This window comes from Zosterops lateralis, assembly GCF_965231275.1.
Source record: "Zosterops lateralis genome assembly, chromosome: 26".
Classification (NCBI taxonomy): Eukaryota; Metazoa; Chordata; class Aves; order Passeriformes; family Zosteropidae; genus Zosterops; species Zosterops lateralis.
This window is the reverse complement of record NC_139786.1, coordinates 3,000,999-3,071,543: the sequence shown is the minus strand read 5'-3', so window position 1 is coordinate 3,071,543 and position 70,545 is coordinate 3,000,999. Positions and strand designations below refer to the sequence as shown.

Below are 70,545 nucleotides of genomic sequence, written 5' to 3'. Positions count from 1 at the left end.
CCCTGCTGGCTCCTGCTCTGGCAGCCGTTCCCTTATAAATCCTCGTGTTCCGGGGTTTGGGGAATCAGCTGGGAGCACTTGCTCCTCCTGCCCCTTTGCCCACTGGAGCTCCCCCTTCCCAGGCCTTCCTGCTCCTGAAAATCCTCTCCTCCTTCTTTGCAGGGAGCAAACTCCCTCCAGGCTGAGCCCCTCTAAACTCAGCTGAATCTCAGCTACCTGCAGGCCAGGTGTGAGCCAGGACACCCCTGCACAGTTTGGGTGGAGGGATGAGAGCATTCCATGCCCTGTGCCACTGCCCAGGAAACCTGGGGAACCTCAGACAAGGGATGAGGGGCTGAGATTTATTTGCGAAGAGGGGTGAATTTGTCTCTTAGGACTGGGAGGGTGAAGGAGAACCCATCACTCACAGAGGATCAAAACTTGAGGCCCCAAACCCCAGCAGAAACGCTCGTGAGCTCATCCCAAGCCAGGCTCACATCCAAGGTGCCAACAAACCGAGAGCAGCCCTGGAGGTTCAAAGCCCAGCTGTGAGCATTAGAGATTTGCTCAGAACATCTGCAAAGTGCACAAAACACCTGTTCCTGCCCCAAAAGCCACACAGTGGGCTCGGGGCTGGTCCCACAGCCCCAACAGCTGCTCCAGCACTGCTCCCACCCGCTGCCAGAGCAGATCCCGTGGGGCTGGATCCCAGGGAATGGCTCAATCCGGAGCCACTGAGCTGCAAACATCCCAGGAGGCGTTTTTGGGGGGCTGGGTGTCTCCCCTGTGGCACAGCCCTGCCCAGAGCTGCAGCAGGAATGGAGCCGTGCAAACCATCCCTGCAAAAATCACTCACACAGAGCTGCTGTATTTGCCTCTCTATGCTGGGAGATCAATCACAGCCCTGGCTCGTGGCAGGAGCAGCCAGCTCAGCCCCTCCTGCACCCAAATTTGTGGGATTTCAGCTTTGTTATTACACCCAGGCTCGCAGGTATATTCATGTAATTTCTTCTTGCAAAGGGCAGCAAGCGAGACCTCGGGCTGCTTTGTCTTGATTTGCTCTGCTGCTGAGCTTTTTTGAGTTCTTCCAGGGGCTGGTGGGATGGGAACTGCCACAAAACCCTGCAAGGCTCCACAGCATGAGCCAAATCAACTCCCCCAAAAGACAGGGTGGGTTTGCTGGGTGGGGGATGAGGACCTGAGGCAGCAAATCAATATCAATATCAATATCAATAATCAATATCAATATCAATATCAATAATCAATAAAACACACCAGCTTTGCTGAAGAACCCAGCAGGCTGAGGGACACTGGGATAGGGGACCAACAGCACTGGTTATACATTGATGTTCTCACAAAAAATAATTTGTTCTCCCCAAAAGAATTGAGGGGGGGGGTCTCACCCAGCCCCCCCACAGTCCTCCCTGCCATCCCCCCGTGTTAGATCTGCTCCAACACTGACAGTGATTGACGGGGGGCAGAGCAACAGGTGAATTAAACAGGCACAGCTGCCGCCAGGAGTGGTGCTAAATGTCAGAAAAGATCAACCCTGGCGTTGGCAGCGCGGCTCTGCTCCCGCCGAGAGAGGTGATGGAGTGGAAAAGCAGCGTGCAGAGAGGGGAGGGGAGCTCTGGAGGGTGCTGAGCATGGCTCAGAGCCTCACCAGGGGCCGTGGGGTGGGAGCCATCACTTTGGATCCATCAGCTGCAAGGCCTGAGCCAACCCAACAGAAGCAGGGATCATCTCCTCCCCCTGGACAGGAGGGACCTGCACAGGCACCTCTCAGCTCTGCTTTGGCAGGTGCTGTGTGTCCTCCCTTCCCTGCCGTGGGAGCATCAGGCTGGAAGCAGTTCAGGACAGCAGGGCAGGTGTGGGGTCTAACCCTAATCCTAACCCTAATCCTAACCCTAATCCTAACCCTAGTCCTAACCCTAATCCTAACCCTAGTCCTAACCCTAATCCTAACCCTAATCCTAACCCTAGTCCTAACCCTAATCCTAACCCACTGGCTGTTCCAGGTGCAATCCAAGATTTCCCAGTCCCACCAGCCTCCCAGGACCTGCCTGCCTTGCACAGTGCCAGGAGCCAGATAAAAACTTCCTGCACTCCACAAGGGATGTGCCTCTTCCCATCTCCCTCTCCTTCCCCACACAGCACATTCCTCCAAGACAACCTGAGAGAAAATATCTGAATTCCAAGGACACAGGCCCTAAAAAAATGTTATTTTGCAGTAGTGCCACTTTAAATCTCAAGCAGTTGAAAAACCAATTTGCACTTAGAAACATTCAATTTGTTTGCAGGTGTTTTCCTCTTGAGTGGCACCAGCTAATCAGGGCTGGCAGGGGAGCCCCAGACAGGTGCCAGGTTGTGGGGCACCGGCTGAGCTCAGGCCAGGGTGGGACATTCCAGAGGGGTCCTGGGGCTGGAGAACTGGGAAATTAATTTGTCACATTGAACGAGTGGGGACAGAGAGGGGCTGAGCTGAGCATCCTCATCATGGTGTAGAAGGGAGACCTGGTCCTGTGGAGGGTGGAGGACATGGGGGACAGAGAGGGATGTGAGGACAGAGAAGGACAGAGGGAACAGAGTGGGACGAGTGGCAAGTTCAGCTCTTTGCCCACCTGAGAGTCAGGAGGTGAGAAGGAGGGGAAAGGGACCAAGGCTCCTGTCCTGCTGCAGGAAACCTGCTGCCAACTGCTTGTCTGCTGGAGCTGCCAAGGCTTGTCTGCCCACAAGATTTCCTCTTCCCAGCACGAAAGGGAGAGTGACTAACCCCAAACCCAAGCCATACATCAACTTAATCGATGTCCCCGACACCCGGCGCCCCCGTCCCTCACCTTGCAGCCGGTGCCTGGAGGTGTGAGGCTATTGATCCCCCGGATGCCCGTGTGATTGGAGTCTACAATCCAATGCCTGCCAAGTCCAGCCGAGCCCAAACCTCTCAAATCATGTTGACACGTTTAGGAGGTGCCGGGCGCTTCATCCTCCCCGGTCCGATATGTAATTATGTCCTTGTCACCGTGATGTAGGGGCTTGGCAGGGCAATAAAACCCCCAGGGCCCCACGGCCGAGCGCGGCCGCTCCGCGCCGCCGGCCAGAGCTCCTGCTGCCAATCCCTTGCTGTAGTTAGGCTGCAGGAAATAGAGCTCAATAAAGCAGGGTGTGGATCTCACGGCTGAAAGTTTGTCTGGGGAAAAAGCAGGTGGGGGAGATGTCAGGGCCTGCTGTCACTGCAGGTCCTCAGGGGTTTTGAGCGTTATTCGCTTTCTCAGCTTTCTGCTGCCAGCCAGGATCTAACCTGGATGCTGGAAATGCAGGATCTAACCCTGCTCCTTTCATTTCTCTGCTTCAGACACCACCAGCCCGATCCCACCAGACCCTCCAGAGGCTGCCAAACCCTCCCCTCTGCTTGTGGCATCCTGGAACCTGCTGGGAAACCGCTACTTCCCAGCCTCATCTCTCCCCCGAGGGCTCCAGGGCAGCCCAGGCAGGGGTGGCCCAGCACGGTGCCCTCTCCTGCTGTCACAGCCTGTCAGGCTGGAAGGACATCAGTGGCTTTTAGCATGGCACAGCCAGATCCTCACCAGCCTCACGCCGGGCTGCAGCAGCAGCCGTGGCAAATTCCCTCTGTGATTCCCTAATCCCTTCAAAGCCCTCGGAGGCTGCTGGGGAAGTTCCCCCCAGTCCTGCTGGGAGCGGGGTGCTGGGAGGCAGCCGAGCTGCTCCCCTGGCTGACGTTCCCCCAAAGAGCACAAACAGTTCCCAGCAGCTCGATTCCTCCCCTCAGGGCACGGCAAGCATAATTTTTCCTTCACTAATATATCTTTTGCTTGATGAGCTGTCGATGGCAGGAGGATTTAATCTCCCATACCCTCACTCTCTCCCAAATCCACTAAGGTGAAGGCACTTCATTACAGAACCACTCAGCTGTCCGTTGCTATCGATCACACCTTGGCATGGGTGACCTTGGATCGATGAGCTGCCGATTATTTAGTGCCTGTTTGCCCACACCAAATGCCAACAGGGCCAATACCAGCACCTGCACCCAGCTCTGGAAAGGAGCCTGGCACAGCTCAGGAGCTCACGGGCAGGAGCAGGGACACACAGTCAACTCAGACACCAGGATTTGCCATCTGGGGATAATTTGTCTTTTATTCAAATGGATTGAAGCCTTGGGTTTGATGTTTCTCGTGTCCTGCTCCCAGAGTCCATCCCAGGCAGGGCAGACCCACACCCACCTCCCCATCACAGCTTTGCCTTCAGGAACCCAAGATTCCCATCAGGAAAAGGGCAGCGGGAGCCAGGACAGACAGTGATGAGAGAGGCCAGCCCAGAGGGGTGACAGAGTCCCTCACTTTGCTCCCAGCCCCAAACCTCCCCCTGTAACTCTCGGGTGATTCATCCGCCTCCGCCACGTCCCTTCCATCCAGTCACTGCCTTACTTTTTAATCAAATCCTTTGCTTCCCTTCCCTTCAGGAGCCAGAGCCATTTTTCTATTACATCCTGATTGATCAGGCCCTCGCCAGCCGCTGTCAGCCCCGTCTTGGTGCTTCATTTCCCCTCCCCACACAGCGGGCTGTGGGCTGAGCCCTCTCCCTCCGACACCGGCAACAGACACGTAAATGCTCACAATTAAGGAAAGGAAAGCAGGGGAAAATTTGATCCCACTTTTGATTTGCTGCCCCCAGCTCCACACCCCGCATCAAAGGCAGGGAGAAGCCGGAGTTAACCCCGGGATGTGGGGGCAGAGGAGGAGGAGGACACGGAGGTGAGCTCGCAGAGCTGCTCAGCGCCAGGAGAAAGAGGCTCCATCCTTGTGCTGTGCAAAAAAAAAATAAAAAAAGCAGGGGGAGAGTCTCCAGGGCTGCTCCTTCCTCGTGCTAATGAGTTGTTTTCCACTGTTAGGAACCAGGAGAACAAGCCCAGGCTCTGCTAAACAAGGAGTGTGGCTACTCCAGGTCAGAGATCAGCCACCCCCAGAAGAGAGCGCTGACAAGATGGTAAAAACACGGAATTAAACCTCTTTTCCCTCCTCCCTGCTCATTGCTTGGCAAATTGAACGACTCTGACGTGTGCACAGGTGGCTGCAAAAGGCTCGGTGGTGCCTCGGACATCGCTGTGGGCTGGGAAGTGGCTTTGGGAGGGCGAGTTGTGCCTGTGGGACAGAGCCAGTGAAGCACTGATTGAGAAGAATTAAAGACTTTAGTTAAAATAAATATTGCTGAGGTAAAGTAGCTAAACTTCCCTTTTGTTAACAGAAGCCAGACTGAAGGAACTGATAAATCATAGAAGGAATTGATAAATCATGGAAGCTGTCAAACTAGGCTTTTGCATCCTGAATAATCAATAGACCCCATGAATACAATACAATCATAAATCAAACAGTCCTGGAAAAAAACAGGATTCAGCTGTCAAAGGTTAAAAAGTCAAAGAGAGGAAGACCCATCTTACTTCATCATTTTGGGACCTCACCCCATAAAAAAGACCACTGACCCATTTCAAAGAACAAACTCCCCATGCTTAATGGCTTTTTGGGCTAATTACCATAGCAGGGAATGGGATGTACCAGAGTTATGAATGTGCATTTGTGTTTTGGGTATTCAATAACCCTGTACATAAAAACTCCCTGTGATTATCTGTAAATTGTGGTGTGTATCCCACACGCTGCCTGGTGTCGTAATAAACAGACACTTTCTAACTTTAAACTGTTAGAGAGTCTTTGTCCATCATAGCTGGATATTGGTATTAGATCAATATCTATAGTTTTTTAATAACTCACCAGGACAGGAGCCTGTCTGCCTGAGCACTGCAAAACCCTGTTATAAATGCAACGGCAAAAATCGGATTAACAAAGAAACAATTTGTTAATAAAACGATCCCAATCACCGATAAAAAGAGAAAACCACAAAAGGATTCGCAGCGCAGTGCCGGGTGGATGAGGGGATCGCACTCTCAGGCACGGTTTTCCCAAATCCACACGGAGCAGGTCGCAGCTCGGGGTTTTATAGGGGTTTTCATGTCCCGAGGCAAAACAGGTGCCCGGGATAGTCCAAATAGTCCAAATAATTTTCGGATGGGCTTCCCAGATTTGTCGAACTTTGCAGATATTCCGGGAAGGTCCTTTCACATGCGGATGGAGCTCACCATGGTTATTTCAATGTGTATTCCTTGGCGGAGAATTCTCTTTTTGTTCAGAGAGGAATTTCTCTGTCTGGGTGCGATGCCGATTCTTATCCGGGTTGGCTAGTGTCTTTGTTCCTCCTGGTGGCCCTTGTCCCGTTCTTTTTGTCCCAGGACTGAGGACGGTGGAAACCTGGCTGGGAAAAAGTTTCTACGGACTATACCCTTTTCACATTTTATATTAACACCAATCTAACATATCTTGCTATATTCTTTTATCACGAATTTTTACCCAATGTCACATTTATCACAACCCCCAGAGCAGGTGAAGAGAGAGGCTGGACAGGTCCATCCTCACCTCTTTGTCATCATTCCCTCTCCCAAAACAAGCCCATCCCGCCCTTTTCCCGGCCTCTGGCAGGTCCCTGCTGGCACCGAGCTGCCTTATCTGTGCTGGCACAGCAGCGCGGGGCTGCCCTGCCATCAGCCACCGCCGGATTACGGGGTTTATCAGTTTATTAGGGGACAAAAGGCGCTCAGCAGAAGGGTTCTGAGACAGTGCGAGCGGCTGATAAGAGCCCGCCCGGCCCCTCAGACACCTCAGCACGTCTGGCACATCACGGGCGGAGGGACCTGGCGCAGAACGGGCGCTCTGGGCGCTGCGGGCACTCGGGGAGGGCCAGATGGGCTGCCGGGATGAGCCAGGATGGGGGAGAGGCTCCCTGGATGAACAGGGATGCGGGAGAGGCTCTCTGGATGAACCGAGATGGGGCAGCCGCTCCCTGGGGGATGCAGGAGCGGCTCTCTGGATGAACAGGGATGTGGGAGCCGTTCCCTGGATGAGCCGAGATGCAGGAGCGGCTCCCTGGATGAGGAGGAGGGGATGGGGGAGCCGCTCCCTGGATGAGCCAGGATGGGGGAGAGGCTCCCTGGGGGATGCAGGAGAGTCTTCCTGGATGAACAGGGATGTGGGAGCAGCTCCCTTGATGAGCGGGAATGGGGGAACGGCTCCCTGGAGGATGCAGGAGCGACTCCCTGGATGAACAGGGATGGGGAGAGGCTCCTTGGATGAGCCGGGATGCAGAAGCCGCTCTCTGGATGGAGCCGGGATGGGGGAGCGGCTCTCTGGATGAGGAGGAGGGAATGGGGGAGCAGCTCCCTGGGGGATGCAGGAGCGGCTCCCTGGATGAACAGGGATGGGCTCCCTGGATGAGCCGACATTCAGGAGCCGCTCTCTGGATGAACCGGGATACGAGAAAGGCTCTCGGGATGAGCCAGGATATGGGAAAGGCTCTCTGGATGGAGCCGGGATGTGGGAGCGGCTCCCTGGATGAGGAGGAGGGAATGGGGGAGCGGCTCCCTGGGGGATGCAGGAGCGTCTTTCTGGATGAACAGGGATGTGGGAGCCGTTCCCTGGATGAGCCGGGATGGGGAAGAAGCTCCTTGGATGAGCCGGGATGGGGAGAGGCTCCTTGGATGAGCCGGGATGTGGGAACGGCTCCCTGGATGAGGAGGAGGGAATGGGGGAGCGGCTCCCCAGGAGATGCAGGAGCGGCTCCCTGGATGAACAGGGATGTGGGAGCCGTTCCCCGAATGAGCCGGGATGGGGGAGAGGCTCCCTGGCAGCGGCACCGGGCTCCCCACCCCCGGGCTGGATCTGCTCTCCCGGCTGCCCGGCCTGAGCCCTGGGTGCCGCTCTGAGCTATGAACCCCTCGGGGTCCCCGGGGGGGTGGCAGCGGCAAAAAAAAAAGGAGCAAAAAGCGCAGGGTGGGTGAAGCACCAAGGCAACATCCGTGGGAGCACCAGTGGAAAATCCCCAGGTGGTTTTGATTTTCCCTCCAAAGTGTCACCCAGCTCCATCACTTCTCCTCCTTTCCTTTCCTTTTTTTTTTTTTTTTTTCCTCTTACTCCTTTTAATTAACAATGTAATGGAACTCAATTCATTCGCAATCTATTCTGGCAAGAAACAACCCTCCCTGGACTCCAAATGACCTGACTAATAGGGTTAGAGGCTGAAAAAAAAAAGCGCAAAGCAAAATTTTCAGCTTCCTCATCCTAATTATCTCCTCTGAGCACCACGACACCGAGGCTGCGAGGGGGACACGCTCCACCTGGGCACGCTCCCTGCATTTCAAAGCTTGAAAAAAAAAAGCTGATTTTTTTCCTTCAGGCTCCCGTAACACGCAGCCCAAGGCAACCAGAGGGAAGGGACAAGGACCAAGGGGCCGGCGAGCTGGTCGAGCTGGCGATTGCCACAGTGAGGGTTAGAGGGGAACGTGGAGGGATGGATGGATGGATGGATGGATGGATGGATGGATGGATGGATGGACGGATGGATGGATGGATGGATGGGCTGGAGGTTTTAATGCTATTTAGAGACAGACAGACACAGCAGGTGAATAACGATAATGATCTTCTAACGAGCTCGCATCTGCACAGCACCTTGACTCCAACTGAATCCCGAAATGCTTTACAAAAAAAATATAAAATGGTCCCAGCACGGTCCCACAGCCCTTCCCTGGTTTGCTGCCAGCACTGAAGGGCGTTTGGGGGACTCTGACTCCTCCCAGAACACCCTTGGGATAATCCCACAATGCACACCAGGACCTGGTTTGGAAAAGCCCCTCCTGCACGGCACCCTCGGATTTTTTCCAGCCGGTTACCTCCCAGCTCTGGGAAGCATCATTTAGGAGCTCTTAAATTGATTGTTTTGGGGATGTGACCTAAAAACAAAAGTTTTGATCCAACCCTTGGTTTCCTCATGAGCTCAGAGCAGAAAGCTTTGGGCAGACCTGCTCAAAATCCTTCTCCACCTCCCGGTTAATCAGCACAGTAACCCGGAGTTATGGGTGGAATGGCTGTGATTCCCCGAGCTGTGGGAGAATCTCGCCTCCAAAACCTTTGGAGTAAAAGGTGAGTGTTCAGGGCTCAGTTCCAGTCCAGCCCTGCTCTAATTTCCAACTCTATTTGTTCTATTGAGTGGTTATCAAGTTAAAAATGCAAGGACTATGGATTTCTTTCCAGCTTAAACATCTGAAAACAAATGTGCTAATGAGCAATCTGACCACTATAAAAATGATTACTGACAGCACTTCAAGGACCCGACTTTACTGCCTTCAAAAGCACCAAGAGCAGCAGAATGAAAGCGGCTGTCCCAGGGCCATCCATCCAGCCTTGGCCAGCGGGAATTTCCAGATGAATGCTGATGGGAGAATTAAAAAAAAGTCAGGGAGGAAGAAAGGAAAGCCAAGAATTAAATAATCTCTTTGCCAAAGCTGTTTCAAGCCTCCGACAACTGATTCGTGCTCAAGAGGCTGGAGGATGAGATTTCCAGGTGTTCTGAATCTCCTCCACCAGCGCAGAGAGAAATGCTCCAAGTGGGGTGGGACCCTCCTGAGGCAGGTGCAGCTTCACCTGGGACTTTTCCTACTGGACATTTCCAGGTACAGCCTCACCCAGGGCTTTATCCTGAGGGAAATTTCCTCCTACACCCACTGAAGGGAGAGAGGGAAGGAGGGAAAGAGAGAAAATACCGAGTTATTGGGATCCAGCTTCAGCTTCGAGGTATGGAACAAACCCGTGCCCTTCCTCAGAGCCTGGTGACTGATGGTGCAGTTGGAGCTGCCCATCTGTTAGGACATAATCCTCACTGAAGGAACAAAGAGGGGCATTAAAAACCCAACCCTGCTCCAATTAAACACAGATTGGAGATTTATGGGCGTTTCACCGGCCCCTTGTTCCTCTCTCTGGTGATTGCCCATTCCGGCCGCTCTTTGTTTTCACAAACAACCACCCGTTCTGTCCAAGCCATCGCTTCACAGCCTGGAAAAGGGACAGGTGCCAGAGTTATTTAAGGTGTCGTTCTGACAGCCCCTGGAATGGACAGGAGGGACAGAGCCAGCCTGAGGCCACGGTGCTGGCACAGATGGGATCCCATCCCATGCCCTGGCACGGCCACTCCTGAGCTGGCACGGGCAGGGCTGGCTCTGGGCACGGGGAACCTCTGCCATGGGGGATCCCATCCCATCCCATCCCATCCCATCCCATCCCATCCCATCCCATCTCATCCCATCCCATGGATCCAATCCCATGGATCCAATCCCATGGATCCCATCCCATCCCATCCCACGGATCCCATCTCAGTCCATGGATTTCATGGATCCCATCCCATGGATCCCATTCAATCCCATCCCATGGATCCAATCCCATGGATCCCATCCCATCCCATCCCATCCCATGGATCCCATTCCACCCCATCCCATGGATCCCATCCCATGGATCCCAAGAATCCCATGGATCCCATCCCATCCCATGGATCCCATCCCATCTCACCCCACCCCCCCTGGACAGGAGACCCACAGGCTGGTGGGACATGCAAAGATTCCTCAGGGACACTGTGGCCTCATCCCACAGCCCCTGCCAGGAGCAGGTCAGGGGAGGGAGGGGCTGTGGGTGGTGCAGGATGGTGGCACCAGTGACTCAGCCACCCCCAGTGCTGACAGCCTGGACGTGCCACCGCAGCACTGCCACCCTCCAAAACTTCTCCTGGCTGAGACTGAATGAGGCCAGGATTGCAGCAGGAGGAGGGGGAAGAGCAGGTCAGCTTAAGCTCAGCTCCAAGGAGTGAGCAGGAGCCTCCCATGGGCCAGAACAGGCAGCTGGAGGCACAGACACAGCTCAGGGTCACGTCCTGGCTTTGTCACCGATCTGCTGTCCCTTAGCTTCACTCTCATCCTGCCTTTACTCTCCCTGTCCCTCCAGACTGCAGCATCTTTCACACCTACTTAGAGCCCACAGCCTCCCCAGCACGGACAGCTCCAGTCTGAGTCTGGAGTCTCTGAAGTCTCATCCCTGCAGTGGAACTGGCAATACAAATAAAAAGGGAAAATAAAGGGCAAGAACGTTCCCTGGGGTGGTTTCCTCCTCATCCCCGAGAGCCACCAGCCTCAGGCAGAGGAGCAGGGTCTTGCTGCAGGTCTGCCCTGTGCAGGCAGCCAGGAGCAGACAGAATTCCCAGTCCCAGGGAAGCAGCAGCACACAGCAGCCCAGCCTGATTCCGAGGGCACGCCAGGATACAGAGAACACACTCCTGCCTTCAGATGAATTGGAAGTTGAACAGAGATTGCTAAAAGCGTGTCAGGGGATGAAAGAGGCTCTGCTGCTGACTAATTGGTGCTCAGGAGCAGCCCAGCTTTGGGTGGTTTTGCCAGAGCCACCGTGGGCATCCTTGCCCTGGCAGTTCCAAGTCAGGTTTGCTTTAAGCCCTGGTGCATTTGCAGTCCTGGCTGCTCCAGCCCTGCCCTCCCGCTGGGAGCTGAGAGCCCAGGGCTGATCCTGCAGGCTCTGAGCAGACACCTGGCAGGTTCCTGCCTTGCAGGGGCCTCCAGCTGCTCTGCCAAAGGCTCCCCAGGAGCCAGAGCCTCTCCTGGCACCCACAGCCGGCTCAGCAGGGCCAGTGGGACCAGCAAAGTGCAGCCACCAGCCCCGGCTGGCACAGGCACAGAGCCCACACTGACAGAGCCTGGGTTTGGAGTCACCTGGGTTTGGAGTCACCTTCTTGTCCCCAGAGGCTGAGAGCTCAATCCCAGAGCTTTTCAAACGCTAAATAAAGCCTGCTCTCATGGCCAGCACGCAGGGTAAATTTAAGAGCTAGAGAGGTTAAAATCTTCCCAGAGTCCCTGCACTGGCTGGGCCATTGTCCTGCTGCTCTGCCCAGGGCTGATCCCATCTCTCCTCTCTTTTGAGACCTCTGCCCAGGTCTGGAGCTCCCCGCAAAATGCTGGGGATGGGTGTGTGAGGGCACTGCCCAGCACCTCCCAGCCCTCCAAACCCCTGCCCTGTGCAGAGTTCTGCAGAGGCAGCAGCGGCTGTGGCATCCCCCGCACGTCAGCAGAGCACAGCCAGCACAGCCCTCCAAGGCTCTGCTCCAGCCTCGGGGAGGAGGGGAAACAACTGCTTCCCTCTCATAAAACACGGGCTTTATTAGCTAGCAAAGTCAAACGGCTTTGCAGGAGGATGAACACCAGGGAAAGCTGCCTACATTTGGCCAGATGTGAACTAGGAGACAACAGAAGCGCCTCCCAGGCAGATGCAGCTCATGCTCTGAGGTGAGGCTCTGCAGAACATCCTGCTGCTCATCCCAGCAGCTCCTTTCAGTTTAAATAACGCAGTCTCCATCCCAGAGGGGTGCCCAGGCTGTGTCCTTACACCTGAGAGAGAAAAGAAATCCAGGCCACCCAGAGCAGTCAGACAACTCCTCGCTTCCTCCCGACTCTCCTGAGCACCAGCAAGTTCCCCAGCCCATCCCGGAGCGATGGTGTCCCCTTCTCCAGCCCTGGGCTCTGCAGGCGGCCATCGATCGGGGATGAATCAGGCAGCTCCGATCTCCACTTCTCACCAGCGGATCACGCAAACACATCCTCCCAGCAGAACACTTCTGAGAGCCTTCCCAAGCAATTAACGTCGCTGGGTTCCCACCGGGAGGCTGAGGGGACATTAAAGGGAACAAGCTCTGCAACTACGCAAAAACTCTGGTTAGTTTGTTGACACCGGCAGGTCGGTGTTTTCTCCTTGCTCGTCAGACTGCTCCCACTTCCCAGGGAAGTCTCCTGCAGAAGGAGATGAGTTTGGTCCATCCACAGAGTCCTTCTCAAGGGGTTCTTTCCACATTCCAGTTTTGCCAGACTGGGGTTGATTTTTGGTTCTCAGCCTTGCCCATCACCTCCAGACCATCCTCACGGCCTTTATCCACCCCAGGAGAGCAGCAGGACAGTGCCCATCCCTGGCATTCAGGAAATCCAGCTGTGCTCCTGGACCTCACCAATTGATCCCACAGGGATCAAACACCCTCAGCTTCCCTCGTGGTTTCAGGACTTCATAAAGAACCAGGAAATTTGCCCAAGCGATTGATGGGAAGAGCTGAACCTTCATTCCCAGTGCCCCAAAGGCCCAGGCCATCCTTTCTTCCCCTAAATCCACTGCTTTGTGCCCTCCCTCCATTCCTGGAGAGGTGACCAGCAGGGAGCTGCTGCCCGGCAGGCACGGGGTGATCCTGCCAGTACAAACACCAATAATTACAGCACATTTACACCCCACAGCTTGTGCTGAGCTGAATGAACTCATTTAAGTCAGCAGCGACGGGTCAAGCCAACAGCAACTTGTCTCCATCAGCCCCACGGCAGGGCCAGGGGAGCTGCGGGAGGGAGAAGCCCTTTTATCCTAATTAAAGCACAACCTGGCAGAGCTCAGCTCCCACCTTTCCAACACCTTCCACCAAACTGCTTAATCACAGGCAAATGAGTTTCTGTAATTACAGCGGGAAGGGATTTATCTCCAGGCGCAGAGGTGGAGCAGCACGACCTGCAGAGAAGGGCGGTGTCAGCAAAGAGGCTGCTGGACCTGCAGGGGGATCTCCAGAGTCCCTAAATCCCTCCCTGATCCATTCCAGAGCCAGAAAACATCAGTTTCTGTGTGCTCAGACCCCAGGGATCGGCTCTGTGTGCTCTCTGGCACTAAACAACTCCTCCAGGAGGGAGCAGGAGCATCCCTGGGAAGGGAAGGGAAGGGAAAGGGAAGGGAAAGGGAAGGGAAAGGGAAGGGAAAGGGAAGGGAAAGGGAAGGGAAAGGGAAGGGAAAGGGAAGGGAAGGGAAGGGAAGGGAAGGGAAGGGAAGGGAAGGGAAGGGAAGGGAAGGGAAGGGAAGGGAAGGGAAGGGAAGGGAAGGGAAGGGAAGGGAAGGGAAGGGAAAGATCCATGGAAGGATCTATGGAAGGTGAGCAGTCACCTGCTCCACGCTCAGGGAGTTTTGCTCCTGGCTGCAAAATCCAAACCCAAATCTGTTTGTTTTTTGGTTTTTTTTTTTCCTCTCAAGGCAAATGAAGATGTTTTTTTCCAAGCTGGAATGGGATTTGACCACTGGACTGATTTTCTTTCCTGCAGCGCTGTTCTGTCACAGCCTGAGAGAGCCAGAGGGGCAATGAGGGCACTGAAAAGGGGCTCCTGCAGCAGCTCCCCCTCCTCTACATCCACCCCCTGCTCTTGCAAACAGCTGGCAAAAGGAATTCCTCGGCTTCACCAGGGGTTTTGTCTCAGCAACTGTGTTTAAGTCAATATTTATTTGCTGTGTACGGCAACTTCAGTCAGGGGCTGAGGAAAACAAACACTGCACACACACAGTGCCTGGGAAAGGCAGGGTTTGGCTTAGCACCATCTCCAACAACTTCCTGGGGAAAGCTCTGGAGCTGGAGCTGCTCCTGGAAAGTTCTGGAACCTGTGTCACCGTCACCAGCAGCCTGGGGACCTCCCCAGAGTCACCAAGATCAACACAATGTGAGTTTCTCTGCTCAGGGCTGGCAATTTAACCCAGCCCCGTCTGATCGATGCTTCACCACATGCAAATAGGCACCAGGGCCTCCCTCTGAAAGCTCAGCAGGATTTTTCCATCTCCGCGGCCTCTCCAAGGAAAACGAGGCACGGAATTCATTCACTGAGTCCATTTCCCAGGGCCTGGCTGCATATCCCTCAAAATCAAGAGGAAAAACGTTTCCCTCAAGCTCTGAGTTTGGAATTAAGTGCAGGCAAAGCACTCAGGGCACAGAGCAAACTGCAAGGAAGGGGCTGAAGGCTCCAAGTGCTGCCTGTCCAAAGCTGCCTCGGGCAGTCCTGCTGCTCCTGGCACTTCCCTGTGCTCCCAAAGTCCTGCCTGGCGATGGTTTGGGGGCTGCAGATCACATCTCGCTTTCAGAGCAAAATTCCACAGCAGCACTCCGGGCTTTTCCAGCTCCTTCCCCTTCTTTGCTCAGAGATTCTTCCCTTCCCAGAGAATTTCCCACCTCTCCTGGCAGGTTTTGCCTGAAGGGCTGAGCAGGGTCTTGGCTGCACCCCCTGGAATTCCCTGGGCTTGGTGGGAGGCAGCTCCAGCCTTTGGATTAAACAGGCAGGAAAATTAAATAAATAAATAAATAAATAAATAAAATATATTTAAAATAAAAAAAATAAAAAAATAACTCAAAAAAATTAAAAAAAGACCCCAAAAAAAAAAAAAAAAAAAAAAAAAAAAAAACCACCAAAAAAAACACGACCACCACAAAACAAAAACAAACAAACAAAAAGCACAAAAAGAAGACCAAAACAACAACAACAACAACAAAAATCAGAAGCTTCTGTTGCACCGAGAAGCAGCAGGTTCGTGCACTTTTGGAAGCACTTCTGAAAGGCAGATTAAATCAATACAGAGATGGAAAGCACGGGCAGCACACAGGCAGCAGTCCCTTGTTTTATTCCACACAGACTCACATTAAAAAAAAAAAATAAATAAATAAAAAATTACAGTCAGAAAAGCAGAGCAGGAACAATGATTTCTTGATTTCCCATATTTTATTTTCCCCACCAGCGACTTCCAGATCAAACCCACTCACTTTCCAAGCCCCAGTGAAGGTTTTTTGGCCCCTGCAGCTCAAGCTGAGTTTTTTGGCTTCACACCCCGACCCCAAGAGGAGCCCCCCACCCCAGAGCTGCGATGGGCAGGGGGGCTCCAGTTCCCTCCTCGGCGGCTGCAGCAAAAATAGAAACCAAAACATAACCAAGTTGATTTTTCTGCCCTGGGACAATGCCCCAGGCTGCCCGTTCTGGAGCCTGTCCTGGGGATTCTGGCAGTAACTCCGCACTCGTTTCCCCACCGCATTCAGCCCCTCAGACCTGGCACCAGTGAGGGACTCGGCGCGTTAATTAAAGGTTAATGAAGGTGCTCAGAGCACAGACATCAGTGCCCTCTGCTGGGACCAGTCAGAAGGGTCTGTGGGGGAGCACTGGGCACCTGCCTGGGGGATGTGCCCTGGCGGGGGAAGCCCCGCTGGGTGTGGGGAGAGGTGCGGTGCCTGCTCGGGTGAGTCCTCCCTGCACAGGCTCCTCCATCCACATCCCCATCCCATCCCCACCTCCATCCCCATCCACATCCCCATCCCCATCCCATCCCCATCTGCATTCCCATTCCCATTCCCATCTCCATTCCCATCCCCATTCCCATTCCATTCCATTCCATTCCATTCCATTCCATTCCATTCCTATTCCTATTCCCACTCCCATCCCCATCCCCATCCCATTTCATTCCATTCCCATTCCCATTCCATTTCATTCCCACTCCCATTCCCACTCCCATTCCTATTCCCGTCCCCATCCCCATCCCCATCCCATTCCCATTCCCACTCCCATTCCCATTCCCATTCCCATTCCCATTCCCATTCCTATTCCCTCCCCATTCCCATTCCCATTCCCATTCCCATTCCCATTCCATTCCATTCCATTTCATTTCATTTCATTCCATTTCCATTCCCATTCCCATTCCCATTCCCACTCCCATCCCCATCCCCATCTCCATCCCCACCCCCATCCCATCCCCATTCCCATCCCTGTCCCCATCTCCATCTCTGTCCCCATCCTCATCCCCATTCCCATCCCCATTCCCATCCCTGTCCCCATCTCCATCTCTGTCCCCATCCTCATCCCCATTCCCATCCCCATTCCCATCCCCATCCCACCCATCCCCATTCCCGTCCCTATTCCCATCCACACGTCCATCCTTGTCCCCATCCCACCCCCATCCCGGGCTCTGCCGCCCCTCAGGTCTCCCCCAGCCCAGCCCTCTGTTCCAGGCCCTGGGGTGGAAATGTCCCTCAGGGAGCCCCGGGAGCACAGGGACCAGCCTGTCCCCTGTCCCCAGGCCGGGCTCCAGAGCTCTGCCTGGCCGGGCACCTCCAGCACTCGGAGCTCAATCGGCTCTGACAGTGCTTGGGAAAAACAAATCCCCAGGGAAAGGGAAGGAAGGGGGAAGGTGGGCTTTACAATTTATAAAACCACTCTCAGTTTGACTGCATTAGCTTTGCCTTAGGCTCCAAAACACGACGAAAGCCAAGCAGCAAGGGGGGGAAAGAGGGATTGGGGGGAGAGGGGGGATGGCAACGAAGGAGAAAGCTGTAATTGCAATTGCTGGAATTCACTTTTAATGCTGGCTGCTGAATACAGTAAACACACTCTCAAGTCCAGGGAATAAGCATTGATTTTTTTTTTTTTTTTTTTTTTTGCAAGTGTTCCAGTGAAAAGCTTCAAATCAATCCTGTTCTGTCAGACACTTTTTTGCCTCTTGGCCTCCAATTACTCACTCTCCACATCCACCCTTCCCAGATCTCACCTTCGCCAGGCACACCTGATGCTGAAGGAGCCTTGCTTGATCCAGAATCACACCTTGCACAGCCAGTGGGGTCAGGGAGGAATGCACAACCCCAGCACAGGAAGGATTTTGCCTGCAAAGCTCTGTTGGGCACAAGGGACAGGCAGAATGAGGAGAGGAGAGGAGAGGAGAGGAGAGGAGAGGAGAGGAGAGGAGAGGAGAGGAGAGGAGAGGAGAGGAGAGGAGAGGAGAGGAGAGGAGAGGAGAGGAGAGGAGAGGAGAGGAGAGGAGAGGAGAGGAGAGGAGAGGAGAGGAGAGGAGAGGAGAGGAGAGGAGAGGAGAGGAGGTGTGGGGATATTTCTTCCTTGTCACAGCTCAGTAACATGATGGGTGATGTTTTGAGGGCTCAGACAGAAGCTCTGGGCTGGACATGGAAGCCACAGGAACTTTTTTGGTTGTTGTACTGAACCTTCAGCCCCTGCTGCAGAAACACCAAGGATTTAATCCCAATGGGAGCCTCCTCTCCCACCTGCCTCCCACACCCCCCTCCAGTTCTCCAGGAGCCACAGGATCAGGTACCTTCCCCAAGTTTCATTTTGCAGCTATGGCTGAGCCAAGGCAAAAGGCTGGATTTTCATCCCAAGCATTTGCAGGTTGCTGGTGATGTTTTAGTCCCTGCCAGGTTTCCCAGAGGCAGGAGCTGAGGGGGATGGGCTCTGTGTGACATCCCAGCTGCTCAGTCCCTTCTGGAAAGCTTCAAAGCAAGGGAAAAACTGTCACTGAGCCAGGGAACAACTCCAGGCTCTTTTGTACCCTCTGTGGGGGGACAGTGTCTGACTGCAACCTGAGCGTGGCACTGGCTCTGATTGTTTCCCTGTGACTGATGAGGGAAGGGAAGTTGCTATCAGGGTTTTGATGTTTCCCAGGACTCTACCCCCTGGATGGCAGCATTTCCTTCATCTGCTCCATGAGCAGAGGGAGAAATATTGGCCAGAAAGTCTGGACTGTGGGACAGATGCCCCATTGTCACACAGAGAGGGAACACAGTCTCCTACAAACTCAAGGTTTCCTCAATGATCTTGGAGGTCCTTTTCAACCTAATTGATTTTGTGACGATGAGGCAGAGCTGATTCTTTGTCAAGTTTTAATTCCAGGCAAAGCTTAAACAACTTCTCCTCTGCTCCTGTGGCAGAGGGAAGCTCCAGCTGCCCGTGCTCATGACAGAATCCCACTGTGTGGAAGCACAGTGGGACAGGGCTGTGCCAGGGAAGTGCCACCCATGAGGGGGACAGAGCTGTCCTTACAGCCAGGTCAAACACATCCTGCCAGAAACCCACAGCTGATATTTCCTAGGACAAAACTTTCTCCAAAGCAGCCACAGATGGAAGCAGACACATGTTTTTTAAAAAGCTGGATGTGGCACTCAATGCCATGATCCAGTTGAGGTGTCAGGGCTGGGTTGGACTCGATGATCTTGAAGGTCTCTTCCAACCTCCACATTCTGTGATTCTGTGATCCCACAGCTCCTGCCACACGTGCCCTCCCTTTTCCTCCCTGTTTACCCCCTCGTGGCACAGAGGATTTTCTCTCATTCCCAACACCCAGCACATGGAAGTGTCACCACTGCAGTGACATGACCTTCAGCTGCTCACAGCCCAGACATTTCCTTCTGACAGCTCCCACATTCACCCTCAAATTATATGTACTGTATATGACTGTTAAGAATAATCACAGTATTTGCAGTGGTGTGTTAGGCACCAAATTATGTATAGGCAAAGCGATTAGAGAGCAGAACAAAGTGGTTGTTCATGCAGCTAATGGCCAAAGTACCACTATTTTCCATCAAGACAATTTGCAGCCAGCGTAGCATCTTCTCACTCCCCAGCCAGGAGCAGCTTTGCATGAAATCTTCAAAAACAACTCTGTTATCACAAGTCTCAACAGCGGAGCTCGGAGGGGGTTGTAACAGCCTTGATAGTCTTTAATTCTTCTCACCCCACTGCCTTTCCCTCCTGTCCCCAGTGCCTTCCTCAGGGAGATGTGGCTGAGCGTTGCCGCAGCCAAGCTGTGCATCCAGCACTTAATGGCATTAAAACTTCAGCTGACTCCCATCTTTAAATAAAAAAACCTGGTATTTAGGTTTGTTTACTAAAAATCAAAATCAATAACCATCTCAGCTCGCTGTCCTACAAGCCTTCAGTCTCAGCCAAGCATCCAGAGCCCTGTTTTCCAGGAGGATGCCAGAATATGCTCAAACCACACACAAAATCCACGCCTTCCACCACCAACAAAGTCTTTTCATGGGTAAAATTTCCTGGTCCAGATCCCCCTTAAGGTCCTCCCTCCTTTTTTCCGTGGGTCTTGTCCAAGCACCTGTTTTATAAAAAGCCAAGCACCTGCTTTATAAAGCCTGTCCAAGCCTAGAAGGAACTCTCCTGTGCCAGGCCCTTGGAAATAAGAGATCCAACAGAGTAATTACTCCAGCCAAACCAAGAGGGAGATTCTTTTAATGGCAGATTGTCCCCTGGGGTAGGAAGGAAACACCAGAACTTCCAGGGGAGATGAGGAATCTCAGGAATCTAATGAGAACCTCGGACCAAGGATGGGGAAGGTGCAGGAACTGCAGGGAAGGAAGCGATGATGTTTTGGGAGCAGGAGAACAGGAATGCTGGTGCCCTTGATAGCTCTGGCTCCAAGGTTGATGGAGCTGCCAGGAGGTACAGCATGTTCTCTCCTATTGATCTATCAATGTCTGCTCTCCAGAGGAGGGATTACTCACTTCTGATAACACAGCAAGGTTGCCTCTGATGAAAATCAATGGCTCTGACTACCCTGCCTTCATTTAATTACATCACGCTGTAAATCCGGCGGGAGCAGAGCGGGGACATTCTCCACCACCAGCACCACCTCTGCTCCGTGCTCCTCTCCCCAGTTTTGCACGAGTATCTTCCTGGATTATCAAGATAAATGGCCTTGATGAGCAGAGTTTTGCTCTGTCTGTTCTGCAGCCAAGGAAAGGACACGGGGACTTCTCCATCACCTTGGCCCACAGCTGGCAAAGCTGGCCAGGAAGGGAAGGACACCAGAGATGTGCAGGCACATTCCTGGCAATTAGCTTTGCGGGAAGGAGGATTGGATTAAGACTGAGTGTGAGATCAGGCAGCTTTTTACAAGCTAAATAAGCAACAAGCAGTTTGAGAGAGATTTCTCCCCCTGTTTACAAGGCCAACCAAGGCCAGGTTAATTAATCTCTCTTTCCAGCTGCCCTTCTCACTAGGGCTTGTTCTTCACTTTGAGCAAAACACCCGAGACAGCTGCTCAGATCTCTCACATTGCAGGGTGATGAAAACAAAGGCACAGATGAAAATTGCTTTAGAGCTTAGCCTCTCACAGAAAACAAACGTGCCCGTGCTGTAATTAGGACTAGGCATGCAAAAAAAAAAAAAAAAAGAACCAGATCTTTGACCGGCGCTTAACCAGGGATAGTAAATAAAAATAACAACAATCCCTTCCCACACACACAGAGCACACACAGAGGCACCAAAACCAGGCAGGCCTATTTTCCTGGAGCTCACAAAAGAGGGTGGTTCATGTCTCTTGATCCTCGCACAAAGGCAGATCCCAGGCACACAGGCTGTGGCTCTGTGCATGCTAAAACCCGGCAGCGACGCCCTATCAAAACAAGGCATTCAAACACACTCTGCTGCCCCTGGGGAGAGTTTATCCCCGGCACAGACACGCAGCCAACAGTGGTTCATGAATCGCTCAGAGCTGTTCAGCTCCGACAGCCGAGGCTGCAGTACAGAACATCATCTGGAGCTGTGGCACAGCCCCTGCCAAGCTCCCAGCCAGCAGCTGGACATGCCAGCACTGCCATTTGGAACTGCCCTGCCTCCTCCTCCTCCTCTTCCTCCTCCTCCAGACACGGTTTAAGGCATTTAGTGGCAGAGATAAATTCTCCCGTGTTTATTTTAATGAAAAGGTTCCCGACAATGTTTTCTCTCCCTGGCCTTTAACAGCACAATTAGAGCTGTGAGGCCTCAGCCAGCTCTCCCTACAAAACAGCCTCCTCCATCCTCAGCTCATCCCAGCTCCATTCCCAGCATTTATGCAGAGAACAGAAGGCAAAGGCACAGCAGGCACCAGCAGCAGACACTTCCACGGCCACGAGCTAAACCCAGGAGCTGTGGTGCTTTAACACAGCTGGCAAACATCTGTGTGTGGGTCTCTTGTCTGGGGAGGATTGCAGGAAGCTGAAACTCCCCAAGTTTATTGGGGTTTGGGTAATGGGGTTGATGGGCAGCAGGATTTATCTCAGTCAGCACCAAGCTTTGCCCTGTCCCAGGAAAACATTTCTGATCTCACCAACCCCACAGACAGCAGCCACAAAAAGGCCAAAAAAACAGGTCAGAAAGTGCAAGAGCTCTCCTGGCTCAGCTGCCTGGGCTGTAGGAGAGCCTGCAGGGCCAGCAGGGCTGGCTGAGCACCCCTCACTAGAAATGTCTCCCTTCCTCCTCTGACAAGGTCTCCTCTCCAGGCACGTCCTCCCTGCCAGCCAGGCTTGGAGCAGGAGGCAGGTGCCAACGCCTTGAGTCACCAGGCTCAGAGCCCTGCAGAGCCTGGCACGTCCCTGAGAGCTGGGGACACGGGGAAGGAGTAGTCTCCATGTGTTCTCACTGCTCCTCAGCATCCAGACGTCATCTCCAACCCACTTGCTGACGGCTGACGCGTTCCAGGGAGGAATAAGACACCCTTAGGAACAGCTCTTCCTCCTCAGCAAGGGTGTCCTGAAGGAATTGCCAACAATATGCTTTTCTCTGGGTTTTTTGTGAGGGCTCTGCTGGTGAAAGGACAGGCTGAAACTCGAGGGAAGGGGGCTCTGGAGTCAGACATTCATCCTACAAACACGGGGGCAAAAGGCTGCCTGGCCAGGAGTCGTCAGCAGATTTTGGTCAGAAGGATTGTGGCAGAGATTCTCAGGAGAAACCTCTCTAAGGAAAAAGACAGAGGAGGTGAAAATACCCTTAATTTCTAGATTATCTTATTCCCCAGCCCTTTGCTATCAATTGCTTTGAGATATGGCCATGGATACCAGCAGACAACTCACACTCCTTATCCCTGGCCGTGGAACAACTCTCAAACAGGGAAACTGCTCCTGACCCAGTGACCTCAGAGATCAACTCCCCTTTCTCTGCTGTCAACAGAAAGACTGAGCTAAGTTACCAATAGCACATTCCCGAGATTCTTTCCTCAAATGTGGCTCAAATTGGCTAATGCATTAGGAGATTACTGGGGTGGAAAGGGCAGGGGAGATGGACGGAATGCAATCACAAGGCCTTCATTTCTCCTGGAAGCTCTATTAATGGACAAGGAGCCCTTTGGCGAATAGATGAGCCCCAGGCAGAGGGTAGCAGTGAGGAAGACAGAAGGAAAATGCCTGCTGGGACTGATGCTTTCCTGTTCCACTGGCATCTTGTCCCAGGTCTTCCCTGCATTCACCCCTTGGCGAATAGATGAGCCCCAGGCTGAGGGTAGCAGTGAGGCAGACAGAAGGAAAATGCCTGCTGGGATTGATTCTTTCCTGTTCCACTGGCATTTTGTCCCAGGTCTTCCCTGCATCAGCATTCACACAGTCCCCTGTGAGGGGACAGTTCCCTGTCACACACTGCAACAGCTGACCGCTAATTAATCCCAGTGCCAACACTGCCCAACCTTTCCTACTCCTCACACGTTAATTTATTTAATTTATTGCTGTATTATTGCCAGGCCCATGAGTTAACTTCTCTCCAAGCAACTGCAAAGGGGGAAAGATCTGGAAGTTATCCCAGGGCCGTGTAAGACAGGAAATCATTTCCCACGTCAGGTCCTGAGGCTCGCTTTGATCATGTAAACACACACAAATCAATTGGCTGCAGGATGGATGCCAGAGGTGGGAGACAGGTATTCCAGGGAGCCCCAGCCACGGCTGCTGGAGCCTCTGCTCTGGGAAGAACATCCCTTATCCTGGCTGACTTTGATGGAGGGATGCCAGCTGGCATCAGGGAAGATTTATCCCTTGTCACACAGCTCCTCTGCAGAGCTCGACAGCAGCACTGGGAACACTCAGGCCCAGGAGCAAAGTCTCTTTTAAGTGGATTCAGCAGAGCTGGGCCAGTTCTCAGCTTCAGGAGCCTCTGGCCTGGCATGGCGTGGCCCAGAACATGGCACAGCTCAGTCTGACTAGATTTAGTTCAGAGCTGCACACTCTCACCCTCTGCAATGCCATTTTCCTTCCTCTGAACTCTTCCAGCTGAGCTTGTTAAGCCTCATCACAAACTGTAAACCTCAACCCTGAGTTCCACCACCGCCTCGAGCTCGCTACCCAAGCGTTGGGAGATCTCTGCACAGCTCCAGCAAATCATTTAATCCCTGTGCCTCATTTCCTCTGAGGGATCATTCCCATCCTCTGTTTCCCAATCCCTGGGATAAAGACCAACCCCAGATTTAGTGGCTGGCACTGGGGGTCCCCAGACATGGAGATGGGGGTCCAGCCCTTGATGCCTGAGGATTTTAGCTTTTCTATTTTTCATATGTTTGTAATCCTGTAATTCTTTGGTGTATAACTTTAAACTCCACATGCAGTGTGAGCTGCTGCTTTCCCATTTTGACAAAACAATTCCTCCCCAGGCCTGGGAATCAAGGGCACCTCACTGTCTCAGGGCCCGAGAAATGTAAACAAGAGGGAGTTGGTGGGGAGTAAACTTGGGGAAAATTATTTAATTACCTGAAGCTGTAATTGGAAGATTAACCCCCAATATGCAAATGGTCCAAATTTATAAAAGTGTGAAAAGTGTCATGAAAACTCATGACCATTTTTTTGGGTGTAGCCCCCGGTGGGAGGTTTGTCTGCCCAAAATGTACCTGAAGGCCCTTCAATAAATATAAATTGTGTCTTCTGAGCTGCTTTACCAGCTGGCTTGCTCTCTGACCACCATATGATGAAGATTTGGTGGGTCTGAACCTGAGACAGAAATGTGATTATGGCGTGGAAGAAGGAGGACTCTCACGTGGGAAGCAGAGAGGTTTATCCAACCCCAAATCCCACGGGGAGAGTGGAACTCTGGGGCTCAGGTTGCCCAGTAAATATCAGGGGCATCTCCCGGGCAAGGAAATAATTAGAACCAACCCTGGGGAGAGCAGGGAGTGACTAAGGACAGGGGGCATTTGGCACAGCCCATCTCTGGACAGAAAGGGGAGTTGGGAACTTGATGCCTGGTTGAGTCACCCTGAAGCTCCACCAGAACTCCCAGGCTTTAGGGAGTGGTGGCAGTGTCTGTTATCAGGGAGAGGGTACAGGGAATTGGGTGTTGGGAAAGATGGGACAGGAAGGGCTTGTGGATATGATTGTCTGGTGAGAAATACTGGAGATGCAAAACCTGTGAGTGAAATAGAAATGAAAACCAGCTTTGAGATGTGATCATGGCAGGCAGGAAGACGGGGATGAGCTGGAGATGGGTGGAAGGACAGAAAAACAAAAGGACCCAAGGGTGCAGCCCCTCTCCCCCCTGCCAAGGCATCAGGGAAAAGGTGGATAAGAAAAATCTCTTTAGAGTTTAGAATACAGAATGATATGGTGACATAGCAGTTCTCATGGGCTGCATGCAAAGTTTGTAGGTTTTGTATCTCGTGCTGGTTGGTCACTGGAAATTAGAATATTCAACACAAAAGAAGATATAATAGATTGTCACAAGGTCCTCACTCTCTCTTACTGCTCTTACTCTGACCTCTCTGTTGCTCTTACCTCTCTCTTACCCCTCTCAGCTTTTTTACCTCCCTCACCTCACACCCTCTCTCTCCCTCTCTCTCTCTTTGGGGTTCCCTCCAGCCCAGGCTGGTGGCTGAAGGCAAAGCCCTCTTTACCCACCACCCTTGTAATAAAGCCACGTGTTTCTAGAACATCTCAGCTCTGCAGAGTTCCCTCTCCCTGCTGTCCACGGATGCTCCGACAATTGGGAATGGGGGGTGTGGGGATAAACCATTACAAAACTAATAACAAAACATACAGAACTTTAGAAAACCCCAAAATGCACACCACAACAAATATTTTTTATTCTCTTAATTTTTTCTGGCCTCTGCTTTTAGGCAGCCCCAAAAAGGTGTTATAAATGTATATTATAAAATTGGCTTTTTGCAAGATGTGTGCTATACGATTAATAACGTTGTGGTAAGGATATAGGATATAAGTTTTTTATTTCTGCTATTAGTAAAGAATATTAGTCATAGTGGTAGTAGTCAATATAAGTATGTTTAAACTGTCTGTTTGATCAAGGTAACATCCAATGAACATATAAAGAAGACTCTGCTACTAATACACCAACTATCAGCATCTACCATCTAAAAAAAGTGTAGATCAAAGCCCAAGCTAAAAATAATAATGAAATATAATGAAATAATAATAATATATAATAATGAAAACACAGCCACAAAACACACATACTCTAAAAAGGCAGACCCAAGAAGGGACCGCACAAAACAGTTCCTAAAATACGGAAACTAATTTATAGAAAAATATGAATATTCAACAAACTGTTGCAATAAAAAAAAAAAAGTATTTTAAAAATGGCTCTAATATAGCAAAGTGTGAACTTTTTATCCCCTAATTGTCTTAATTTTTTATATTAGACCTATTTCTCAAATTTCTTAAAATAGGCCCATTTCTTAAAATACCAAAAAAAGCGACCCTCATTTTTCACAAAGCCACCACGGCGATGGAGACCCGAACGCTCCCCCACAGGAGCAGCACCAGGCAGAGGATTAATTCCCCAGCGAGCTGTCCCTGAGCTGCAGCTCCCGAAGCTGCTGACAGCACACACGTGCTGCCGCTGCACGCGGAGCTGACCGAGCAGCTTATCGCCTTCCCCCCGGCTTATTACACCTCGACAGCTTTGTATCTGGGAAAAAAAGGAGCACCAGGAACCCATCTCAGCACCAGCGCTCGAGCAGGGCCCTGAGAGCAGCAGGGTTGAGATAAATACAAGCCCGGCTTTGTCAGGGGCTCTTTATCTCCCCGAGGGGTCTGTGCGGGCAGGGTGGGAGCACAGGGATATCTCATCAGGCCACTCGAGCTCTGTGCTGGCAGCTTTTCAGCAGGAGGAGGTTTGTATTCCCAGGAGGAGGTTTGTATTCCCAGGAGGAAAGGCAGGTGTCCATCAATAGGCTGAGTGGGGTCTGCAGCCTCTCCCTTGGTACCCCCCTGGCATGGTGTGCCAGCAGTCCAGGGGAGCAGGAGGATTTTGGGGTGTTCCTCAGCTTTCAGGGAACAAGGAGAGACTGTTCTTACCCTGGAGACCCCAAGGAGAGAATCCCTGAGGGGGTGATGGAGGGACACAGCGAGGCTTGGGGCAGGAGGTGACAGACTCAGCTGGAAGAGGACACAGCTCCCAAACTAGCTCCAGTGCCAGCTCCTTTCTCCAGTACACAAAACACAGATGTCAGCTCCTGGTGACACCCAAATCGCAGTTTAGGGGAGCCCTGGACTGTTGCAATTCTCTGGGGGAATGGTTTCTCCCTCCTGATCCCCTGGAGTCCCTCACCATATAGATTGATCCTTCCTTCCTTCCCTGACCCCACTGGCTGTGGTCCAGCTATCCTTTTCCTGACCAGGGGGCTGTATAATGCCTCACTCTTCCTTGCTCTCTCTCTTTCCCCACTGGAAGCCTTGAAGAATAAACACCTGGGACAAAGGTCCCAGAGAAGGAGCCTCTTCTGATATCTTTTGTCTTGTTCCTGGTATAGATCCCTCCAAAGTCTCCTAAGGACTGAGCTAGCTGAAGCCCCTGGAGGTGGGCAGGGGGCTGTTATACACTAGACCTGTCAGGAGACAAGGCCCTGACCCTGAGGCTGCCCCCAGAGCTCTGCAGGTGATTCAGACAGTCTGGCACAGGGTTTGGGGATGTGGGGAGGGAGAATCCTCCTCAGCCATAAAGCAACAGCAGCCAAGGTGGAAACAGCCTGTGGGATTAATGGAAATGGCTCTGTTCCTCCTAAAGGAGCCTCTGGCCAAAAGGCTGGGAGCTCACAGCCTGTCCTGCCTGCTCCATGACCTCCATCACGGCAGGAGAGGAGAGGAGGGGTTGGGATGGCCCAGCCTCCACCTCAGATAACCCACACCTCCACCTCAGATAACCCACACCTCCACCTCAGGTAACCCACACCTCAACCTCAGATAATCCACCCCTCCTGACCCACAGCTCTGAGGTCCCTCCTCACAGCCCAAGGGAGAGGAAGGTGAGAGATGCAAGGCCATGGCCAAGAGCCCCCCCAGGCCCAGGGCAAACATCAGGGTCTCACACATGGGGGCTGGGGAGGGGAAGGATTTAACCCGAGGTAGCCAAAGGACTCAGATTTAACCCAGACAGGGCAGCAAAATTCAACCACATCCAGTGCTCAGTGGGGGTGAGCTCCAGTCACCAGCTCCACCTGAGCCCAGGGTGTCTGGCTTCCCTCTTTTAGCTCAAACTCAGCTCAGGATTCTCCTTTCTTCCTCTGGCAGGGATCAATCCATGGAAATGAGCTCCGAGACGGGGCACATTGTTGGAATGTGCTTAGAGATGCAGTTTAAGGAAACCAAAGGCATCCTGGAGCCCCAGGCAAGCTCCCTGCAGAGAAAACACCGACATGGTGTAAAGCAGCTTTTTTCCTTTTATTTTGGACCCCCTCGGGCTGAGCAGAGGCAGAAGGTGAGGAGGCACTGCCAGGTGGGCACTGCCCCACGCTGGCATCACCACCACGGCCTCAGCCTGCAGGTGAGCTCCCCTGCCTCGTCAGCAGAGCATGCAGAGGAAGTGTTTCTAATTAAAAAAATCCTCAGAAAGCTGCTTCAGAAAGGAATAATTTAAAGAAAAAAAAATAATTAGGAAAAAAAGAAAAAAAGAAAAAAAAAGCCCAACGATATCTCAATTGCAAAGTTCCTGCCTGAGCCGTTTCATTTCCATTTTGCGCCACAATAGGAAGAGAGCAAACAATGGCTGAGAGGAAGCAGCCTGATTGTGGGGAGGCAAAGTGCCACCTCGCTCGTTTTTCATCAAACGTGGGTGAACCCGATTAAGAAAAACCTTAAAAATATAAACATATCCATTTCCTCACTTCATTATCTCCCCCCCATCACAAAAAAACTCCAAACAAACAGCCCCTCAGGACAGCCCATTGCAGCTCCTTCCCAGCCCTGCTGCCCTCACCCACAGCCTCAGACCTGCTCGGGCTTCTGCTCTCCTACCTTCCTCTCCAGACCGGGAGATTTAGGGAGGAAAGGGACATTCCAGGGCCACCATTGCCTGTGCCACCAAAGGGCCACATCAGAGGGGAAGGGACATTCCAGAGCCAACATTCCCAGTGCCACCAAAGGGCCACCATTGCCAGTGCCACCAGAGGGCCACCCACCTCTGAAGGAAAGGGACATTCCAGGGCCACCATTCCCAGTGCCACCAAAGGGCCACCATTCCCAGTGCCACTAAAGAGCCACTTTAGAAGGAAAGAGACCTCCCAGGGCCACCATTGCCAGTGCCACCAAAGGGCCACATCAGAAGGAAAGGAACATTCCAGGGCCACCATTCCCAGTGCCACCAAAGGGCCATCAGTCCTAGTGCCACCAAAGGGCCACCATTGACAGTGCGACCAAAGGGCCACATCTGAAGGGAAGGGACATCCCAGTGCCACCATTCCCAGTGCCACCAAAGGGCCACATCTGAAGGAGAGGGACATTCCAGGGCCACCATCCCCAATGCCACCAAAGGGCCACATCAAAGGAAAGGGACATTCCAGGGCCACCATTGCCAGTGCCACCAAAGGGTCACCATTTCTAGTGCCACCAAAGGGGCACCAGTCCCAGTGCCACCAAAGGGCCACCTCTGTCAGGCTGGAGCTGTGAAAAAGTGCTCGTCCCACCCAAAAGAGGAGGAGAAGGAAGAAAATCCCGCCGGCATCACTTCCAGGAGGGCCGGGAGGGTCTCCCCTGCCAGCAGGGAGCCTGTTCAGGGTGACAGCTCCGGGTGACAGCCATCAGAGGGGATTCACCACCGCCGCTTCCAGCGTTCCCATGGCGACGGGCGCTGGGTACCGCGTGTGAAACACTCCATTCGCTTATTGATTGAGCCGCCGTCAAATTCAATCACAAGCGAAAATGGATTTTTTAATGCGACTATTAGCTGCTTTTGAAAGGCAAATTGAGTTCGGTTATACCGAGTCAGCCATCAAAAAACAATTTGCCGTCAGGCAGACGGGCCGGAGAGGAGCCCAGGCCGGGAGCGGCGGCTGCGAGCCCAAGGATCGGGAGATCCGAGATGGGAACCGCGGGGAAATTCGGCTTTTCCTCCTCAAAAACGCACTGGATGAGGGAGGTGAGGTGCAAGGCTGGGCTTCGAGGGGCTGGCATGGACACGGCTGCTTTGTGGGATCCATGCTTGGAAAGGAGCAATAAGTTCAAGGAGGAATTTTGGTGTTGTTCGTCCCAAATAGCCAAGCAGGGCTTCAGGGCAAGAATGATGGATGCTGTCCCCACATATTGGGGTGCACAAAGAGAGAAGGACACACACAACCCACGGTGCTGTGGTGAAGCCCAGGCAGCATCACCCCCCGCCCTGTGCCACCCCACAGCCACCACAACCCAACAAACAAAGCTCATTCCCTTCCAGCCGCTGGAAAATAAGATTTTTCCCTCGCTGATTAGGGAAGCAGATTCTCATTACTATGTTAAGTGAGGATCAATATCGCAGCCAAGTCTGAAATCAGGCCTGTCTGGCGAGGTGCTGAGAGCACCAGTTTCCCCAGTTTGGGGCTGGGCAGCATCTCTGGGGGGGCGTTCACAGCTTTGCTCCACGATGGGGATGGAGGAAGGAGGTGGGACAGGACAGTTCTTAACTGAATTTGAAGTTCAGAAAAAAACTTGGCCAGATATGGGAGGACTTGCCTGTGCACACATAATTATAAATAAAACCCTCTATATGTTAAAAAATCCACATAAAAATAAATACATTTTCCCCCTGTAGAGCTCAAGGATTATAATAGAGCCCGTTAATTAAAAACTCATTGTTTTCAGCCCCCCCTGAGAATCCTGCAATAAATAAATAAAAATCCAGCTTCACTTTGGGGTGCCACCTTTCCTGATTCTCCTCTCAATCCCACGAGCAAACTCACAGGCCTTATTAAACACTTGCAGGAGCAGTCCAGGAATTTCTATAGCAGCATAATCCAAAGATCTGCTTTCAAAGAGCCTCTGCTTCCTGCAAAGCTCCAGCCTCGGCTAATGAGAGCTTAACCACATGTTTGTGGTGGATGAAATAGTATCATTTTGCAATTATGATCATTCAAACATTATTTATTTAACCCGCAGCCACATTATATTGACTGCAGAATTGCTGTCATTTTTACTTTTGATGGCTCTCTTATTGAGCTGAGCGTGAGGAATTGTGTTCCATGTTCCCAGTGTGGGGGAGGCTTTCCCTGCTCCCTCAGCCAGGTCCAAGTCTCTGCCCCAGAGCTGGCGGTGTTTGGTACCAGAATCCCCAAAAATGGGCATTTCCCCATCTTTTTCTCTGCTTCACTTTCCCTCACTGGTCGTATTTGGGGAATTAATCCATTCTGAGCATCAGAACAAAGCCCTGTGCACCAAAGAGTTCCAGGTAAGGACAGAAGGTGGATTTGGTGTCACCCTTAAACCCCTCCAGCAGCTCTGAAAGCTCCTTTGAGGAGCTGGAGAGGGAAGGCAGCAGCTGAGGACCCCAGAAAGTCCAAATGTGGGGCAAACAGACAGCCTTGGGCTCAAACCCTTCTCCAAAGCAGCAGCAGGATGAGCCCCAGCCAAGATCCCTGGGGTCTGCAGCAAAATAACCACCAAGGGGTGCACAACTCAAGATCTGAATGCCAGCAGGGTAAAAAAATAGTCTGGCCTCTCTCTCCCTGCTGGCCCTGGTTCTTCTCTCACACGTCACTCTCCCGAAGCCTTGCAAGATGTATTCACACAACAGGAAATCCAACATTCCCCTTCGCCTTCTTTTTTCTTCCTCTCCTTTAATTTTCCCCGAATGTAAATGAGGAAGTCATCTCTCCTCCGGTGATGAAACATCTGCCTGGAGAAGCTTGCAGTGCAATGCAACATATTTTGATCACTGCTCCATCTAATTACAGAGAGGAGAAGAGAAAAATCACAAAGCAGGGTTTGGGACTTTTTTTCTCCCCCCAAAAAAACACAAGGCATCTGAAAAATAATAGAAAACCAGCAGCAGCGACAATCAGAGCACAGGCAGCTTCCCCACCAGCCTTGAAAAACAGCACTGGAATAAAGAGCCTGCTTGGAAGGGAGAGGGTGAGATAGGGAAAGATTAATTGCTCGTGCCAAGGACACGTGGGAATGGAATTGGAATCTCGGTATCCTCAAAGCCAGAGGCTGCTCCAGCCAGGCCACAGAGATCTGGCTGCACATCCACCCCCTGGAGCTCACCAGGGCCAGGCTCCTGCAGCTCCCTCACACCTTCTCCAGAGCACAAGGGAAGGAGGAACACGGGGGGAAGACCCTCAAAGGGTCACCAGTTTCAAGACCCACTTGATGTTCAAGGAGCCAAGACAGAGAGGGAGCGAAGGCTGAAGTGATGCACTGGCTCACCCAAGACAGGAATTCTTCTCCAGGAGCAAACCCAGCTTCTTCCAGGAAATACTCAGACACAGCTTTGGACCCAGCAGCGGCAGGGGCAGAGCCCTGGAGTTGGCTTCGCTCCTGAAGTGACACCGGGAGAGGTCTCAAAGGCACGGCAGGCATTCCAGAGGGGCTGATTGCTCCCCTTGTTTATCCCTGAAAGAATTCACACTGAAGCGCTGGTGGGACGTCGCCTCCAGCCGCTCGAGGATGTTGTTCACCGCGGGGAAACGGAGCGTTTAGGAGTTCCAAATAAAAACCCTAATCATAATCGCTGCTGTTTTTTCCCCCTGTCTTGCTCTTCAAGCTCAAAGGGAGGCCATGGCTAAGCAGCAGCAAACAGCACCTCTAACGAGACCTTGCGTGGCAAGGAACCAAGCCCAGCACCGGGGGAGCCTGTTGAGCAGCCTCACTGGAGGAACGCTGACAGGTTGTTTATAGCAGCTTACAGAAAGGCAGTGCAAAATAAACAGGAGGCTATACCTGCCTTCCGCCCCTCTCTCCCACCCGGATTTCCAAGGGAAAACTTGATTTCCCTTCTAAGCGTTTCAAGTTTCCAGAAGAGCAAAAACAAAAGCGCTGCCTTGTGATGGATGGTGGTTGGCAGCTGGTGGGGACAGGTACGGCACTTCAAGCTGTGGGAAACTGGCCCAAAATGTTCAGGCATCGCAAGGAAACAACAAAAAAAAAAAAAGCTGATGGGAAGGATGCCCACAGACAGGCAGAGGGGTCCCAAACCCCTGTTTTCCTTCACAGAGATTAGTCAGCAGCGTTCTGCTGGCAAACAGAGCCCCGTCCATCCCTCCTGCCAGCTCTGCTCCAAAACAATCGCTCCGAGGATGGTCCTCGCCATTTGTTATCCTGCCCGAGCGGGAAGACACTCAAGTGAGCAGCAGGTGCCTGTGTGGAGCCAACAATGGTTTAATCCAAGTCCATCTGCACGTGGAGAACAAGAGCTGGAGCCCACTGAGCTCCTCAGCACCGCCAGGAAAACAAACGGAGCCACTTCAAAATCCTGCCTGCCCACAGACACCCCTGAAAGGTCACTCATTGTGGGTTTAATCCAAGTCTTGGCTGTCAGGGAGAGAGAAAAACACAGCCCTGGGGCTCTCCAAGATGGAATTAGCGCTCTGGATTGTCCCCTGTGGGCACAGGCACGTTGTGGGTGGGGGGAGCGCGTTGTCACCTTGGCGGAGCGCCCTGTGCTCCCTCCTCGGGTACAGCTGGTGCTGACAAGGTCAGCAGCAAGAGGAAAACTCACCCTGGGCTAACGGGAGGCAGAGAGTCGGAAGATTAGTCACCACCATCCAGAGATCCGCGTTTCCCGGGAAATGAACCAGCTGAGGAGGGGTGGAGGACGTGAGAGGCGCAGGGCAGTGTGAGATTCCACGCTGGAATTCAGTCTCTGGCTCTGCCCCAAATCCTCACAGCCTCTGCATGTCCTGATTCACCTCCCCGCTCTCCTCTGGGGCACTGGAAACTCTCCGGGGTTTGCCAAGGGCAAGTTCTTGCAAACACAACCCAAATCCCTGCAGGGTCAAAGGTCGAACTGGCCCTAACCCCAACCAGGACAGACAGAGGGGCTCCTCCCCAGCCATCGCTGCCGCCCCCCAGGACACAGGAGCGTTCCCCAGCGGATCTGTCAGTCTGTTTGGAACATCAATGTTTGCCTAAGCAAATAGCTCGGAAAGCTCCACAAATAGCAGGAGGGCCGGTTAATTGGGAAGAAGGCAGAGAGCCACCGAGCAAAACACAGGCAGGCAGCACCAAAGGCAGGGAAGAGCACGGCTGAGGGGATGTGGCCACCCCAAGGGGCGCGTTTGCCCTCCATCCATTGTTTTCTCGGTCCCAGCACCACTGTCAACAACACTTCCCGCATACGCAAATAGGACCATACTCCCGCAATTACACGGCAATCAGAGGCAAATTACATTCTTGCTGTTTACTTTCAGTGTCCTTAATTAATCCGGTTATTAGACGATTAATGAAGCTTGTTTGGTGGAAAAACTCATAGCATTTCCAGCGCGAGCTCAGGCGTGCAGCCGGCTGGCATCTGGCTCCGCATGGGCTCCTGGGGCTGCTGTTACCTCTGCCTTTAGAGGGGTAACACGTTGTGATGTGGGTCTGGACCCTCCCAGAGGACAACAGGGTCAAACATGGAAGGCTCTTTATTATCTGACTCCAATCTACTTATATACACTTTGTACAGAGGGCCCAGATTGGCCCAAGGAGGTCACAACCTCCTGATGGTCACTGTGACCATCAGTCAAGTTCTCCTCTCAGAGAACAACTATCCAAAACACTGATAAATTCTAAGAACACAATATTGTTTACGTGAAGCAGTGCGAGAAAGCTGCTGCAAAGACTCAAACACTTGAAAGCAAGAAATGCAGGGGCTGGAGGGAGGCAGCGCCTTGTCCCCAAGGCCAGCAGAGCAGGGTGACAATGACACTGGGCCCTGCAGGGCTCAGGGTTTGGCTTTTCCAAGGAGTTCAGTCCTGCAGCTGCAGCCAAGCAGCACATCCCAAACTCCCTGTCTGGACACACAGCTCCCTCCTCCTCCTCCCTGCTCCTCTCCGAAGGCAGCAGGACCCACACCGGGGGTTCCCAGCGGGCTGGAAGCTGCTGGAGAAGGTTCCCGGCTCGGTGCAGCCCCTGGTCCCCGTCATCCCCCTCCTGAGCCGCCTCCCAAAGCCCCCTGCCCTCCCCAAAGGTCACCGCAGCTCGTGTTTGGTTAAGCTGCCGATAATGAAGTGGCATGTTCATCTAATGATCAAATTGCCGCACCACGAGCATGAAAGGCTGAAGGAGAACTAATTAAGAAGCTCATTTGCATACTCCAGCGTTTCCGGTGCACGTATGGGGGTTCCCATAGCAACCGGTACAAAAGCCGGGGATGGTTGTGTGGGTTTTAGTGGGTTTTAAGCGCTGTTCCTTCCCTTTGTCATCCGCTGCAGATCACAAAGGCTCTGCGGTGACACCGGGCTGGGGAGGGAGGGACATTTCTGCACAGCGAGGGGTGGGGGACAAACGGGCTCCCAGTGCCACCAACTCAGACCTGAGAGGGGAGAAGAGATGCGGGGGCTGAGGACACAATTGAACAGAAAATCCCTGGCCTGGTGCTGCTCTACCCAAAACTTCCCTGAGTCACTTTGGCCTTGGCTCCCTGAGGAGGCGGCAGCTCCAGAGGGAAGTTTTGCAGGGATTGCACCAAATCCTGCAGCATCCCAGAGCCCTGAGCAGGGACTGACTGTCCCTGTCACCTGCAGGGACACGGGGACACTGTGGGATGGGAATTCTGCACCCCAGTGTGGGGAGGAGGAGAGCAGGGCCGGGCAGGTGAGGTGTCACCTCAATCCCCGCAGGTTCCCGCAGTGCGGCGCAGTCCAGCCCCGGCTCCTTCCATCATGTCACTTCTCCTAAGCACCGAGATTTCTTTTCTGCTTTATATTTCTGGCGAGAAACCTTTGCATTTAGATAAGGAATAAAGCCCGGAATCAGATCTGAACTCTGCAGCAGAGATCAACATTTTAATGAATTAAATATATTCCAAACTAAATGTAACCTCTTAGCGCTCACATTTTTTTTTGAGTGAGGCTAACTTAAAGAAAAAGCCAACAATCCAACTCATTTCAGCTCTCCCCGGCTGTGAACTGGCCACAGGCCAATCAATTATCTCGAATTTATTCGTTATTCAACTTTCCCCCCCTTTCCCAAGAGCCAATTTCCAGGCTGTGAATTGCAGGTGAGCGGCTCCTGCGCTTTCCCTCCTCCAGACCAGTTCTGGGCACTGGTTTCACTGGGAGCAGCGCCTGGCCCGGGGCCACCAGCGGGGCAGGACACTCGGGTGGCACTTTCAGAGTCAGACAGAGCCTGGGGGACAGCGGGGACAGTGGGGACAGCGGAGTTTAGAGATGCAAACAGAGCCCCAGCATCCCCCCAGGGCTGAGCATTTAATTCATCCCTGATAATTCGTGGCGCATTTGGTGGCTGGGGACAGATGCTGCTGCTGAATGAAGCCCTGAGTGCCCGCAGATGTTTACTGGGCTGGGAAAGGCAGTTTTGGGAGTGGGGAGGGCAGGGATGAGACCTGAGTGCTGCCCACCCCAATTCCATAGCCCGGCGTTTGGGGGGGTGATGAGGGAGGATGAAGGATGCTGAGGACTGTCGCTCTGAATTTTTTTGCCTGTGAAATTCTGTAATTTTGCAGCAGCTTTCCCACGCTGCTTCACATAAACAATATCGTTTTCTGAAAACTTACTTATGTGTTTACGTATTTCTTCTCTAGGAGGAGAAATGTGATTGATAGTCAAGTCCACCAGTTATGTTCATAAGGTGGTGACCATAAAGTGTTCATAAGGTGGTGACCCTAACCCTAACCCTAACCCTTTTGGTCAATCTTTGGCCTTCTGTACAAAATGTATATAAGGATGGAGTCAAACATTAAATTAGAATCGTTGCTGCTTGACCTGCTGCTGCCTGCGTGTCTTTTGTGTGTCCAACACCGGACCAGAGGAAGCTCAGCTGCTCCTTCCTGCAGCCCCCACCACGCTCAGGGCTTGAGGAGCCCCAGAGCTCTCATCCCTCCACTTCCCACACCTCACCTCACTATTTCCCACTCAAAGCGGGAGTTTTTCCTCTGTCCCCAGCCTACCCATCATCCTGGAACGAGCTCCAAACCCATCAAGCTGGAAGAAGTCCCCTTGCCCATCCGAAGCTTTCTCCTCCCCTAACATTGTTTTCGTTTCCCCCTCCTCCCCCCCCGTTTTTTATTCTCAATAAAAACATAATTACAGGCTTTTAAAAAAAGCAAATTATAGTGACATACTTTAATTATCTCCAAGCAATGGAGGACTAAATTACACAGTCAGGGAATCGGAGGTTACCTAAAAATAAAAGCAAGAAGCTTCATTAAATGCTAATTGCAGCTTTCACCACTGAAGTGAGATTTCAACACAGACCACCACTGACTCACTGGGCCCTACAGGAGAACATTGAGGCTGGGGGGAGACCCTCAGATACACGACTTGTGCCTCCATCTGTGGCTCCAGCCACAGGGATTGATCCAAAACCAGCTCCAAAGGCTGCACTTGATCCAAAATGAGCTCCAAATGCTGCACTTGCTGCTGGACCTTCCCCAGGCACAGGAGCTGGTGATGCCACCTCCCTCCAGGCCACCCAACTGTCCCCTCTAACCCCACTCAGAGGCACTGCCCACCTTCCCAGCAGCTTTGAGGGGCTCATCACAGCTCCTCCAGTGCTTTGGAGCAGAGAAATGAGCTCCAGTTCTTTTCTTTTCCCAGAGCTGCTCCTGCACCATGAATGGAACCACAGCACCCACCTCAGCTTTGCTGCTCTCTGCTCTGAACCTGAGCCTCACTCTGCTCTCCCGGGGTGAAAATTTGTCCTTGGGGCTCTCCTTGTAGGAGAGGAGCTGAATGCAGCCCTGTCCTCCTCTCCTGTCCAAACTAAGCCCTGCTCCAGCCCTGTTTTTCCCATCCCTTTCCTCCAGATTTCCTCCCCAAGGAGCTGCAAGAGGAGATCTCCAGCCCCCAGAGGGGCAGGGGGCTGATTTCCCCCCCAAGACACAGGAAAGGAGGCAGGCAGGCTGGAAAATTCGCAGGGAAATTATCTTGTTTTTCCATTTCCCATCGAGTTGGCCTAATTATGCCACCGAAGTCTGTAATTTGCCTCTCACAGAAGAGAGTTAATGACTGGTTCCAGGCTGCTGCTGCTCCAGGCAGGGGCACAGCTCCCACTGCAGCCCCCAGCTGTGCCCTGGGACCCCCAAAGTTCCTGCTTGTCCCTGGAGAAAGAAGCTCAGGACTGGGAACAGCAGCCAAGGACAACAGAAAGTTCCAGGAGTCAGGAAGATCCAAGCAGGGGATGGAGGGAGTTGGCACCAACCCAGGTTTTTTTTTTTCCTCACCACTTCTCCAAGTCCCAGAAAAAGTGAAAAAAAAAATCTGCAGGTCAAACACTCAGGGAACTCAGGCAATTATCATTGTTTAAATTCAACAGCCCTTCACAGAAATAGGGGGAAAATCAGACAAGAGCTTTTAAAGCTCAAACAGAGGCAAGGAGGAGAAACGATGGCAACAATTTCCAGATACCTCATTAAAAAAATACCCAAAATACCAAAAACTAGGAATTTGATATCCAGGAATTAGTATCCATTCTGCTCTTCTCCCCAGCCACCAGGCAGAGCCACCCTCAAAAATATTAAACAAAACAGAAAAGCAGAATCTGGATCCTCACAGGTCCCTGCTGCAACATCCACAGCAGAGCCTGGCTGGATCCCCATCCATCTCAATGCTCCCTTTTAATTAGCTCCCACAATCAAAGAGATGTTTGGGATTGAACAGCACTGCATCATGAGGTGCTGGATAAAATCAACCAGCTGTGTTGGTTTTTGGGAGGTCGCTGCATCCACCACTGGGATGGGATGGGCTGGGAGGGACAGGGGGCCCTTCAGCAGCTCAGGATTGGGGTGACAAAAATGAGGCTTAGAACACCCTCCTCACAGGCACAGTGAGGGGGAGGCTGTAATTAAGTCAGGATCAGTTTTTCCTGAATTCTTTCAGGCAGAATTCAGGGTGAGAGCTGCTCGTGACACCATGAGAGCAGAATCCCTGAGCAGAGACATCAGCTCGGGTTTTCTCCGAGCCCTCTGAACCAGGCAGGGCCTCACATCCGAGCCGACAGTGATGGATGCGCTGGGAACGAGGCAGTTTTTTCTCCTGAGAAGCTCTTTTGACAAGTATGATCTTATCAAAGTTTCGAGCTTTTCATTACGCTGCTTTTTTTTGCCTTTTTTTTTTTTTCCTTTCTTAACTCCTGCCTTCAAGCCAAGCTCTGTCCTCTGTGCCCAGGCAGGGAGAGGCTGCTTTTCTCTCTGGCACCAATTCCTGGCTGAAGCTCCCGTGGGGCTCACCCAGGTGCCCCCCACACCCCCCAGGCTGAGAGCAGAGCTGTGATTAACACACCAACAGCTCTAGAAATGTGTGAAATACAGGGGGGACATCACACAGGCTCAGAGAGGAGGAAATGGCAGCACTTTGGGGTTGGAAAAACAGGCACAAAGGGACAGGGAGCCATCCCAACACCCCCTCCCCAGGTCACCACCAGCTCCAGCATTTTATTGGGCAGATGAAACAAAGCTGGTCCAGAAACTGGGGGTACCCAGCACTTCTCTGCCTCATTTCCCCTTCTCCCAAAAGAGAATAAGGTTTGGACCCTCCTGATCCAGCAGCCAACAAGCACAGCCAGCCCCAATCCAAGAGGGAAACACTTGGAATGGCCAGGCCAGAGACATTAAGAGCAGCAGGGAATGCACCAAAACGCCCCAAAAAGATGCACCAAACTGCCCCAAAAAGGCACAGCCCAGACTCTGGGAACAGCCAAGTCCCTCACACACGGCTGTGCCATCCCAAGGACAGGCTGGAGCCAGGGAGAGGAGCTCTTCCCACAGGGCAGAGCTGCTTTGGTTAGTCCTTGTCAGCCCAGGATCCTCCAGGTTGGAAAAGCCCTCTGAGATCCTCCAGGTTGGAAAAGCCCTCTGAGATTCTCCAGTCCACCCCTTAACCCAGCAATGCCAAGGCCACCATGTCCCCAAGTGCCACACCTGCAAACTTTTTAAACAAATCCCTCCAGGCATGAGGACAGAAGATGCAGGACACCCTGGAAAATCTCCTCCTCTCTGCTCCATCACCACAGGCTCCAACCACAGCTCAGGGAGGAGAAAATGAGGAAGAATCAGCCCTTTCCACCCCAAACCTGCCCCAGTGCCCCGTGCTCCTGTCCCCTCTCCCTGTCCCATCCCCTCTCACATAATTTGATCTGGGATCTCCAGGGATTGCCTGGAGAGGAAGAACACCCAGCCCTGAGCTCTCCCAAAGAGTTTGGCCACCCAAAACCTTCCCTGGCACCTCCTGAAACCAAGTCACCAAGAGACAGCAAACGCCGAGTGCAAAACCAGGGTCTTTTATTAGAAATCTCCTCGTATAAAAATGATCATGCTCTACACAGTCATCGAATAATTCATAAACATCCAGGCACTGAACTTTGTTTTTTTTTGTGTGTTTTTGTTTTTTGACTGGTCAGTACATAAAGCAGACATATTTCAATCCATATGGTCATCACATACATTAAGGAACCACCTATAGAAATCAGCACTTTGAACACAGTCTAGGTTTTATTTTATTTTATTTTGCTGTCTGTTTTTTATATTTTTTTAATGTAAATTTTAAGTATTTTTTATTTATTTTTCCTTTTTGCAACATATAGAATTTGGTAGGATATGGGGGTAGAGAGTGAAGAGGGACGGAGGAAGACAAGGAACGAAAGAAAATGGAGGATTAAAAAACAAAAAAATAAAAAGAGAAAACAGAAGGTTCTGCACGACCACAAACAATCTCACAAATTCCAGAAAAGGGAAATATGTTGGGGCTCTTATTTTTTTTATTTTTTTTCTCTCTCTCTTTTTTTTTTTTTTTTTTTTGCCAAAATACAGGAGGAAAAAAAAAAAAGAACCCAAAGACTTGCAGAAGTCCGTCCCCTCTTGCCCGTGCTCCATCCCCGTGCTCTGCTGTCCCTCTGTGGGAGCCATGCATCGCCACCCTGGGGGCGCTGGAAGAGTTTTAGTGTTTCTTTATGGATTTTTTTTTTTTGCTGCTGTTGATGGCCGTTTTTTCCCCACAGGAGCTCTGCCCTGGGGCGTGTGTCCCCCTGGTGTCACCTCCCTGTCCTGTGGCGCTGTCCCTGCCAGGAGCTGGGCTCCCTCCTTGCTCCTGGAGCTAAATGGCGTGGTTGCTGTAGCTGACGTAGGTCTGCTTGGTGGCCAGTGCTGCAAGGAGACACAGAGCTCAGGTGGGTCATCAGCAGCGGTCACCTTCCCCTCCTGGCTCCTGTCCCGTCCCCCTGACACGGCCAGGAGGTGCCAGCAGGGATGTGACAGGGTTTGCTCAGGGATCTGGCACTTGGGATCCTTCCCTGAGCCCCACAGCAGCTGTGGGTGCTCCCAAAGAATATTTCAGCCCAAAGGGAGCCCCCACGACGTGCCATGAGTGATGGGAATGTGGTCTCAGGTTGCCATCAACTTCCCTCAGCAACCTCCTACAGACAGACCCAGAGGTGCTGCACCTTCCCAGAGCTCAGCTTGTCCCAGCCAGCCCTGCCTGGGACAAACTGTGGGGTCCCAGGGGGTTTTGGGATCCCAGCTGGGTGTCCCACACCCCTGGCCACCACTCTATGGCAGCAGGGCACAAAATCAACCACCCTGGCTGTCCCCTTACCCAGGGACACAACCCTGCTGCCACCCCCCAGCTCCTCCAGCCCTCAGACACACCAGGAGAGGAGACAGTGATGGCTCCAAAGCCACCAAACATCCCAGAGTGGCACTGGGGGGCACAGCAAAAGCCACAGAGCACTGAACTCCCCCACTCCCTGCAGCAACTCACTGCCCTCAGTGGGGACAACACTCTGCTGAGACCCCCACGAGCTCCCCAGGGGGGACAAGGACAGCCTCCAGCCAAGGGCACAGGCTGGCACAGATGGCACAGCCTGGGACACCCTGAGCAGCACAAACCTGTCCCCCAGAGCCCACAGGGAGGGGACAGCTCACGGTGCCCTGGCTGGCAGTGGAACCTTGCTGCAGGTTCCCAAGGTGGTGTTCCCAGATAACAATTAGATAGAGCAGAAGGAATTGGAGCTGACAGAGCTATTTGTTAGCTGCGATGTTTTCGTAGCTGATCTGCCCGTATCAAAGCCCCGTGAATTATTTATTCTGTTGTTTATTTAAGGATACGTGACCCGGCAGTGACAAGAGTGAAAAATGTCCCCTCGGTGCTGCGCTGACGTCCCCCTGCACTGCTGCTGTGACTGTCCCCTCCCTGGGCACCACGGGAGCTGCCAGCTCTGCTCACTCCCAGCTCACTCCCAGCTCCCCCAGCCTCGTGTGAGCCTCCTGAGCCTGGAGTCAGGAATGTGCAGATGGGAGCTCAGCTCTCTCCATTCCCAGCATTTATGATCCCCAGAGGATCCCACCATGAGCCACCTCACCTTGTGTTTCCAGGTTTTCGCAGAGCTCCGACTTGGCCTCCCCGTTGGGGCGGAATCCTCCCTTCTGGGAGAACTTGTTGGACATGGTGGCCGCTGTCACCACGGCCTTGAGGCTGCGCTTGCGCTTGGGGACGTTCTGCTCCGGGTGGAAGAGGATGATGTACACCTTGGGCATGTAGAGCATGCCCAGGGACACCGAGGCACTCAGACTCACCGAGATGGTGAGCGTCGTGGTCTGGATGTACATCTGCAAGACACAAGGCCACCAGCTGAGAGCAGCCCCAAGCCCCCACGGGATCCAAAAGGGAAAGGAGGAAATGGGGAAATGAGGGAAAGTTGGGGTTAAATGGATGATGTGGGGAGGCAGTGCTGGAATGTTGGTGGTGCTTGGAGTTCAATGTGAGGTTTGATGCTCCACCAGCCTCAGGGCAGGAGCTGCAAGGCTGGTGCTGGGCACAGCAAGGACACCCCACGCCCAGGGCACAGCCCACTGCCCTTCTCCCTTCAACAGGTAATTCCCATTCCCCAGCTGACTCCTGGCCTCTTGTCATGTAAGTCACATATTACACACCGACGCTGCCTTTTTGCAGTCAAAACTAATTTCACGCTCACTGTCCAGGACTAACAGTGACAGATGTTTTGCAAAATGAAAGCCCATTAATCTGACTGTAGAATAATCCATTTTTCTATGGAGAGCAGTTGGCAGGCTCCTCTCAAGACGGAGCATCTGAAGCAGGTGGCAACTGGAAGCAAAGACCCCCTCCCTCTGCCCAGCCCACCTCTGGGGGAGGCTGGGAGGGCAAGTCCCTGCTCCGTGGGCATCCCTGCTCTGCCAGCATCTGCCTCCTTCCTCTCCAGCATCCCTGCCTCCACCAGGCAGTTCTGAGGCTCTGGGGTGAGCAGAGAGGGGGCTCTGGGTCTCCAGATGCCTTTGCACACACCTGTGTGTGGGTCACCAACGAGGCTTTAGAAGGAGCCTTAAAGCAGCTCCTGAATTTCACCTGGCACTCAATGCCCACAGAGTCCACTGCAGGTGTTTCACAGGTGGGATTTCATGCCCTGTGAAGATGCAGCACCTGGAGGAGCCAGAGAAGCCTGGGGGCTGCAGCAGGGGTCTCCAGGGGGACACATTTCACCTGAGGGTTTCTGAAGTGAAAAGGTGATGGAGAGCACACACTGAGGAAGAGACTCTGCACAGCTCCCAGCCGTGAGAGCTGGTGGGACACAGCCACACCAGGACCCCCCAGGACCCACAGATCCCACCTGTGACCCTGCAAAGCCAACCAGCACCTGCCCCAGAGCGTTCCGACTCAGCCCCCAAGGGAAAATGCCACCAAGCTTGTTCTGAGTCAACTGAAAAGCTTTGGTTTGTCCCCAGAATAAAACCTCCTACTGTCACACGCGCCAGTTTGTTTGTTCCACCTTCTCTCTCTAGGCAGTTTTTGGAAATAAAAATGTCATTTCATCAAGCAAAGTCAAAACACATCTCTGTGCCAGAATATGTGTGCTTTTTTATTTCTTCCTTTTTCTTTTTTTTTCCATTCCAACTCTCCAGACTCTGCCATGGGTGTCCTGGACTGGCCAGGAATGGGGGAAACTCTGAGACCCCAACTCCAGGCACCCCAAGCCCTGCCTGGGAACCAGCACAACATGACCCCAGTGGGGCACAGCCGAGCTCAGCACCCTCCTCTCCCTGGCTCCCTGCCTTCCCTTGCCAATCCAGCAATTTCCATATTTTGTGCCTCTACAGAGAGTCCCCCCTCCCCGTGCCTTGGGGGCGTTTCAGCGAGGAGGGAGAGCACAGATGAGCTGAGCTGAGCTGAGCTGAGCTGAGCTGAGCTGAGACATCTCTGTGCCTGCTCCCCCCTCTCTCCTAGGCCAGTTTTCCCAGGGACTGCCCTGTGCTGAGACCCTGCTGGCACCAGCCCCAGCTCCCCACCCCACTCTCTGTCTCCTGCAGCACTTTTGGGATCTGACAGGGCCCCTGTGGCAACCTTTTCCCCCCAGGATGCGTTTGCAGGAAGTGTTTTCCTGCCCACCCCAGCCTCCGCAGCCGTGTCTCACCGCAGCAAACCCCTCACCAGCTCAGACAGGAATATTTTTAGCCTGGAGCCTCCACACAGCCGTGGAGCTCTGCTCAGTTAACCTTTTGCCACTGCAAAAAAATGACCATTTCTCACAGTTTCACTTCCTACTCTCTTAATTGGCTGCCAGCCCAGGACCCTGCTTTGCCCCTCCATTAACAGTGCTGGAGTTTCCCCCGGAGCTCTGGGAGGTGTGAGCTGTGCTTATTGAGGAAGTTCCAGCTCCTGCTGCCTCGTGGGCTGGATCAAAGAGCACAGCCAGCCCTGGCTCAGGGCGATGACGCTGAGGGACAGCAGTAACCCAAAATAACCCCACATCAGCCCCCAAACCCAGCTCTGTGCTCAGCTTTGCCCAGGGCTGGGTGAGCCCATCCTGCCCCAGGGAGCAGCCCAGGCTTGAGGTTTGTGCCTGTCCCACAGCAAATCTCTGCATTAATGGGAAGTTGCTCTCACTCTAAATCCTTGCCTGGCTCTGCTACAAGGGGTTTTGCCCAGTGGTGGGTGCTGGGGAAGGGCAAACCTATTCAGTGCTCCTCCAGCACTCCCAACACCACTGGACAGTCCTTCTCATTCCTTCTCTCTCCCTCTTTTCCCTGGCTATAAGTGAATATGATAAACAGGGAAGCAGACAATGACTCCACTGTCAGACAGTGTCTCCACTGTGCTCAGCTCTGCCCAGGGCTGGGTGAGCCCATCCTGCCCCAGGGAGCAGCCCAGGCTTGAGGCACAGCCCAGGCTTGTTCGTGACCCACAGGAAATCTCTGCATTAATGGCCCCACTCTAAATCCACACCTGGGCTGGCTACAAGGGGTTTTGCACCGTGGTGGGTGCTGGGGAAGGGCAAACCTGCTCATCACTCCTCCAGGGACTGGACAGTCCCTCTCACTCCTTCCCTCTCCCTCTTTTCCCTGACTAAAAAGCGAATATGATAAACAGTGAAGCAGACAATGACTCCACTGTTCCACTGCCACCTTATCAGTGCAGGAAATTGTCTCTTTCTTTAGATGCTCTGTTATTGCTATTTCTGTAATCCGCCGGGATCGGCGGGGATAAGAGGTTCTTTTCAGAAAAGGCTTGGGGGACTTGTTACAATAATATGCCACCTCCATGCAAAGTTGTGGGCACGAGGTAAAGCAAATTAAAGTATAAAAATGGGGATTATCATCCAACTCCTCCAGACCATGAGGCAGCCTTGGCTGCAGCCCTGCAGTCTCAGCTGGGGTCAGGGCAGAAGTGCCAGGGGTTCAGGGGAGCAGATTTGCCCCGTGGCATCCTCAAGACTTCAGCCATGAGAGAACAGCCCAGACAACGCTCCCAGATTTTCTTTCCCCAAGGGTCCAGACACTCCACGGAGCCCAAGAGGCCCTCAGTCCCAGCAGCAGTGGGGTGAAGGTGATGAGATGCCTCCTCACAGTGAGTTGGGGGTGCCCCATGGAGCATCCCCAGAGCACCCTGTGGGTGATGCCAATGCCAGTGTCCCCAGCTGTCACCCCGAGGACAGGCTCAGAGTCACACCCTCCATCCAGGCTCTGCAACAGCTCCTTTTCAACCTTTTTCTCCCCAAAAGTGCAAACCAACAGCTAAAGCACTGAGGGATCCTCAATCATCTGCTCCCTCCAGCCTCATCTGAGCACACCATCATCCCTCAGCTGTGGCCCAGGGACACTCAGAGGCCACTCCCATGTCCTGGGGACACTCAGAGCCCACTCCCATGCCCTGGGGACACCCAGAGCCCATTCCCACAGTGCCAGAGCAGAACTCCAAGCTGGAATCCCAAAGCCCCTCCAGGGTTGGCTCAGCAGGCTCCAGGCAGGGCTGGGCTGTGAGACAGAGCTCCCCGTCCAAGGGGAGTTGGGAACATCACTTTTTCCGCCTCTAATCAGCTTGTTAGCAGCCTAATAACAGAGCAGGCCTGTGCATTACAACCCCCAACGAGAGGCACAGCCTATTGTGGAGCTGCTGCCTGACAGGCAGCGTTCAGCAGCCCTAAATTATCCCGTGACAAGCTGCAGTGAAGAGGTGAGCAACCTTGCGCATAATCTACAATCATTATCATTTCCATCTTTATTACCCACAGTATGCCAAGCACATTAAGGAGGCTTTCAGGGAGCTTTTGTTTTGCAATAATTTCTTAAAAAACCTGCTTTCTTGTTAGTATCTCCCCTGCCATCTCATCAAAATGGAAATGCTGCAAAAGGCTCCATTTATTTCCTTTAATTCTCCTTCACACTTCCAGCCAGAGAAGGCCTGGTGGGACTTTTTTTGGTTGAGCCAAGGTCAGAGGTGGCTGGGTAGACTCAGCCTCCTCGAGGGATGGATGCTCTGAGAAGAGATGCTCCAGGTGACACAACAAACTCAGGTGCCCACAGGAAAATCTCCCTCAGCAAACCTTTGCAACAGGTGTGTCCTAAAGCCATGGTGTCAGCAGCATGGGGACACACAATCCAAAGAGGGATCTGGGTGCTGGGACACCCCAGGGATTTCCAGGGAACAGCAGCTCCAAGGTTTGTTCATCAGAGCAGCGCTGGGCTGGCAGGCGGGAGCTGTTTGCGTTTGACAGAAACGCGATGATTCCTGTTTTGGCTGGCAGGCAAAGGGATTTGGGTCTCATTCATGAGATTTTTATTCTTTGTTCTTAATCCCTCGCACTTGAGCACGGAGCCTCATCCAGGATGGCCTCAGTCCCATGGGAACTCAGCACTGGGAACAGGGGCTGGCTGGGCAGCACTGGGTCCCTGTCCACGCAAAAATTGTGCCCATGACACTGAGGACCTGCCCTGGGGGCTCATCCTCCCCCAGCCCACACAGCAGCAGCCTGTGCTGCCCCATTGCCCTCATCCACGAAGGGCAGTGGGGCCAACAGAGCAGAGAAAACTCCCCACCCTCTTGCCCTGATCTTTTCCAGCCTTCTGATGTTTTGCATTTCTGTAGTGGAATTTCTCACAGTTTGTCATGTAAACCAAGTGATGTTTATATTGCTCTCTCAAGGAGGGACAATTGATGGACTTCTAGTTTGACCAGTGTGGTTGGAGAGGTGGCAACCTTCATCCTCCAATCCCTGGCCATTGTCCAAAATCTATATAAACGGACATAGGAAAATAAACGCCTCTCTTTTCGCCTTGACTGCATGAGTGTCATTCTTTTTGAGTCCTATAGTGACACCACCCCAATTCCCAAGCTGACCAAGCCGCAGGGAAGGACCCTTCTTCCACAACCTCTCCCAGCCCTGCACACTGCACACCAGCCAAGCCTCTCCCCTCCTCCCTTACCTTTTCCGCCGACTGCGACGTCCCAAAAAATATCGGGATGAAGGCTAACCACACAATGCAAGTCGTGTACATGGTGAACCCAATGGGTTTGGCTTCGTTAAAGGTCTCCGGGACCCCGCGGGTCTTAATGGCGTACACAGTGCAGGTGACCATGAGGAGCATGCTGTACCCGAGCAAACAGATGAGAGACAGGTCCGAAATGTCACATTTGAGGATGCCCCGGGCAAAGTGGGGGTTTGTAGTCCGCTGGTCCTCGTAGTCAATGATGGAGTGGGACGGGTCCACGATGAACCAGATGCAGACGCCGATGAGCTGCAGGGAGATGAGGCTGAAGGTGATGACCAGCTGCGAGGCGGGGCTGATGAAGCGCGGGGCGCTCACCGACTTCTTGCCCTGCTCGAAGATGCGGTAGATGCGGTTGGTCTTGGTGAGCAGCGCGGCGTAGCTGATGCTCATGCCCAGCCCCAGGAAGATGCGCCGCAGGGAGCAGGTGCTCAGGTCGGGCTCGGCGATCATCAGGAAGGTGGTGGCGTAGCAGAGGAAGATGCCCGTGAGCAGGACGTAGCTGAGCTCCCGCCCCGACGCCTTGACGATGGGCGTGTCGTTGTAGCGCACGAAGGTGATCACCACGAAGAGGGTGGCGATGATGCCCACGATGGCGATGAACACAGGCACCACGGCCCAGGGGGAGCTCCACTCCAGCTTGATGATGGGGATGGGCGTGCAGCTGGTGTGGTTCTCGTTGGGCCGCTCATTGAAGTGGCAGCGCTTGCAGTGGAACTCGTCCAGCTGGTACTGGTAGCCGTCGCAGCGCTCGCAGTGCCAGCAGCAGGGGATGCCCTTCACCAGCTTCTTCCTCTCGCCTGGCTTGCAGGGCAAGCTGCAGATGGAGCTGGGCTGCTGGCTGCCGCCCCCCGGCCACAGCATGTTCTCCACCTGCGGGGCAGATGGCACCAGCCATGCTGAGGGCACAGTGGGCACCTGCCGGGCACACCTGGGCACAGGGGATGCCCTGACCCGGATCTGGACCCTCAACCCATCAAACCCATCAGCACATCCCACAAAGGGACCCAGCCCAACCTGGCGTGGGGAGAGGGAGGTGGTCAAGCTCTCCGTTGGTCTTTTGGGAAGATTCAACAGCAGGAACCCAAAATAAAGCCCCTCCTTCCCTGAGTAAAACCCATCTGCTCCAGTTTGCTTCCTGTCTCCTGTCCCATACCCAGAGTCCCTAGAGGGTGTAAAACACTCTCCCTGGGTTCCAAAGCACAAGTGTGTACCAGGGGGACACCTCCCTCTCTGCCCCCACCTCTGGCTGCCTGGCTTTGCACCCTGGAGCTCCCAGACTCTACATGGAGAGAAGAGAAACCTGCAGGACCTTCCCCTTGGACCACACCCTTACCTTGAGGTGCAGGTGGTCTGTCCACTGCCCGATGACTTTGTACTCAGGGGTGGAGTTCCTGATCTGGTACTGGTAGATGTCATAACGCCCTGGAGCATCTCCGTTCTCATTGAATGTCACAGGAGTCCCAGCAATGCCTGTGGGAAAAGGGAGCTCAGCACCCACAGCACCCCCAGCACCCCCCACCCTGCTGGTGGGGCCCAAGGGGGCTCTGGCTCGATGCTCCCCCTTCTCTGCTTTTTTTTAAGAAAGAGGTAAAAAGCAACCTTAAAAGTTAAATCAAGTGAATTCTGGAAATAAACGCTAATGAAAGGAAGGAAGAGAGGAATCGAGCGAGAGGGGAAAATAAATAAAAGAGACACTGTGGAGGAGATCAGAGGGTGGAGATAAATAGAAATAATAAGGGGACCAGACAGAAAATGTTTATTAAGGAAACGGGGCAGAGGAAAAGATGCACTTCTAGAGATCTGAGACAGACAAGGGCAGAGCAGCAGGAGGCAGTGGGACCTCTGCCAGCTGGGAGGGGGAGCTGGCAGGGGGAGAGACTGGGAAGCACAGCAGGGTGAGGGGAGGATGGCAGGTGAAGGCAGGGCAGAGGTGAGGGCAGGGCAGAGGCGAGGGCAGGGTGAGGGCAGGATTGCTGCCAGATTTACACTCCAAAGGCTCTCAGGAGACGTGGAAGCTCAGACCTCCTCACCTGCAGATCTGCTGCCCTCCCTCCATGCTGCATTCACTGTGCTGCCAGATGGCACCACCACTAAACTGTGGGTGCTGCTGTGTGACCCACACTGGGGACAACCAGAGACCCCCAGGGCTGTTTCTCCCACCTCCCAGGGGCACAGCACACCTGAGAAGTTGACACTGCGGATGTACTTGAGCAGCTCCACACCATCCACGGGGTCCATGCGGGGGCACAGCCCCACCTTGCCGGGGCACAGGTTCTTGTGCATGTTGTGCAGAGCGTGTCCCATGGCGTAGACGGCGTCGATGACAAACTGCACCTTCCCCTCCTGCTCATACGAGGAGTCCTGGCCGATCCTCTCCCGGTCTGTGGGGACAGGGGAAAGGGGGTTCCACCTCCTGTGCCCTCCTGTGCCCCAGCCATCCTCCCCCAGGATGTGTCTGCTGCACCCAAACCCTTGCAAATGAGCCCACCCTGGACTGGAGCAGCTGGAAATTCCAAACCTGCACATCCAGGGGACAGGCAGCCAAGGAACATTCCCTGGGGAATACACAGCCAACCTCCCCATCCCGTGGTTCTGAAAATGTGGGTGCTGGCACCCTGCTGAGCTTCCAAGAGGCCTCAGGATGTCACATCCCTGTGCTGGGACATCCCTGAACTCCCAGGTCCCCCAGCAGGATTTGGGCTGGGCTGTGACTGATATCCCACCCTCACCCCTGTGTGTTTCACCCCTCCTTCATCTCCCAGGAGTTTCCACCAGCTCAGGCTCCACCAGGGGTGTTAAGGACAACCCAGGCAACATCCATCACTGCCTGCCTGTCCCCCTTCTCACTCCCAAATCCTCCTGTCACCCCACTCCCCTCGTCACCCCCTGCCTTGCTGACCCCACAGCCTCCCGGGCTGGCAGGATCCTACAAGGATCTGGCAATTATCAGTGACAGCTGCCTTCCCCCGGTCATAACCGCCCTTAATGGGACCACAAACATGTTAATCACTCAGCAGAAGACACCGATTAACGCAGCACGCTGTTAATTACAGCTAAGAGAGCGTCTCCCAAGGGGCACAGCCGCTATGGAGAGCCCTGGCCTCTGTCCCTCCATGCCTGCCCCGAGGCAAGGCCGGGCATCCTGCCAGGCCTCCAGTGGGAAGGAGGGTTTGTCAGGGAGCTGAGGGCACCACCTCCATCCTCTGGAGAAGTGGCACATCCTAGAAAGGCACACCAGGGTGCCCAGAATTAACTCCAGCTCCACCACACAGGGATGCGCCCCAATGAGAGGTGGATTCATGGGGACTGCAGGGGACAGAGCACCAGGTGCTGATCCCTTCCTTCCCTGCTGTGGGGGAGTGGGATGGAGCCCAGTGAGAGGGGACAGCCCCGTGAGCCGTGCTGGAGGTCCCTGTGCCAGGACCTGTGCCACTGACATGACACTAAAGCGAATTGATAACGAACTGACCGACAGGAAAAGATGATATCAGGGAGGTGAATTCATAGCCCATCCTTCAAAGTTATAAAAACGCTTTTGGAACGTGGAGATTACTCATGCAAAGCCCGGCAGGTGATCCCTCCTTCCACATTATTGACAGGAGCCATTAATCTTCTCCCTCAACTTCAGGCCCTTCCCCATATTCATCTCCGAAGGCGCAGACAGGCCACTCTGTCTTGTCAAGATAATTACCCATTAAAAGAGGAGCAGTAATAGACTGTCCAGGGGAGCTGAGCCCATGGGGATGTCACCGTCCTGCCACCACCCACAGCACTGTCCTGCCCAGGGGACACACAGGACCCAGGGCTGGTCCCTCACTTCTCAGCTTCCCTCAAGCCACCTCAATCCCTCACACACCCCAAAATCCAACCCACCGCAACAGCACAGGCTGTGGGGGCTGGATTTTCATCCCTGTGCCAAGGCTGAGCAGTGCAGATAAGGAGACATCCCTGGGGCCGTCCCTCTGTCTGTCAGCACCTTGCCCCAGGCCCCAGCTGCTTTTTTCCAGACGGGAATTAGGCCGGTGCACAGAGGGGCAACGTGGAGCAGACAGCCCAGGCTTGTTCCCAACCTGGAGACAATAAATCTCTGCCAAGCTCCAATAGACGAGGACCAGGGAAGGGAGGTGACCTGCTGATTATAATAGCAGGGTCGTGCGTCGTTCTACAGGGCTGGTAATTAATTTTCAAGAGCGTGACGAGGCTCGGCGCCCCCTCGGAGGAGGGACGCGGCTCTTCCCCAGCGGCGGATGAGACAGGATTAGAATCAATTCCCAGCACACCACCGGTCCTGGCTTTTGGCAGGAGTTAATCAAAATCGCTCCCAGCACACCTGTGGGGAGCTGGGGATGGAGAATCTCCAAATGTTGTGGGTGCTGGTGGCAGCACCCAGCACCCCTTGCTGTGTTTTTGGGCTGGGTGAGCCCATCCTGGAGCAGGGACGGCCCCTCTGTGTGGGATGCTCGTGGCAAACATCTGATGGATGCTAGGGCTGGTCTCAGGGGTAACACAGGCAGCTGCCATCAGGAATTCCATCAGCTCAGCCCCCACCTTCCTCCCAGCCCTCCCATCCAAGGAACAGGAGCCAGGAGCTGTCTGGTTCAGGGTAGGATCCTTCAGTTTGGTTTTTGGGGTGGAATAAACAAGCCAAGCTGGCATTTCTTGGGCATGTTGGGCTCTACCCAAACCTGAGGAAAAGAGCCCCAAACTGGGCATTTGCATCAGCCCTGCAAGGCAGGAGCCCGTGGATCTGCAGGGGCAGGTGATTTGCTTCACCAGGCGTTAGTTCCCTGCTCTATCTGCCAAGCAATCACTCGGGAGATGGTTTATTTGCTGACAAATCCCGATGATTTAAAGACAGCTCCTAGGACATTTGCCACGTCGTAGTTTCAGCTACTTCCACTGACACCTCAGCCCTGAAATATCACCTGTTTAAAAGCTACATCACGGTGGGGATGAGGAGATCAGCATTTGCAGGGCCTGCTCATGCATCTCCTGGTGCTGAGGGTTCTGTGATGCTCTGGGGACGGATGAGGAGCTCTTGGCTACTCAAGGCCATGGCCACGGGCCAATTTCTTGGCCTGCCCTTGCTGCTTGCCCAGCTCCCACCCACTCAGATCACCAGCTGAACATTTGGGAAATGCTTGCAAGGACAATAATGTGGAAGCACCACCCTGATCACCAGCTGAACCTTTAGGTAATGCTTGCAAGGACAATGATGTGGAAGCACCACTCAGATCACCAGCTGAACATTTGGGGAATGCCTGCAAGGACAGGGAGGTGAAAGCACCATCCAGATCACCAGCTGAACCCTTAGGGAATGTTGCAAGGACAGGGATGTGGAAGCACCATCCCAATCCTCCTCAGTGGTGAAAGCAGGGGGGGAAAAACAAAACCCTCACAATCCAACTTCTCAGGCACAGCCAGGCCCCTCTGTCTGATGGCACACAATGCCTTCAAAAGACAATCCCTCCCAAGGGGACGAAGGGACACGCCAATGTCCCCAAGTCCTGCCACGTCGCAGCTCGCGAGCCACGGCACCATCATCTGTCTTCAGCCGGTGCCAGGCAGGCAGTAAATCTCTCCCATCTCTCAGTAAACATGTCGCCTCCCCGAGCCTCCAACCATCACCTGACAGCAGCGCTGTCAGCAAGACAGATCCCCGGCTGCCTTGTTTACTGCACTCGTCCCTAAAGCCTCTTTTGGCTGGAAATGACTCAAAATGCACAGTGGGGCTTGAGGAAGGAGTTGGGAACCTGGAATCAAGCTCTGACAGGATTCCTACCAGGCAAAAAACCTGCATGTTCACACCCCCCCCATGAGCCCTGACCCTCCCAGAGCAGCCCCCCAGCTCTTACTGGTGCATTTCTTGATGCTGCTGCCCTTCCTCAGCGCGTGCCGGCTCAGCTTGCAGTGGAAATTCTCCTCCCAGAACTCGGCAAACCAGATGTTCCGGCGGTTGTTGTCCAGGGTCCTGCTGGAGAAGTAGCGGTCGAAACCTGCCCAGGAAAAAATGGATAAATCCCAGGGATTGCAGAGAGGTGCATCACACATTCCCAAATTCCCCAGGCAGAGAGGAAGGGAGCTGTTGGGAGCGATGGGGACACATCAGAGAGTGGTGGGATTGTGTCCAAAGTGCCACTTGGGCAGAGATGGCAGTGGAAAATCCATGCAGGGAAGATCCTCTGCAAGCAGAGACTTTCTGGGACTTTGAGAGCAACAGGAAATGCCTCTCTAGGCACATTGGTGATAAAGGGAGAGCAGGGAAAACATGGCACGTGGAAAATAAGGAGGTGACTGGTGGGCAAATCAGGAGGTCTTTAAGGTCCCTTCCAAGCCAAAGCATTCTGTGATTCCACGATGGTTTCACAGCCAAAACCTGCAGTTAAGGAGGGCAAGCTCAGGGGACCAGCAGCCCATACCTCTGACCGAGACCCGCTTGGGCAGGATGGTGACAGAACCCTCGGCCACCTCCTCCAGGTGCAGGACTGGGGCAATTTTGGAGCCCCAGCTGTCCGAGCCCATCCAGATGAAGTGCCCTGTCTGGTTCGCCCTCTTGGCTGCCTCCAGCACCCTTCTGTGGAAAGAAACAGCAGAGGCTGGGCCACCAACTCCATGTCTGGCCCCAGGGAAGTGGGGACACTGGCACAGTGCTGGTGGCATCTCCTGCTCCAGCCACAAGTTTGGCACCAGGCACAACCAGGTGTACATGGACACACAAAATCCAACAGTGCCACTCAGCTCCCACACCCTCTGTCCTCCCAGCCCGGGCACACAGGCTGCTTCTCCCACTTCATTTGCATATTTGCTGACTGGTAATTGAATTTCCCCTTAATTACCCAACATTAAGAAAGGGAAAAAAAAAAAAAAAAAGAATCAGGTTATGCCGCAGCAGGCAGGGAAAGCAGCAGCGTGGGGAGCACGTGCTCCCAGCATGGCCAGCCCCGGGAGAGGAGCAGCCAGTGCTGCCAGTGCCCAGCATGGAGCTAAACTGGGCTCTGCTGGGCTCAACTGGGCAGCTGAAGAGCAGAGATGCCATCAGTCCTGCTGAGCATCCCTCCTGATGCCAGACACTCAGACAGGCCTGCACACTCCTCCAGTGCCAGCCAGGTCAGAAACTCAGTGGGAGGATGGGAACAGAGCATTTCTGGATCTGACCCTCCAGGCTTTGTCTCCCAGGGCTCACTGTCCCCTCGGGGGGTCCTGTGGGTCCCCAGCCATGTGGGGAGGGGGGCTCAGGGCAGCTCCAGTTCCCTGTGCAGAGCTGAGGCAGGTTGTGACTCACCCCTCGCGTCGGAGCTGATCATTTCAAGTCCAGATGGTGCTTGAAACACGTAATAAGGGAAAAAACCCATAGAAATCCAGCAGAGTGCAGACGAGATGGGAAGAGGCAGGCGAGCAGTGGGAGCTGTGCAGGCTGCTCCGTGCTCATCCCGGGCTGCCCTGGGCTCCAGGCACATCCCTCCCTAGGACAGGCACAGCCCGTGTCCCACTCTGTGAGAGCAGCACCTCCAGCTGCCCCTGGTCCCTGTGTGGGGCAGGATCTCCCCAGGACAAACCCAGGACACTCCTGGGGGATCAGTGATTTACACCCAAACTGAGCCAGGCAAGAATTCCAGCTACAGCCTTCCCAGGCTGTCCTTCCCATCCTCCAGGCTCCACAAGCCAGGCTGGCTCGAGGGTCAGGATCATGGAGAACCCCACTCCAGGGCTGCAATCCCATTTGGATGGGTAAATGTTTCCAGAGCCCTGATAACAGGACCTGCCATTTATCCTGCGAGGTAAATCCCTGTTCCCTCTCACCCCCACCCGATGTCAGCTCCGCAGACATTTCTATTAAGGAAGGAAAAGAGAAACTGGGAGAGTTTGCACATCTGATGTAAACTGATTTAAACTTGCAGTTTACCCACATTTACATAATGTTTGCTGATTAATAAATTAGACACTTAGGAAATCAGGGGTAGCTCCATGTGAATCATTCTGCTCCATAAACAAGAGAGCTGCAGCCACGGCTTCGCCTGCAGAGCAGCTCATCACCCTCAAGTGCGGCCACGTCCTCAGCCCTGCTGGGCACTCAGTGCTGGGGAGGTCCCCAGAAGGTCCCTGAAAGGTCTCCTAGATCTGTTCCTCTGCCACGCTGGGGCTGGAGCTGCTCTGCAAAGCAGCACCAGTGCCTGGGAACTGCCCTGGCCAAGTTGGAGCAGCCCCTGTGTAGTGTGAAGCAGCAGGTCATGATATACAATGGAAAAAAATAAAATTATGAAAGTGGGATTTTTCTCTGTTGGGCTCTGTGTGGCTGGTTGGATGGCAGCCGCTTGCCCAGTGGCCACTCTGAGTGGGTCCCCACTGCAGACATTCCCTGCCACGCTGGATGGTGTATCCTCTCCCCACTGCAGACACATCCCAGTGCATCCCAGTGCATCCCAGTCCATCCCAGTGCATCCCTGCCCAGACCCCCTCCCGGCCAGGCCGGCCCCTCCACACCTGATATCGTCCTCGTTGGCGAAGATGATGACGGCGCGGGCGTGGGAGGTCTCCAGGAGCCGCCGGATGATCTTGTCAAACTCCCCTGGTTTGGGCTCCCTCGGGATCTTCACGGACTGGGCCACGCAGACCCCGCCTGTGGCAGAGAGAGCCCTGGCACTGAGACACCCCACGAGTGCCTGTCCCCTGGATGGCCCCTCTCGCAGGGCTCCTCAGCCCAACAGGCACAGTGGGGTCTCTCCAGCACTCCCACTGGGGGGCTGAGCACTTCACCATCTCCTCAGCCCAGAGACCTCCTGGCCACCACCCAACCCCCTGGGATGTGTCCCCAGCCCTCTCCTTACCCTGCTTTCCCAGGTCACTGCCTTCATCCCTCCTCTCCCCCCAGCTCAGCCCTTCTGCACCACATTCCCTCCCACCCTGTACCTCCTTCCATCCATTCCTTTGGTACTTGCCATCTTCATCACACCCCAAATGTCCCCAGGACAGACACACAGTCCCACCCTGGCAGCTCAGTGAGGATTTTCCAGCCAGTTCCAAGCACCAGCCCCTCCCCAGCCCAGGATTTGCAAAGGGTTCTGCACACAGAATGGTCAAACTCTGGCAAAACCATCCTGTGGGAAGAGCAGCCAGGCCCTGCAGAGGGGTTTATTCCCATCCCTATGGCACTGGCCAAGTTCCAGCCCAGCTTTCCAAGCAGCCATTGGAAAAGCAAGTAATTAAAAGTAAAAGAGACAATTGGAAAAGCAATTGGAAGAGCCCTCGCACTTCACTGCTGGGCTCCCAACCTCCAACTCCAAAAAGCCGGAGCCCTCCTGCTCCTGCATTTCTGCAGATGCCAATAAAGAGAGAGATGGGAGAGAAAATTAAACATTGCGGGACCTTCTGGATGTAATTGATGGTCTCAATTTGCATAGTAAATGACACGGCTGATGCCTCCTGCCACTAACAGATCGCAGCTAAAGCAAAGGTCAGCATAATTACCACCCGGGGCTGGGAGAGACTCCCAGAGCACAGCCCTGGAGAGGAGCAGGACAGGACAGGGTGGGGACAGGCTCCAGGAGACTTCACTCCCTCTGTGGGGCTGCAGAAAAACTGGGAAAATTTGGCCCCTTGCAGCCAAAACCCAAGAGAAGGGCGATGTGCTGGGTGCTGAGCAGGCAGGGAGGGCTGCAGGGATGGGGCGCAGCATCCCCACCCTGTACTCACTACCCGGGGTTTTCCAGGGTTTTTTTTGGGGGGGTTTCTTTTCCTGTGGTAAGAAATTGGGCCAATTTGCTGTTTGTTTCCCATATGGGGAGCCAGATGGATGGAGAGGAGGGAGTTGGATAAACAGACAGATCAGCCAGGCGAGGCGGGCAGCAGCCGGCAGCGCCAGCAGGACAGGAATGTCCCAGCCTGGGGACACTCACCCTGGTCACCACCGAGCCCTCAGCCAGCCCAGGGCGTCACAGCACACTGCCAGGGGCCACCGTGCAGCTTAATTACAGTTTCCATGGCAATCAATGGGAGAAAATCCAACAAAAGCAGCAGTTTGCAGACACCAGGAGCCTTCCCAAAGCCCTGGCAGGGCCAGGCGGGAGCATACACACACACGCCAGTGGCAGCTGGGGGCTGGCACAGCACACACCTGAGTGCCACCAGGCTCTCCTGCTGGGGAACATCTCCCTGCACATGTGGCAGAGGAGATGGGCCCATAAATAAACAAGAAAAGAGGTTAAATCGATGGCAGTTCAGAAATCACCATGATGCTACTCGGCTGCTTCGTTAAATCAAACTAACGAGGAACGCGGCTCCTCCAGGTGACAGCCTGCAGGGCGGGGGGAGCCCCTGGTGCCCACAGCAGATGCTGGCAGTGTTTTTATCTCCTTAATTAATGAAAATGTAATCACCAACAGCAAGAAGTCCAGGGTGGCAGTGGCTGTGTGGTTTGGGGCGCTCTGTCTCCTGGCCCCTGCATTATTCACACCCCTGGCACTGCAGGCAAAGGAAACTGGCCAAGTGATGTTCCCACTGTCTTTGCACAAAAATCCATTTAGTCAGGACACTCCTCTAAAGCCAGAAATCAAAGTGAGGAGGTGGCAGCGATGGGGAGGAGGCGATCACTCTCTCTAATCCAGTAGGATGGCACAGCACTGCTCTCTGGCTTGGGACAAGGGGTGACTCTGGAAGAAGGGAGCAGGTGAGGCATGGGGACCCCTCTCCTCCTCCCCCAGCTTGGGAAAGGACCAAAGAGGAACAGGAATATTGGGGATGGGGGGAACACCCTACAGGCAGCTGCTGGAGGCAGTTTGGGATGCTGGCAAGCAGTCAGAGGATGCTCAGAGGAGATCCTGCACATTATATCACCAGTGGCACAGGACACAGGGCACCTGCTGCAAAAAACAGCCTGGAAAACTCAGCCTGAGCCCACTTCCAAAACTCCCAAAGCTGCCTGTGCCATCCTCAGGAGCACATCCCTCCCATCCCGAGGGGATCTCTCCTCCCCCGGCATCACCAGGACTCCGGGGACTCTCCTTCTTGTTGTCAAACACGGGTCAGGGTTTAATCGCCACCATTCTGGCTCTGTGGGAGCGCAGCCACTCCGGCTTCCCCTCTTGATTGCCGGTGCTTAATTAGCTCACGGCTCAGGGGCTTCTGCCAGGGCTCCCACAGAGCCTGCCAAGCTCGCAGCACACAGGGACCCGGCTAAGGGGGTGAAGCAGGGACCCGGCTCAGAAGTGCTGGGAACAGTGATGTGGATGTTCCCCCCACCCTGGGCAGTCCTGGGCATCCCAGGGAGGGATCAGGCTCTGCACAGGCCAGCAGTGATGGCATTCCCAGCTCCCATCCTAACTCCAGCCTTCCCATGAGATTCCCGAGCCCGGAGGTTTAACTGGGAGCAGTGGGCTGCTCCCCTGCCCCAGAATCATTGTTTGTGTCACTTCAAAGCCTCCAGGAAGCAAATGATTAGAGAAGAAGCCATCAGGGACAGAGATCTGTATGTGATGAGACCGAAACTGCGGTCGAACCTCCTGCCTCAAGATTTGGGAGTGGCTTTTTTGGGGGCGACCTCCTGGTGCAGCCACCGCGAGTAATGAGCCCGGCTGGAACCAGAAAGAGACAGCCAGGGATGTCACATGGGGATGAGCAAACGCATCTCAAATACACATCAGGCTCTTAACCGAAAATATGGAAAACTTAGTGAAGGATGAAACGATAGAAGAGGGGAAATTGATCCAGGTAGATGACTAAGGAGCCCTGCGTTGGGCTGGGAATATTCCTCTCATCACAGACCCAAGGTGTGGCACACACCAGCACTGTTACACAAACATCCAACCAGGTCTGATCTCCAAGAGCTTGGGGACAACAGAGACCTCAATGGCACAGAGCCAGAGGGTCCTGGGTGGGTCTGTCTGACACCAAAATGATGCCACAGGTCAGGGGAATGAGGAAATGCTGGATAATAGGGCTGGAGACAACAGGGACACCTCAATGTTGGCCCTGCTGTCCACCTTGGTGTGCAGTGGAAATCCAGCTGACAGCCACTGCCAGTGCAGGATGCTCAGGATTGGTGTGGGGAGCAGAATGCACTTAAAACACTCTAAAATGGCTGAAGAAAACACATCCTTTGCAGAGTGAACATCTCTGCAATGCTAAAACCCAAAGAGAGGCACTCTAGTGAATAAGGACTCTCCAGCCACCAGTGCAGCCACCAGCAACCTCCAGGGGCCAACAGCATCATCGACTGCAAATACGGATAAAGATAAAAAGACAAATGAATAAAGATGTAACAACCACCCGGGTCAGCCTGTCGTGGTAGCCCAGGGCCAGCCCCAGCTGCAAGAATAACCCATCTCCAGGGCGAGTTTCCTCCCTGCATCGCTGTCGGAGGTCGCTCTGTGCCTCAAGCAGAACCGTTTTCCAGCGCGCTGCGAAGCTTCAACGTGAGGCTCTGCTAAAAATTGAAACTGAAGGTCAAGTTGATAATGCATCAGAAAGCAAACAGCTTGAGTGCGAGCTGCTAACGACAGCAATGAGCATTATTGCCTGATGGAAATAAAACCCGACTCTGAAGGCTCAGGCTTGGCATGAGAAATGAAGCAGAGCGCTGTTGGGGAGGAGAGAGGGAGCTGCTCACCCTGAGCCGGGTGGATGAGGAACCCCCCAGGCAGAGCCAGCGTGGGGGGCTGGGGATGGAGCTGGGCTTGTGCAGGGCCCCCCAAGCATCAACACCCCCATGGGGAAGCTCCACCACTTGACCAACAGCCAGCCAGCCCCTGGCACAGGCCAGATCCTCACTCAGCTGACAGCCCTGCCCGTCCCTCTGACAGGCTGGAGGCCCCTGGAAGGAGTGACAAATTGCAGGATCCTTTAGGCTGCTGGAGAAATGCAACTGAGAGCCAGGAACATCCCACAGAGGGCACAGATCCTTCCCAGTGGATCTGCGCTTGTGTAAAGGTGTTTGGTGCCAGCAGAGCCCTTTGCACAGGGGAAGACAGAGAGGTGAAGTGGGCAGAGCCTGGCTCTTCCTCCAGCCTGGCATTGCCACCACAGATGGCATGGCTGGGGGGGTTTAAATACATAAAATAAAGGGGGAAAAAAAAGAAAAATAATGTTTTTGATCCAGCCTCACCATTATTCATGGCTATGGCTCGACTTCCATGGGCAAAGCAGTGTGGCTGACAGCTCACCCTCATTCCTAAGGGAGATGCTCCAGGGAGCAGCTCAGAGCCCAGCCAGGGCCCCACACTGAGGCTGGCACAAACAGCTCCCACAAATCTCCACATTCCTGCAGCGTGTCAAGGCCACAGCGTCACCACTGGCACCACACGTGCTGCCCTCGCACTGCAGGCACCGTGGAAATCTGCTTTTTGATAACTAAATTATCAGTAATGCACATAATCGCCAGGTTATGTGGATACCCAAATTACAGGACTGCCGCAGCCCCGGATTAACACGGGGCCTCTCTGCCTCCCCGTGCACTGCTTTACTCTGCAATTACACTGTCAGATCCTTAACATCTGGTTAGAGGAGCTCGTGGTAACCACAGGTATCTCAAATGAGAAGAGTTCGTGCCGCAGCAGGACCACCAGTCACAGCACAACTCCTTACTGGTGTTTAATGGAGGAGGAGAGTGGGTTTGAATCGTGCCTGTGCAGCCCTTTGGCCACCCCACAGATCCCCTGGGGGGCTGCACCCATGGGTGGGGCAGCAGAGCATCCCCCAGCCCCTCCCCAAACCTGCCAGGAGTTCATGATAACCACAGGTATCTCAAAGGAGAAGAGCTTGTGCTGCAGCAGGACCACCAGTCACAGCCACTACTCCTTACTGGTGCTTAGTGGAGGAAAAATGTAGGTTTGAATCGTGCCTGTGCAGCCCTTTGGCCACCCCACAGATCCCCTGGGGGGCTGCACCCATGGGTGGGGCAGCAGAGCATCCCCCAGCCCCTCCCCAAACCTGCCAGGCGCTGTCACCCACACCCAGCACAGCCCCTTTGCACCTGCAGCTCCTCACATCCCCTGCTCCGGAGCATCCCCACGCGCTGCTCCTTGCGAAGCCACGGCCCCGTGAAAAATATTCCGCTTTTCAAGTGAAAAAATCCTGAAGAGCAGCTCCCAAGTTGGATCCCCAGATGGGTTTCTCTGCGTGCTGAAAGCACAGCCGGCTCCGGTGCCAGGGCGCGCGAGAGACGGAATTAACGCTGCTCCTATTTATAGGGCTTTGATTAGGAGCTCGTCACCTCGAAGTTTTTTATTCCCTTTATCCATTTATAAGGCCATAACGCAGTTTGACTGGCTCCAGATAGGCCGGTGTCCCACCGACTCTGCCAGAACCTAATGTGCCATTCAGACACACTTAAGCCTGTAATAAGCGGCAGCCTGCGCCCTGCAGGGGTTTAACTGCCTCAAAAAACACCCTTTAACTCCCGTCCCACCCCGTGCTGAGGGGCTGAGGTGATGCCAGAGCCAGGAGGGACCCCAGGGCTGAACCAGCCCCTCCGTGGGGTCTCGGGGCAGCTCTGAATTTGTGGCAGCAGCACCCACAGCAGCAATTCCCAGGGCTCCTCACCCATCCCAGGGTTGATGTTCAGGTCCTCACAAGCTCCTGTGTTGCTCCCAAGGCTGCTAATCCCCCCTAAGCATCCCAGAGCTCCCGTCAGCAAAACGTTTTCTGCCTCCAGACAAATCCTCCCAAAGAGTTTTGCTGAGCACGGACTTTCCGCCTGTCCAAAGCCCATAGACAAATTAAAGCACCTGCCCTGGGGGATAATTCCACTAAAATTGGGTGCAGCTCGTGGTGGTGCCAACTTGATTTTCTCTTAAAACCTGGGAGTATTTGTAAAAGTCTTGTCTTCTGGAAGGCGCCCAGCGCCGTGACTCAAACACAAAGGGAGGGGTGAGACGAGCTGAGGAGCAGGGAATGGGATCTCGAGATATTCCCCAAATGCAGCCAGCCCTGCAGAGTGGAGGCAGCCCAGGATTGCTGGTCCCAAGCCTTGCTGGAAATCTTGGATCCTTCTTTAGACAGCCTAAAAACCTACACTGCTTCAGGACCACCCCCCAAACCACACCATCCATCACCTCATGCTCTCCAAGGAGTCCAACCAGACACATCCCTCCATCTCATTCTTTCCTCCTCCTGTCTCAGCTGCTCCCACCCCAGGAGACATCCACTCACCATCCTCCCTGGACTTCTGGATGAAGGCCTCCACCCCGCTTTCACCGTAGCTGCCCTCGGAGGCCAAGGTGGAGACGTAATTCCACTTGAGGGCTTTGACAATGTCCACCATGGCCTGGGCCTGGTAGGTGTCCGAGGGCACCACGCGGGAGAAGAAGTCGTAGCGGCTGTTGTCGCTCAGGTCCGGCGCTGTGGAGGCGTAGCTGATCTGGGGGATCTGGGGTGGAGCAGGGAAAGGCACGGAATCAGGGCAAGGAGGGGATGATCTCCACCCCACGGCCGTGCCCACGATCCCCAAGCCCTGCTCTGGGGCAGAGGGAGGTGGGGATTGAGGGTGAGCATGGGGCAGGTGGATGTGCCACCATCAGGGGACATTTCACTTTGGGGACCAACTGCAGCTCAGAGACCCCAAATGGGTTTCTGGAGCATCCAGTGTAGAAGAGACCAAAGAAAAAAACCATAATTCTGCCCTGGCCAGCACTCCCAGGGTCTCCCTTTGGCTTCCTCCCCAAGAAGGACAGATCCAACCCATCCTGCCCACTCCCAGCCCTAAATAAGCCCCTTAAATTAACCAGAGCTGCAGCACCTCTCCCAGCACACTGGAATGATTTAGCACCACGGGATCAGGCGATGTTTAACACTTACACAGCACTTTCCATCTCCAAAACGCACCACACGTCCCCATTTATCTTAAAGATGGAAAAGGCTTATTAAATTATCAAGCCCAGGTTCTCCCCACCAGCTGTGGGAATCCGAGTTGGTGTAATAATTCCCAGCCACCTCGCTGGGAGCCCAGCTGGGAGCTGCATCCCAGGGATGAGATGTGCACCAGGGCTGGGTGTCCCAACCCTCCTGGCCTCACTCCATCCCCCCTCCAGTCCTGCATCTCCCAGTTCCTCCTTTGTTTCTCTGTGATTTCCCCTCTCCCACTCCTGCCTCTCTCTATTAAATGCGATTCCGGTGTTATAAACCCACGACTCCACCTGAATGCTAAAAGGCCCTTGGAAAGGAGCAGCCACCCTTCTACCTGCCTGTGAAACAGGAGATGAAAAAAAAAAAAAGGGAGAGATGGAGCAGGAGTGGGAGAGGGGAGAGGAAGGAATCTTTATCAAGGCACAAATAGGATTACTCCCCGTGACAATCTGCTTTGTGCTCCGTTCCGAGGGGCTCTGATCTGCTCGTTGGGGATCTCTGACTGGAGCCGGTGCACGAGGCTCCATTAAAATTCTGCTCAGCAGGTGAGGAGCTCGCCTGGCAATCGCTCATCCCGGGGGGGGGGAGCAGGGGGGCTGCTCCCAGCACAATCCCTCCCCTTCCCTGCTGAGCCTGCAGGGTGGACACGGGCTCGGGATGGAGGCAGTGCCCACAAGGGCACAGCCAACAGCAGTGCCCACCTCAAAGGTGATTTGGGGGCAGGGATGCACCCCTGCCCTTCCAGAGAGTCTTTTCCCAGTGATTTCCCCCCTGCAGGTGTTTTGCTCTCACCTTTTCCACAGGGCACTGGTGATGGAGAGTTCCCAGCTGTTCCTCATGCCACCACCATCCCACCCAAGCTCCAACAGCCCGGGATTAAACCCCGGCCTGCCCATTCTGCTCCAGCCTCAGCTGGAAAACAAAGCCCAGAAAATACCTGTTGATCCACAGGCTATGGACTGAAAGCTGTATTTTAATAAACAAAAGGAAAGGGCTTTTTTCTCTCGCTCCTCTGCCTTGGATAAAAGTGAAAATAAAATACCAGTTCCCAAATGACCATTTCATAGATTTCTTCTGCCTTTTCCCCCTTCTGCCTTTTTGATAGCCCAACTCCTGGCACCAGCTATTTTCTCAGATAAAAGACAAAAGTCCTTTTAGGTACATAAAAGCAAAATGCAGGCAGGGAATTCAAGGTTCTTAGAAAGAAGGATGCAGTGGGAAGAGGGAGCTGGAAAAATCTTTCAACTGCAAATTTGGGCACTGGTGGTCCCTCATCTGGCTCATCTCCAGCCTGGGACAAACACTGTGGTGAGGAAATTAGTAGGACCTGCTCTCCTGCACCCCAAGAATTTTTTGTCCCACCAAGAGTGGGGAGTGATCCCAGGGCAGGGGGTAAAACCTCCTTCCTTCTCTTGTTTTGAATCAAAAACCATCACCCAGAAACACCCCAAGCCTGGAGAAACATCCCTTGGGGTGAGAGAGATGGTGAGGGTGTCATCCTGCTCCTCCAGGATGGGATTTACTTCAAATGCACTGGGAAAGCTGCATTTGGTACCCTCCATTATCATCCATCATTAACTCAGGAACTGCTCTGGTGTTTTCTCCACCGGTGGGAGACAGATTTCTCCTCCAGATTGGGAAGAATTAGGCAAAGGTGGTGATTTCAGCACATCCCAGCTCAGGCTTAAACCATTGATGTCAACATCAGCCTGAGCAGGCAGGAAGGAAGAACCAAAAACCAACTAAAAACCCCAAAACCACTGCAGAGCCAGAACTGGTCAGGAGCACCCCACGAGCAGGGGGACCTTCACCAACATCCCCCATGCCAGAAACAGGGTGGGGAACAGCCAAATTCCCTCCCCATAATTATTAATTTCATGCATATCTTATGCAAAGCCCTGGTTCGCCGACAAGATGGGATTGATTTAATTAGAATTTCCATCATCGAGCCATTTGGATGGCAGCTTTTAATTAGGGAGAGCGTAAAGCACCGCAGGGGCTGGAGCAGCCAGGGGCTGAGCGGGGCTGCTCAGAACTCAGCACTGGGCTGGGATGAGCTGCAGCCCCATCCTGCTGCCCCTTCCCTGGGTCAGGATCCACCCTCAGCACCTCCTTGGAGAGGAAAAACATAGAAATAAAACTCCAGGAAGCACAGCAGGCACAGGAGGATGCTGTCTCTGATCCCTGCCAGTCTTGCCACCACCTATCCCATTCCTCCTCAACAAGCCACGCTCAGGGAGGCCTCAGGGCTGGGGGCAGCCCAGGGGAGCCCAGGCAGCTGCAATTTGTTTCAATAAGGCCGGTGAAGAGCAAGGAAGTGAAGTGGCAGCAGCGGGTGATTAATCAGAGCGTTCCCCCAGCCGGCTGCCACCTTCCCCTCGGTGAAGGTTATTCACCCGCTAAGTGGGGAAGCGTGTCCTGAATCGCTCCACCCCACTGCCCCCACGGCCTGACAGGAGCAGGGGGGGCTCAGCACTGCCAGGGTGGGCTCAGAACCAAAGCCTGACCCAGCTCTGCCCCAGGCAGAGTGTGTCCTGCCCCAGGGAAGCGTGTCCTGTATTGCTCCACCCCACTGCCCCCACAGCCTGACAGGAGCAGGGGGGGCTCAGCACAACCAAGGTGGGCTCAGCACTGCCAAGGGGGGCTCAGCACTGCCAAGGGGGGCTCAGCACTGCTGGGGGGGCTCAGCACTGTCAGGGTGGGCTCAGCACTACCAGGGGGGCTCAGCACTGCCAGGGGGGGCTCAGCACTGTCAGGGTGGGCTCAGCACTACCAGGGGGGCTCAGCACTGTCAGGAGGGGGTCAGCACTGTCAGGAGGGGCTCAGCACTGCCAGGGGGGCTCAGCACTACCAGGGGGGCTCAGCACTGCCAGGGGGGGCTCAGCACTGCCAGGGTGGGCTCAGAACCAGGACCTGACCCAGCTCTGCCCCAGGCAGTGCAGCCTCGTGGGCCTGCAGGTGCCGAGAGCCGGGGCTGCAGCGCGGGCAGCGCCGTCCTCAGGTGAATTATTCATGCTGTACAACACAGCCCAGCGCTGCGGAGAGCGGCTGCACTCGCTGCCAGGGAGGAAACAATCGCCTCAAAGTGCCTGGCATGTGTCAAACCCATCCCCTGGCTGCTCACCCCACGCTGAGAGCTTGGGCTCCACCTTGTCACTGCTCTTTCTGGGTTGGGACAAAAAACACACCTCAGAACCCCAAAGCGGCTTTTAGGGGATCCCATTTGCAGGAGGAGGGCCTGGTTTCCCTGGCACCATCCCCGCTGTGGTGGCTCAGGAGCCAGGGGGTAGAGCTGGGCCTGGAGAGGCAGCAGCAAGGCAGGGGAAGGAGCTGGAACGTGCCAGAGCACTCTGGCAGTGACGCCAGAGAGATGCTATCGCACGGAGCCGAGAGCGTGGATTTGGGGAAAGGATTTTCTGCAGGAGTGATAAAACTGGCTTGGACAGAGGATGCCGCATCTGCAAGTTGTTCCACTGATGTACAGCTTTAATTAGGAGGCAGCAGCTAACGAAGGACCTGTTATTTATTTATGTAGTGCAGGAGCGACAAAAGCCCTGGTGGGGAGGAGCAAGGCCAGCCTGGCAGGGATGTGCAGGGGATGGAGCAGGGAGAGGTGCACAGCAGGGAGCGTGGGATGGGACAAGGCGACCACAGCAGGGAGAACATCATTTTGAGACAGGAACAGCCACCTGCAGTGTGCTCATGGTCACAGGAGAGAAGGGGAAAAACTGTGGGGCTGCTGTGCTCCCATCCCAGCCAGGGCTCTGCAGGACTTGTGTGAACTCTAATTCATTCCATGCCGCTCGCTGGATATGCTGGAATCCTCCCAGATGTGCTGGAGTCCTCCCAGATGTGCTGGAGCCCTCCCAGATGTGCTGGAGCCAAGAATCACTTGAGCACTTCACTCAGAGGACCCTTGGAACACCCCTGCAGGGAGGGTCCCCCATCCCAGCACTTCCCACCAGCATCCCCGTGCTGGGGGACCCCCGAGGGGGACAGGAGTGACACAGCAACACGGGGCCAAGCTGGGGCAGAGCTCCAGCAAGTTCCGTGCCCCAGGGAATGGGCAGAGGCAGCTGCCTGTGCCCGAGGCAGCCAACGCTTTGCTGAACCTCGGAGCAGAGTCACCCACGCTTAAAGGTCAGCGGCGGTGTGAAATGGAAGTCGCCTTATTCTCATTTTAAGCATGTCCCTGCCATAAAAGCAGTGTTTGAATAACAAAGAGCAGCAGCAGCACTCGGGTCATGGCAGGGGGGAAGAGCTTCCAGAACCCCCAAACCCCCAGCCCCTGCCTGCTGCAGGAATGGCTGTGCCCAGACAGGTGGGATGAGATCCCAATCCCATGGGAATGGTGTCCCTGTGCTGGGACCACCGAAGAGGGCACCAACCCCCACACTGTGTCTCACTGCTGTCTAGGAAAGGCTGAGATTTTCCTTATTCTCCTCTCCCAAGGGGTTTTGAGGTCTCCATCCTCCCCCTTGCTCATCCTCCTACTTGCATTTCTCCCTGCCCCATTGAGCTGGGATCAGTTCTGGATTAAAGTTCCCGGGGCTTAGGATGCACCAACAGCAGCACCAGTGTCTGGCTGCTCAGGGCTGCACCTGAGCTCAGTGACATCCTTCTGCACAGGTACAGCTCTTTGCCTAAGGACCAAAACTGGAGGAGAAGCGTGAGAGGAAAAAAAACCCCAAAAACAACCCTAAAAAAACTTTAGTTGCCCCCGAGTATTCTGACTGTCACTCTCCTGCCTCCCTCCCCACTGCCAGCCTCCCTCCTCCTCTCCAGAGCTAGTATTCAATCTTTTTTGTCTTGGCAAATAGCTTTTAAGTTCCTCCCACTCCCTCTAATTTATATTATTTTAATTATTGAATAGCCCTCTCACTCATCGCCTGGAACATTAACACGTTTTTTTTAAAAAAAAAAAAAAAAAAAAGGGACCCAGAAAAATCAAACTCCATCAACGATCTGGTTTTTCTGTCTTCACTAACAGCTTCCAGCCCTCCCAGGAGGGCACCCAGCTCTCAGCATGCTGGGCTGGCACAGGAAGAGGAGAGGGAAGAGAGAGGGGGAAATAGCCCCAACCCTGCAGAACACAGGAGTTTCAGGGTGCTGGGAGAAGGCCAAGATGGGATGGGGCCCCCATTGCCACTGGAAATGCAGAATATTTACATTTCTCCCTCATTTCTGCAGAGGAACCCTTGTTCACACACTCTGCAGCTCAGGGACGTGGTTGTGGATAAATAAATGTACAGCAAGGAGGAAAGGAATTATCAACTCCTCAGCATTCCTGCGGCTGGCACCGAGCAGGAGGGAGAGCTCTACTCGTCCCACCACAGCCTGAGCACCCCTGGGCTTGGTGGCACAGGACAAGTGTCCCCAGCCTGGCTGATGTCCCCCAGGCAGGAGCAGAGCAGCCCCAGCTGTCCCCTGCCATTGGCCATGGTGGCCTCCATCCCTGTGACTGCCTGGCTCAGGTGGGATTTACATTTTGGGGTACAACCCACACCCCTGACAGAGCATCCCCCAGAACCAGCACCAAACCCACCCTCAGCCCACTCCCCATCCAGCCCCCGCCACGGGACGGGAGCAGCAGCACCACAAAGCCGGGGGAGATGAGACAAAAATCCTCCTGCTCCAAGTGTCGTCACTGGAGGGGGCTGGAGGAAGGGATCCCCAGGGACCTGGGGGAGGCAGGAGAAGCATTTTAACAACACCAGCTCTGCCTCCCCCCAGCTGTGGAGGAAGAGGCGCTTGTGGAGAAACGCTGCCAGAGCAGGTTTTGCAGAGGGGTTCTCTCCACCTGGCCAAGCCCTACCTTGAAGAGCCGCAGGATGTTGGCCACCATGATGGACACGGAGCTGCCCGAGGCACCGATGACACCGACCACCCTCTCTGGCTTGGTGATGATGGGGGGCCCACCACTGACACAGCGCACCTCGGTGCTGTCCTTCTCGATGAGGGCCTGCACGAAGGTCAGCGACTGCTCCAGGGCGTGCGTGTCCCGCGAGCACGTGTCCAGGATGCGGGCGCCCAGCGTGATGTTGGGCAGCAGGTCGGGGTCGTTGTTGATGCGGTCCAGGGCGAAGAGCATGGCCTCCAGGCGATGGATGCCCTTCTCCTTCTTCAGCTCCCCGCAGGCTTTGCCCTCGGCGCCCCGGCCGTGCACGGGGAAGAGCCCCCCGAGCGTGATGTCGCCGTCGATGCGGATGGAGTTCATGTGCGGGTAGCCCTGGCCTTTGGGCTTGGCAGCGCCCCCGGGAGCCCACCCCCAGCTCCAGGCACTCAGGAGGAGGCAGAAGGACAAACGCTCCATGCAAAAGTGACCCCCGCTCATCGCCAAGGCCGTGCTGGGGCAGAGCTCGGGCCGGGAACGCGGCGGTCACGGGGCCGGGCCGGGCCGGGAGGGCGGCATGGCTCCGGAGGGATCCAGCCCCGGCACCGTCAGCGGCTCCCGACGGAGCTGCCGGCCCTGGGGGAGCAGGAGGAGGTCGGGAGGAAGGAGGGTGCCAAGGTCTGCATGGCTACACCAGGGAGGAGAGATGGTGGCAGAGACACGAGCCCACGCGAAGCTTCGGGTTCTTCCTCCGGAGACCTTGGAGGGACAGGGGGAAAGGGGAGAGAGATGATTAGGCAGGAGCAGGGAGAAGATGTTGGCTATTCTGGGCTTTCATTGGGGAGCTGGAGGAAATTAGCACCGGGGGTTATTGCAAAAAATAGATTTGGGATGCACTGGGTCTTTGATTCATGCCAGGGGTTTTGGCTTAGCCCAAATTGTGTCTGGGAAGAGATGCAATTGGTCAGGGCCTCGAGGACAGCGTGCCACACAGAGCAGGACAGGTCAATGACCAGCTCAGAGCAGGCCCTGAGACCTTGTGCCAACCTGGCCCTCCTTAAGGGAACCGTGAGGGTGTGACAAGTCCCAAGACAGAGCTCAGAGTGGAGTAAACCCCACACACCGCCCCCAGCCCTACTCCCTGCCAATCCTAAAACATCCCTACATTTTCCCAACGGGGTTTTCAGTCACCTTCCACAAGCCCACTTGTCTTCAGCCCCACAAACTGAGACCTGCATCCTCAGCTGGAGCCAGGCACTGCCAAAACCCAGCGCTCCAGATCCGAGTCACAGCCCCAAGCACTGCACTCCTGCTGCTCTCCCTTCAGGCCACTGATTCCTGAACCAGCAGCTGCAGACATTATTGACGGCTTCCAGCAGCAGATACCGACAGCACCTGAGCTGCCCCCTCCCCAGCAGCACGGCCCCTGCCTCAGTTTCCCCCCGAGGCAGGTTCCCCCTCATGCCCATCC

At 54.1% G+C, this 70,545-nt stretch overlaps 1 protein-coding gene across 1 annotated transcript; it reads right to left on the bottom strand.

Annotated features, from left to right (window-relative positions):
- Window positions 1-39,897: 39,897 nt before the first annotated feature.
- Window positions 39,898-69,590, bottom strand: GRM4 (glutamate metabotropic receptor 4). Its single transcript, XM_083878531.1, has 10 exons — window positions 69,057-69,590; window positions 62,549-62,765; window positions 55,889-56,024; window positions 53,827-53,981; window positions 53,263-53,403; window positions 49,588-49,788; window positions 48,741-48,877; window positions 47,342-48,277; window positions 41,989-42,235; window positions 39,898-40,774 (listed from the first exon to the last, which is right to left on the bottom strand). The coding sequence occupies exons 1-10, from the start codon at window positions 69,573-69,575 to the stop codon at window positions 40,725-40,727; spliced, it is 2,739 nt and encodes a 912-aa protein (XP_083734657.1). The 5' UTR covers window positions 69,576-69,590; the 3' UTR covers window positions 39,898-40,724.
- Between the last annotated feature and the right edge of the window lie 955 nt (window positions 69,591-70,545).

Excerpts from the sequence above, each read along its gene's own strand:
- GRM4 (XM_083878531.1), bottom strand. The coding sequence starts at position 69,575 with ATGAGCGGGGGTCACTTTTGCATGGAGCGTTTGTCCTTCTGCCTCCTC. Across the intron at positions 49,789-53,262 it reads CAGCATCAAGAAATGCACCA|ACCGGGAGAGGATCGGCCAG; the intron begins GTAAGAGCTGGG and ends CTGTCCCCACAG. Across the intron at positions 48,878-49,587 it reads CCGCAGTGTCAACTTCTCAG|GCATTGCTGGGACTCCTGTG; the intron begins GTGTGCTGTGCC and ends CTTTTCCCACAG.